This window comes from Papilio machaon, chromosome 16 (assembly GCF_912999745.1).
Source record: "Papilio machaon chromosome 16, ilPapMach1.1, whole genome shotgun sequence".
In the NCBI taxonomy this organism is placed as follows: domain Eukaryota; kingdom Metazoa; phylum Arthropoda; class Insecta; order Lepidoptera; family Papilionidae; genus Papilio; species Papilio machaon.
In genome coordinates, this window is record NC_060001.1 from 162,370 (window position 1) to 233,636 (window position 71,267).

Consider the following 71,267-nt stretch of genomic DNA (forward strand, 5'->3'; position numbering starts at 1 on the left):
GACATTGAAATATATATTTCAGAAAAAATATTAACTCTCAAACGATTTCTCTTTCCTCTCAATCACTCTCTTACCATTCTCTACCTACACAATAAATTTGAAACGTCTTAGTGCATGATTGCCATATTTAATTCGAAATGAAAGGAAAATCGATTTTAACTTTCGATTCCGATAATGAAATATTTATTTCAAAAAAAGTATTAACTCTCAAACGATTTCTGTTTTCTCTCAATCACTCTATTACCATTCTCTGCCTACACCATAATTTTGAATCGTCTAAGTGCATGATTGCCATATTTAATTCGGAAAAAAGGAAAATCGATTTGTTACTTTCGATTCCGACATTGAAATATATATTTCAGAAAAAGTATTAACTCTCAAACGATTTCTCTTTTCTCTCAATCACTCTCTTACCATTCTCTACCTACACAATAAATTTGAAACGTCTTAGTGCATGATTGCCATATTTAATTAGAAATAAAAGGAAAATCGATTTATAACTTTCGATTCCGACATTGAAATATTTATTTCAAAAAAAGTATTAACTCTCAAACGATTTCTGTTTTCTCTCAATCACTCTCTAAGCATTCTCTACCTACACAATAAATTTGAAACGTCTTAGTGCATGATTGCCATATTTAATTCGGAGTAAAGGAAAACCGATCTGTAACTTTCGATTCCGAAATTGAAATATTTATTTAAGAAAAAGTATTAACTCTCAAACGATTTCTCTTTTCTCTCAATCACCCTCTAAGCATTCTCTACCTACACAATAAATTTGAAACGTCTTAGTGCATGATTGCCATATTTAATTCGAAATAAAAAGGAAAATCGATTAGTAACTTTCGATTCCGACATTGAAATATTTATTTCAAAAAAAGTACTAACTCTCAAACGATTTCTGTTTTCTCTCAATCACTCTATTACCATTCTCTGCCTACACCATAAATTTGAATCGTCTAAGTGCATGATTGCCATATTTAATTCGGAAAAAAGGAAAATCGATTTGTTACTTTCGATTCCGACATTGAAATATATATTTCAGAAAAAGTATTAACTCTCAAACGATTTCTCTTTTCTCTCAATCACTCTATTACCATTCCCTACCTACACCATAAATTTGAATCGTCTAAGTGCATGATTGCTATATTTAATTCGGAAAAAAGGAAAATCGATTTGTTACTTTCGATTCCGACATTGAAATATTTATTTAAGAAAAAGTATTAACTCTCAAACGATTTCTGTTTTCTCTCAATCATTCTATTACCATTCTCTACCTACACCATAAATTTGAATCGTCTAAGTGCATGATTGCCATATTTAATTCGGAGAAAAGGAAAATCGATTTGTTACTTTCGATTCAGAAATTGAAATATTTATTTCAGGAAAAGTATTAACTCTCAAACGATTTCTCTTTTCTCTCAATCACTCTATTACCATTCCCTACCTACACCATGAATTTGAATCGTCTCAGTGCATGATTGCTATATTTAATTCGGAAAAAAGGAAAATCGATTTGTTACTTTCGATTCCGACATTGAAATATATATTTCAGAAAAAATATTAACTCTCAAACGATTTCTCTTTTCTCTCAATCACTCTCTTACCATTCTCTACCTACACAATAAATTTGAAACGTTTTAGTGCATGATTGCCATATTTAATTCGAAATAAAAGGAAAATCGATTTTAACTTTCGATTCCGATAATGAAATATTTATTTCAAAAAAAGTATTAACTCTCAAACGATTTCTGTTTTCTCTCAATCACTCTATTACCATTCTCTGCCTACACCATAAATTTGAATCGTCTAAGTGCATGATTGCCATATTTTATTCGGAGTAAAGGAAAACCGATCTGTAACTTTCGATTCCGAAATTGAAATATTTATTTAAGAAAAAGTATTAACTCTCAAACGATTTCTCTTTTCTCTCAATCACTCTCTAAGCATTTGCTACCTACACAATAAATTTGAAACGTTTTAGTGCATGATTGCCCTATTTAATTCGAAATAAAAGGAAAATCGATTTTAACTTTCGATTCCGATAATGAAATATTTATTTCAAAAAAAGTATTAACTCTCAAACGATTTCTCTTTTCTCTCAATCACTCTCTTACCATTCTCTACCTACACAATAAATTTGAATCGTCTAAGTGCATGATTGCCATATTTAATTCGGAAAAAAGGAAAATCGATTTGTTACTTTCGATTCCGACATTGAAATATATATTTCAGAAAAAGTATTAACTCTCAAACGATTTCTCTTTTCTCTCAATCACTCTCTTACCATTCTCTACCTACACAATAAATTTGAAACGTCCAAGTGCATGATTGCCATATTTAATTCGGAAAAAAATGAAAATCGATTTGGAACTTTCGATGCCCAGAATTAAAATATTTATTACAGAAAAAGTAAAAACTCTCAAACGATATTTCTTTTCTCTTAATGTCTCTCAAACGACTCTCTAACGATTCGCATTGAAAAAAATAAAAAAAAGTAAAGTGAGGGGGCCAACTTAACACTAGAATTTGAAATTGTTTTTACGGAGAAAGTAGGAACTCTCAAACGATATTTCTTTTCTCTCAAACCCTCTCAAACGATTCTCAAACGATTTGCGTAAAAAAAAGTTAAAAAAATTAAAGTGAGGGGGCCAACTTCACGGAGGTTGTCAACTGCAAAGCTATAGTCCTTATATAATTCTTCATCTGAGCTATAGTCAAACAAAGTTAAAGGGAGGTATAAAGAGTACATCAAAGATATCTAAACCCTGAACCGGTGAGAAAGGCACTGCTATCGTAGCTGGTTCCAAATATTTGTAAAACCTATTTACTTTTTTGTGACATTTTTTGAAGTTAAGAAGAGGCGCTAGTGAGCCGTCTTTATTTAGTTAGAGTTAGACTTAAGCCGCATTCACATTTGCCTGACGTGTCGTGTCGTGATGCTTTCTGTCGTGATGGCTACTGTTCACATCTATGTGACGCGTTATGACGCATTTTTAATCAGTTCCGTTATAGCTCTCGGAGAGTTTATACATTCGCAATGTTTTTTCATGAATCATCCGATTCGGATTCAGATTATGAAGAAGATATGCAGTTATTGGCACTGGCACCACTTCTAATAAAACAAAAAAAGAGAAGAAGATATTGTATACATCCAGTAAATACAAAAAGATAGTTTAGTTTTAATAGATTGATCCTTATATTGTTTACATTTTGTATCATAAATCGCTTTATATTGTCGTACGTACTCGATCAGCTCGTCGTCCATACCTTCTGACGCGTCACAACACGACACGTGCGCGTGCACACTAGTCCGACCCGCTGTGTCGTGTCGCTGCGCCGTCCCCCGCACCTCACCCAACTGACGCGGACCGGGATCGCTACTGACGCGACACGACACAAGCCATCACGACACACTGCGTCAGAGAAGTGTGCACGCAACCATATTAATTGTATGAGACCGATACCTTTCTGACGCATCACGACACAACACGTCAGGCAAATGTGAACGCGGCTTTATGCATATCGGTTCAGATAGTACAACATAGGTATATCCCGATAAGAGACCGTCCACATTGATATACTAATTAAATTACTTTACTTTAAATTACTTATTCTTTTTTGATCCTGCAGCCAATTTATTTTATTTAATTTTATGGGACTTTGTTCTAATCCCAAGGCTAACACATTGTATTACAAATAAGTATAATAGTTGAGAGGGCTCTCTTTTCCTACATATATTATTGTACTCGTTGGTCGGTCTGTCTGTAACATCTTTGTAATCTCAATTAACTAAACATTACTAATATTATAATACACGCCCATAGCCCATAGGGATAGGCAGATACCACGGACCTCGATTTGGCGCATTCCTGACACCTCTCTCGCTTCTACATTCATACATCTACACTACACATACATGCACGTCGGTTTCGCGTGCTCTTAATTCCGCCCTTCTTGAATATTTCATAGATCCGAATCGTAAAAGTCCGTCTGGGATGGCCCCGACCGACGCTGCCGCTCACTTTCGCGCCATAAATTTTCTTCGTTGATCTCCTTTCATTCATTTTTTCAACGCGTCCAAACCATATAAGCATACCTTTTTCAACTCTATTTACAATTTTCTTTTTATACACTCCTTCCTAATAGCACTATTTCTAATCTTATAGATACTTCCATAACACGAAAAAAAAGATTTATCTGTCACTCGCACTTTCTGAAATCATTTCAAGAAAAATAAAGAAACAGGAGTTGTAATGTTAAAATCAATAACTAAACTGCACTTTATTTAAAATGTTATACATTAGTTGACAAATCTTTTCCGAAACAAATAATTTGGTGCTACGTGAACGTAAGGCGTACATCGTTAGTCTATTTATAAAAGGTCCTTCGCAGTGCGGGCGCGGCCTTGTGTCGAGGACGAGTGCGAGGTCCGACGCGCTCTATGTGTCCTGTGGCGAGCCGCGCGAGCAGTGCGCGCAGCGGCCGCGGCGCCACACTGTCCAACGCCGACGTCTGGTCCGAGAACGCCCAGCGAATGTTGCGCTCCATGCGGACGTGATCTGTTGCATACGTTTACCTCAAACAACATTCAAAATACTTCTCTGTCGTAGTCTGGATTTAGTCGTGAGTTCATCTCAGCTCTCGAACTTTGAAATTAAATAACGACTAACATTTAGTTTAAAGGTTTTGGATAACATTAAGCACAGAATCACTTAAAGCCCATTGGCCGCTAGTACCTTGCCGTAGGACATCGAATAACATCTTGGTTAATCAATTTTGTACCGACTGCATAGTTTCTTTATTGTTGAGATATCATGTTGACGTTTTGAGATGACACCCCTTTTTTTCGTGTGCTCTGATGAAGAAGCTTGAGCCAATGGAAGGAACCAACCTATGGCGGGGTCGAGGAGGGCGAAGGCGCGCTTGAGGCTGTCGACGCTGACCATGTGGTCGGCGGAGCGCCGGCCCGCCCGCGCCCCCACCTCCCCCACCAGCTCCCCCGCCAGCTCGCGCACGTACTTCTCCTGCGCCTGCTGCCGCTGCCGGAACAGCTCGCGGGCGAACTCCAACCGATCGAAGCCTTCCTCGTTCTACTTCGATGAAATGACTATTTAATGTCAATAGAGATATGACATGTTAGGATATGTTATTAATTAGATTAGAGGTTACAAACCTCGAAAAATAATTTATCCAAATTAATAATGTTCTGATTGATCTTCATCTTGAGCTGCTTTCGCACGACGTCCGACAAATTCTTTATGTCGACTTCGCTCTTCAGAGGGAACGTCACTTTCGCCACCTTCTCGAACTCTTCTAATGTAATTGTCTAATAAATCGAGCAGTAAAAACACTTTTCTTTAAAATACATATTATGATAAATATTTAAGAAAAATATGAGAGAATACGACCTCGCCGTCGCCGGAGCGACGGTACAGGGCGTCTTTGAGAGTCTGACACTGGTCGCGGTGCGCCCAGTAGAGGTCCTCGGAGAGGCGGCCGCGCAGCACGCCCCAGAAGACGCGCACCTGCGGCTCGTCCAGCGCCTGCTCCGCCGCCGCGCACACGTTGTACGCCCACTCGGCGCGCACCGCCGCCTGCTGGTACCTGCGCGCCGGCGCCGGTCCACCTTCACTACCACGTCTCTCTTAAATATTCAACTTGTGGAACGTACTCGACCTCTCCTCGAAGTAGTGCGCGAGGTAGTCCTGCAGGGGCGTGTGGCGAGCCCGCTGCGCCTTGCTGCGCCACACGTCGCTGATGACGACGCTCAGCTCGCGCCGCGACAGCCGCAGGTTGCGCACGCGCCCCGAGTACCGCAAGTAGGGCGGCACCGCCGGGTCCGTGCCCTGCCCCCGTCACCCAATTGTGAATAACCATCGACCAATACGACCGTCCATCGATTTTTTACCACGACAACACCGATGACGGATCCGTTCTAGGCTATGACTAGGCTTAACGTTTATTACTTACAGAAGCCGTTTTGTAACTTTAAAGTTCGAAACGTTACCAGTCCATCGAAATACTCCAAGTGGTCGGTGTCCGTAGCGGGCCCCAACTCGCGCAGCAGCACCACGAGGACGTCTCGCGAGGAGAGGCCCCGCGTCAGCTGCCGCCACCTGCCCATGTTCATCCATTCGCCGTCACAAAGTTTCACGGTTTGATGAAAATAGTAAAGCATTCAGCTGTTGTCATGTAAAATGGTAAAAACCCCGATCATCATCAACCTGCCCTTATCCCTATGGAGGGTCGGCACAGTTTGTACTACTCCTCCATACATCTCTATGAGCTGTCAAATCTGAATTTACCCCCTTCTTACGCATATCCTCTTTCACACAATCCATCCATACTTTCTTTGGTCTTCCTCTACCTTTATAGCCATCCACATTCAATCTCATTACTTTTTTGTTTATATGATCATCATCCCTCCGCATAACATGTCCAAACCTGCGTCGCGTCGTGTGGCTTCCTTTAAAATAGTTAAAGATGAACGTTGTTTATTTTATCGAATGTATCCAACCTCTCCCGACCGCCGCCAATGAAATCTGCGCACAGTTCCCACTGGGGCCGAGGCGTGCCCGCCCGCTCCAGCTCGCGACAACGCTCTTTGACTTCTTCCAGCTCTTCCTGCAGACTGCTCTTTTGAGCTGAATGTTAAATAAATAAAATGTGCTTAAACTTTGTATAATCAAGTTCTATGCAACTGCTCGCCTCCGTACAACAACGGTTGTGTTGAATTCCAGCTACGAAACAAATCTCCACGAACACTTTGCCACGGCCTCCCCGATTTTACCACCTCATTCAGACATCAACAATAGGGTTCTATTTCTGCGTGAGTTTGTATGTGCGTACCTTGTGAGCGATTGTAGCAGTTCTCGAGGGCGCGGTACTCCTTTGCCTTCTGTTGAAAGTCCCTGCGAAGGTCTCGCTCGCGGGCCTCAAGCGTATCGTAGTCGCGGCGCGGCACGGTGTCAGCGCACTCGTCCGCCAGCCGCGCCAGCTCGCGCTGCGCCGTCGTCAGCTGTTCCCTGCTTGTCGTCAACACTACGTCACAACTGCCCCGTATCATTTTCAATTTTATAAGTATGAAAATGTTGTATTGAGTATGTCTTTTGCGACCCTCTGAAATGAACGTCAGCAATCAAAGAGTTACACTTATATTTTTCAGTGATATGGTATAAATGTTTTCAGATATCTTGGCGGCTCTCAACTTCACGCGAGTCACTGCGCAGAACACAAGTTTAGGTGTAGCGGGGCATTACCGGATGGTACAGTTATTGTTTATGCTTATTAAAATTATGTTTATTTATTAATTATTCATAACTATTTCATTATATTGTTTGTTGTGTCGGCAAACTTGATCAAAGTGAAAAGTACAAGTGTAAATGACGTTATTATTGCAAAAAATCATCATATCTCTTGATTGCCAGAGAGCAACCTGAGGGCTGAGGCTGAGGGTTCAAAGTGGGCAAAGCAGTGCAGTGTAGTGGTATAGCGCGTGTGACGTGCGACGGACCTGCAGCGGTCGAGCGCGACCCGCAGCACCAGGGGGTCCTCGTGGCGCGCCCCGGCGACGTTGCGCGTCAACTGCTTCACCCGCTCTTCCAGCTGCAGCTTCTGATGGTACAGGGTGTAGCGACCGTCTCGCTCTCTCATTAACGTCAAGTAGTCGGAGAATTTTTCTTGTTGCAACTGAGATAATTGTGTTATTTATGTACTGTTATTTAACTATATAACTTATTAAACCATACTTATAATTATAAAGCTTGAACACACATTTCTTTATAACGCAGGATGGTACCAATTACGGCATATTTTTGAATATTTCTTTTCTAATAAAAAGCCCTATACTTACGACACGTCTTAGCATTTACAAGTCCTTAGAGGATGAGTAAATTGAAAAAAAATGTTATGCAAGGGACAAAAATTGCCAATAGCGGCAAAGGTGGTTGCCATGGTAACGGTAATTCTCAGCCAATGGCGAAAGTCTTCGTTGGCATTCGAACATTTGTATTTTGACATTTTCTGATAGATGTAACAATCTTACTTTTTACTAATATTATAAATATATTTTTTTACTAATATAAATAAATAAATTGACCGACTTTATTCACCGAAATAGCGAAATGACCGTTGCCCATAGATATGCGCAATTGCAGATGCGCTGCCTACCTTTAAACGAAGTAGGACCAGTCCTCCACAGAAAGAGGATATTTTTTTTGATAAGGATTGGATGGATGAATGTATAGATGTTTGTTAACACAAAACTCCTGTACATCTGTATGGATCTGGATGAAATTTGAAACAGAGATAGATTACAGTTTGGAATATTGCATACAATAACTCACTTTTTATAATGTGATTTTATTTTGATAAAAATCTTTGTATAAAACATTATAAAGCTAATAACAAGTACAGATAAATGTCATAAAACGTCACTGTGTATATAAAATAAATCAACAAACCATGAAGTTAACAGAGGTCTTCTATTGCTGAAACATTCATACTGAAACATATAGTTGTCTCAGTTTTTTTGAAGAGAGAGAGAGAGAGAGAGAGGAAAATGAGATGTGCTCATATGAATGTTTCTGCAGTGGAAACCCGCTATTATATAAGCAATCAAACATCAAACATAAACAACAGATATCAGCTGCATGAATAAGTTTCACCTCTAAGTTTGCTGACTGAAATGGTTATGAGAACTCATGTGTGATGTCAATCTCTTAAGAAACATTGATTTTTCCAACTATTTCATGATATAATTGTATATTAAATAATCACCTCACAAATCCTCTTTTTCATTCTCATCGTTTCTGAAGTTAATTCAAGATTAATATTTTTTAATTGTGCATTTTCATTTGTAAGCATTTTAACTTCATCAGCTTTTTCTTTCTTTCTCAATGATATTCCAAATATTTTCTGCAAAATATAACAGATATAATTTATAACAAGTTGTTAATGTTTCATTTGTACTTATATACAAAATAATTGTATATAAATATTAAATACATAAAAATTTTTATAAAAAAATCTTGTTTATTACATGTGTTAACTTTCTACATATTTATATTTATTTAATAGAAATAAACTAATTCAATAGCAATGTTGTAATAAAATATAAAATGGTACTGTATTTGTTACAAATGCCAACTATCCACTAATTTTCTTATCTGAGAAATATCATTTTGGTATGTTCTACAACATCCCCCGATGTATCTAACACCAAGCTTTAGCCATTCATGTACAAATTTATCAATGGATTCACTTTTATCTTTGTCTGTCCATCCCATATCTGGGATATATCTCTCTCCCGAATTAGGATATGTCACAAAGGGAATGGGTTGTTTTCTGCCTTCATTGATGCCCTTCACAAGGTTAGAGACAATATTAGGGGGGCAGCAGTTAACTCCTACAGCTATTAGTTGAGTTGGGTTTGCCTGCCAGCATTGCACAGCAGCTGTTTGAAAGTCCTCCCCGTGAGCAAGTTTCTTATCATCTTTACAACTAAAAGAAAGCCAGGCTTTGGCTTTGGGATATTCTTTCAATAGCTCAACAAGAACTTGGGCCTCTTTAAGACATGGTATTGTCTCTAAAGCTAGTAAATCCACCCCTGCTTCTAACAAAGTATTTATGCGAGGGATATGCCATTCTCGCATTGTCTCACTAGATACTTTATCTGCATAATTGCCACGATATTCAGACCCGTCATTTAAATGAGCACCATAGGGCCCTACTGAACCGGCTACGAGTGGAGTTGGGTTTAACAATGGTTGACTATTCTGCTCCAAGTAGGTGTCACAAGCGCGCCTCGCTAATTCTACAGCTAATCTGATCAGTTCCGTCGCCTCCTCTGTAGCTACGCCAAGGTGTTCAACAAAACCTCCGACAGAAGCTTGGTAAGTGTTGGTGGATATAACGTCAGCTCCAGCGCGAAGATAATCCAAGTGTGTACGGTACACGTCTTCAGGGTTGGTTTTCAAAAATCTCGCACTCCACAGTGGATCGCCATCTGCATTGGTGCCGACATGACATGAAATCTGCGACGAGAAACCACCATCGAGTACGAACACTTTGTTTTCATTCAATTCCATATTCTAGAGTTTACTAAAGTTTATTGCTTTACGCACTTCTATTTAAACCCTAGAAACTTTGCGTAGGTGCTGATAAGTATACTATATTATATAAGAATGTAGCGAGCACGTTTTCACAACGTATTTGTATTTGTTTATCAACATCAAAACATTTTGTGCGATAACGAAAGTATATAAAGCAGTATAGTAAAGAAACCACACATTTATACACAGTGTGACCAGATTTAAATCGAACATTCTGCCAATTACTCGTCTGAATTCTGCTAAAATCAGCAATTGTTATTTGTTTAAAATTCTGCATCTGTATTTTGTACGATGATTTAAAAAAAGATACGGCAATTTAATAATTGGATTATTTATTGTGAATTATTTTTTTCACAATAAAAAAACTTAAATATTAAAAGAGATTATTCATTTTGTTTAATTAATAAGCTTACATTGATTTATTGCTTAAAAATAATTACTGTCTTAGATAGGTAAGGGATATTTTTGAAGGGATATAAACACGTTTTTTGTAAAGATGGTTTATAGTTGTGCTGGTGTGCTGATATAAAGAGCCATCTAGCGGCGGAAGGGAAACTTCTTATCGGCTTCACAATTTTGAATGGTTCGTTTGGTGCACAGAACACCAACAATAGTTCAACTTATAGTTAACCGAAATGAATCATTAGGTAATGACAAAATAACTGGAAACTTCAGCACACGGCCCTGATTAATATATCCTTCCCTTACTTGTAGTTGCAGTTGCAACACGAAGCTAACCCGGTGCTTATTGCCGAGAATAAGTATGAGAAAGAAGTTTATACTTACATCTTGTAAAATGAATTGTACAATTCTTTCGTCCCTTATTTTTAACGAATTTTCATATGCATCTTTTATTTTTCCTAAGACCGCGGAAAAAGTTATTGTATAATCAATTATGTTTTTAAAAGCCTCTTGATAAATCTGTAGAAACAAGCTAAACGTAAATAGTAGTTCAATTAGTTTAATATTTAATTTATGAAATTAATAGAACTTTGCAAACCTGAAGAATTTTATCGTTGTAATCCTGCTTTGATTCTAATAGTTCATTCGGTTCTTTAACTAGTTTTATTTTTTCCTCTATTGTTTTTTCAAGTTTTTCAAGAAACTTGTTAGTGCAGTTTTTATGCATTTTCATTTTATGTGAACAAGATAAAGGTAATTTAAACAGTTACTGTAGTGATTATCTAAATTCTAATTAGATAGTAGAACAATGTGAATCATAGAATAATATCATTAATGTAAGTCAAAAATAGCCTTTGTTGGCACTAATTAGAAGATTCTGGATATGTTAGTTAAGGGTTAGATATTTATTTCAGTTATTATATCGGTTTAGGACAATTATTGATTTTTTCGCGAATTTAGACCATTAAGAAAAACCTAGACATCCAACAGACCAAAATCGTATTTTATATCGCCTGGCAACATTAGAAAGGGACGGCGACCTTTATATTGCTATCTCCCTTGGTTTCATTTTTCTGAACGCGTGGGAGCATCTTAAATTAAATCTTAAGTACGGCCAACAAGGTGTATTTCACTATTTCGCTTTTTCACATTGCTCAGTTCTGTTAAATCTACATTGTCCTTGATGTGACGTCACTGACAGACATGAATTACGGAAATTAGAAATGGCTGCGATAGGTAGTGGACGGGGGACGATGGATTCCCAAAATCAAGTGCAAAGTGATACAGAAGATCGTTTAAAATTGCTTTATCCGAACGTGAACGAAGATGAGACACCTTTACCTAGATCTTGGAGCACAAAAGATAAATTCAGCTACATCGGGCTGTCGCAAAATAATCTTCGAGTGCATTACAAAGGTAAGAACTCTCATGATGTGTTTATGAGATTTATTGGCCAAACTGTTTATTATAACGTAGTGTAAAGTGTCATCATTGTATTTAGGAAGAGATGAGACGACTATTTACTTATTTTAGAAATATTGACGTGTCAATATTTAGTCGTAGAGTCGGGCGAACCAGTGGCATTCGTCAAACAAAGAAATCAGCTGATCGTTTATTTTGTAACAACACACGGAAAATGCACGATGACCACGCAGAATGATTTCAAATGATTATTATTAACGTAGCGTAATATTATTATCCTAAGTATTTAGTTTAATTTAATAACAATTGAGCGAAGTCTTTCTCCTGTCGAAACAGTAAACGAAAGACGCCTTCAGTATGATGAATTATAAATGGTATTGCCTTTTCCAATACTAACTATAGTATTCAGAGCTGGAAAGAATTCATTCAAAAAGAACTGATTGTTTTTGAAATACTTTTATTTACTTAAGCAATTTAAGAACTTAGAACTCATAAATCCTCATCCTCGTTTTTGATAACAAACAAAAATACTGACATATTTTAAGGATAACTTTTAGTATAATTTGTTTGTAGGTGAATAGGGTTGTGGTACGTTTACATTCAACGAAAAAGTGTTTATTCAGCATCAGCTGTGACAGACACCGGATTACCGGTTTTCAATGCTGCAAGCTGACATGTGGCTGCTTAATAATTCAAATTAATAACAAGTTAGTTATTGTGTGATAACCATACAAGTTTAAGATTATTAGACTGATTGATGTAACAATTTTGAGAAGTTATAAATTCTTTGCTAAATTATTTTAATGTATCTCCCATGTTTTAGTTAAAAAATATAAGCTGAGAAAGATCCTTCTCTGCTTGTGTGTGATTGTGATATTCCTGTGTGTGAGAATATCACTCAGATTGTTGTCATAGTCATGGGTGAATGCTTAAGATAAAGTGCATTAAATGTTGTTGCAATGACATGTATTGTTCTTAACCCCTGAATAATAAAAAGAACAATGCACTGGTGCAAATTGTGATTATTTATTATTAATACTGTATCAAGAGTTCTGAATACATATGTATTTCTGTTATAAAACTTGTTGAGTTAATGTGTGTTCTAGAAGTAACCTATAAAAAATAGAATATAATAATTTTTGTGCTCTTTGGATTTGGAGAATGGGATGCACAACTAAGGGAGATATTGTCTTTCAGTGTGTTCCCTTCCCCTTCCATTAAAGGTAGGCAACACATCTGCAATTGTGGATGTCTATGGGTAGAGGTCGCTTCACTATCTCGGCGATTCAGGTGTCCACTCATTTGTTTGCCACCTTATATATAAAAAATAGAAATGATATAGATGTAATTACATAGTAGTACATAATTAATCTGTTTTGGGGCATTTTATCTGCACCCGAGTAAGGAGAGAACATTTGTATACAAACATGAAAATTGCATACTAACAAATAATTTGACATAATTCTAAAGTTTTAAAACACATGTATTAAGTCTTTGTGGCACAGTCAACTAGCACTGGGCCAGCGTGGTTGACTATGGCCGAGGCAATCCAAAGTTGGGCTAACTCTGAGCCTCTCAGTTGGTACTTATATATGTACTGATAAAGTAAAGTTTAAAAAAGTTTCCACTCCCCTTTGTGAGATGTACATAAATTATTTGACACATTTACATAGAGAGTTCTTGTGTACCAGTCCTAAATGACTTAAAGTTTTGTTTTATTATTGTTTCTACCATAAGTGCAGAAATTACAATATGGCAACATTCTTTAACTTTAATGCAATGTCACAAACAAACATAATATAGAGCTTGATCTGCTGTACTTCTTTATTGGATGAGGGTGCACAGAGTCTTGAAGTGTCTACACTAAAGATGTGTACACACTTTATTCATTACAGCAATTTAAATAGAGCAACGTTTTTTACATAACAGTGACCTCTAGCAGATGAATATGTCTAAACATGGAAAGCTACTAATATAACTTTGTATATATATTTTAACATAGCTGGTAGAATCTAATAGAGTAATGTTTTTGTTTAAAAAGTTTTTTTTACAAAGTGTTGTGAATTACAGTGGTAAACGTTTTCGGCGTTTTCAAGTCACCAATTCGTTAGCCACCTTATAATATATTAAAAAAATATATATTATGACAATGGTATTTGTCATTTCGTCAGATATATCGCTTTAGCAATACATAGTATGTTATGGTCCATTTTCACTGTCGTGTACATTCCTTAGAGATACCTGTGAAAAGTTTACATGAAGTTCACAGGGATTTGTGTTGCCATAAAGTTGCAATCGCCAACTCGACCGTCAAAAATCTAAATTTTAGACGTAATTTTGAAACACCTTGGTTCTCCCGCTGATCGTTTGCCCCCTTCTCTTATAAAAAAAATATATATAATGTGCTATGCGCGGGTCGTGTAATTGGGCAAGAGTGAATGCTGCAGACTGTGAGCACACAGTTGTCGGCGGGGCGGCGGGCGGTATTGAGCGGCGCGCCGGTTGTTGACCGCGCCGTTGCCCCGGCCAGCCCCCGGCCAGCTCCCGGCCAGACTGGCTGCACACGACACCACTCACCCTCTAATTCCCTGTCTAGTCTCGTCCTCGCTTATTATTGCAATTCCATTAATTGATTGTAGCTATTCTTTTGTCGTTTGTGTTGATATTTAATGGATGAAATTCGTTATTTAATGTTATCTATAGAAAATGGGTTCATTAAATATCGTATATGGAGTTTATAAAAAGGTTAATAAAACCTTGCGTGCCGACCCCACGTGAGTGGTATAAGGCCAGGGAGGTGATGGAGTTTGTAATAATTAAATCTCTGCTTAGTCTACAATATGAAATGTACATTATGGAAATGAAATAATTAAAATGTTTACTAATTCAACAGCAATAGTTATCAGTAGAAAAATCTAATTTGTGTGTTTTTGATAATTGTCTTAATTGTATTAAAAATGATTATTGTTATTAAAGCGAAGTCTCCGGTGTGCGGCCGGTGTTTGTCAGTTATTAGGGCTAGAGTTTTTCCGTTACGGTAATACGTTCACTGTCACCGACTTAAATACATTTTAATACGTAAGAATCATAAATATGTTAATTCGTTTTTTATTCAACTCCGAATAATGGCAACTGTTTTGATGTTTTCGACATTTCTCTTTATGGTAATTGTATAATGCACGCTACATTTTGCCATAAACGATAAATAGGGATAAACCGACGCTATCATTATCAATTAAAGAGGACATTTCAACGTCATGTTCGTGACCGCCCTAAGAGGTCTTGTCTAACTTAAGGTTCGGCGTTAAAGGGCCTCGCTTTTTGAACGGGACCGGAGTGGTGCATCCCAGATCTGGGTCAAGCTCGTTAGCCTTTGGCCTTCTTACTGACGACTGTTCAAGCCAATACATCCTTTATTACAATTTTATAAAGTGCTGTTTTACAACACCGAGGCATGTAGCGTCGGCCTTGTCAGAGCCCTAAACACTTTTGATGTTAATTTGTGCTCTACGCGGAGCACTGAGGGCTGCAAGTCGCCACTTTGCTCAGCTGCGACGGAACAATGGCAGCTGTAGTCGTCCGCAGCGCTACCGCCGTCGCCGCCGCCGTCACCAGCTACGTATGTAGATACATTACGCCGCTATTTTAAATTTACATTTTGTATGAATCGTTCTTAAGTCACGGTTATCCTTTGTTTCTAGCGAGAGCCTGACTGTGGGACGCATGGCTCACAGTTTTTTTTGTTAGGCTTTTCTCAGGAAAAGATTTAGTTATTTTTGTCAAAATATGTCATTGTATTATATTTAGATTTATCAAGTCTTTCGCAACATCAGTTACGGATTTAAAAATAAAAGGCTTTTGAAGGTTTCCTTGAACCCATTCAGCAACTAAGTACTTGACTATTTACATTCATATTTAAGTAGGTATGTAGTGAAGTCTACTAAGAGGGTCTTAACAATCTATACAAAGTATTAAAGTTGTTCACTCAGAAAACTTTAAAGAAGATCGTGCCGTGATCGGTCCTCAGATACAACATTACATTAGCATACAACATTTTTTATCTTCTTCGTTTTAATTGTACAATTCATTTCTTAATTTCGTACACCTAAACAGTCTAGTTACCTAATTTTCACCTCTACTTTGGAGTAAAAATAAGATTGTAATCATTATTTTGTGCGAGGAGATGGAAATGTATAATTATCCACTGGAAAATTGGAATAAGAAATGAATGAGCTTGAAATGTATCCCAAATAGTAGATGTAAATGTGTGTAATATAAGATTTAGCTTAATATTTCGTCTTCATAGCACCACAATGGTGACGATCCGGCGCCGGGGTGGGGGGCGCATGGGGCTCGCAGTGCAACCGTTTAATGGACATGGCTGTTTCTCTATTTGTTGTAAGGTGGCTCGCCGGGCCCGGGCCGCCGTCCCCACCTGCCCTACCTCCACTTGCGCCTCTGGATGTATCGTACGTGTGCACCTTGCTACTTATTACTTGCTAGTCTGCAGCAGCGAGCAGCACTGCGCCGCAGCCGACAAACAGGGCTCCACCACGACACCGTACTCTCCTCCGCAATATACACATTTTTCGTTTTGATAGACTGCAGACGATCATCATCATTATCATCAATCTTTGCCTTCTTCTGCAGATAGGTCTACTACAATGATCGTCTAGTTTTAAAAGCATTCATGCCAACATATTATTATTACTAAATATTGCGCATTATTTCTGATTGTAATGAAGTTCCTTCCATTCCTATGCGGTGTACTGAAGACGAGACGAGCCTTAGATACAACGATGATAAATTTTGAAATCATCTCGTATTATTCTTGATCAAAAAAGCTCTGTTTGTTGGCGAGTTAGTCTTTACTTTTATTTCTATGTTTTGAAAGCAATGTTCAAGAATGATCTTGAGTGTAGTAACTGTTTTTTTCTTTACTTGTGCTAATGCTAATTATCTTTTATAATATTACTTCTGTTGTGTGTTAACCTTTCCTTGCAACGTCATGCAGTAAGGTCGCAAAGCAAATCAGCATAACGCCGTCGTCCGATTGCTGGTGGTTTAACCGTGCTGAGACTGCATATTGCATGTGGATTGCGTTCGCGCCCTTACGTTAAAGATACATTGTGTCACTTACAAAAGTCGAGGTGAACCTCTCGCACAAGCCCAAATGCAAAGGCGAAACGTCGCGGCTCGTGGTGACGCGGGCTACGTCCTGTCTCCTGGTGTATTGCAGTCTAATGCTTCCTCGTGCGCAAGCAGATTTATATTATACATCATTTTTGCATATACCTTAAAATGCTAAAATATACATCAATATGAGGCGACGCAGCGCGACGCTCCGCCTCGCCTTTGCGCCGGTGTGGGTTGGACCTTGACGTTCCTCTAGTAGTTGTGAAGATATTCATGATTTCATGATCACAAATAATCGATAGTTAAATCCTCAATTAAGTTCTTACTGAATTGTCACTGAGTTACTGAGTTATGTCATGTCGCAGAACGCACGATGTCCCCTGTTTCAGTTGTTAGCGTTATGTAAAATGTAATGCAATCAATCAATCACTTTAATGTTTTTACATAGTTTTGTCAGTAGATAAAGTGCGTGACCTTCAACAGTCAATAATTGTGTATAGAAGTAGTGTTATCATTGGTGAGCAATAAGAAATATTAATAAAGAAAATATTTTGTAACATAACACTGAGACATTAACATAACATCAACTTAGCGACAATACCCTCCCTACTTTGAATTTCTTGTTTTTAATCAAATGTTGGAGCTATGCGAAGTATTTTAAAACAAGTTATAATATATAAATTTGTTTTGTTCTGTACAATGTTTATCTAACAGGCTATTTCTTTTCGCTTTCCTGTTTATCTTGCGTGTCAACGTCTGCTCTCAACGACCCCATGTTTGTATTATTGCTATTTTGCTATAGGGAATATTTCGTTTAATAATGCGTCACGCTTATCGTCCTTCTGTCCTTAATCTGAAGCAATCAGTTTGCCATTTTAAATCTTATTTTACTTCTTACTATCTTACTAGTTTTACTTCTTACTTATTTTATATATGTGAATGTTCAGATGGATGGTTGGATGGATAGATGGATGGATGTTTTTTTTGAAGGTATATTCAAAACGGCTGAACGGATCTTGATGAAATTTGGCATGGATGTAAAACATAGTCTGGATTCCGCGCGGACAGAGTCGCGGTCGACAGTTAGTACTATATAGTATTTGAATTTTAATAATTGTTATTGTGTAAAGCAATTGTCTAATGTAGGTACACAACTAGCAATGAAGTAAGAGGTAACGATTATCATGACCCGAGCTTTATTTCATACAATCATAGAAATATGGCAGATACAAGAATCGTGCGTTCTATTTATCAACAGCTACATTTGTAAAAAACGTTAAGAATACTTAATGGTAGTAAGATTAACATTTCATCTGTACTGTTAGCAGTTTGCGCAGGCGCACGGCTCACACTGAATGTGTCTGAAGCTGGGAAGTGATCTGTGCTCGTGCACGGTTATGAAACTTTCTTTGTCGATGTTACATTTGTATCAATAACAAACAAAAATATCGCCTGCCGTCTGCCATTGAGTGGTGATTGTTAGCCTCCTGTTCTAAAATAATAATAGTAACTGATACGATATACTCTAAGGTTAGGGTAGTCGCGGGGTAGTGTTAGAAAGTTCGTTGTAATTTATGGCCAACATCCCAAGATGCATTTTTACAGATACAAGACAGAATCTCCAGAAATCTTGAGATAAAACATCTCTGTTCAAACTACTTGTTTATTTATTTTATCAAATGCCTTTGAGAAATCCATATATGTATACCAAATCAAGTGAAAGTTTCTTGACCTCAGTATATTTCTTTACATAGAGCATCTTTTACAATGAGCGTGATGATAATGATTTTTGTATGTGATTTCTCATAAAAGTAATGATTTGGTGATGGTAGTGGCGCGCCGGCAGGTGACGCGGGCAACGCACTCGCCGCTAATTCCGTCCGCCTCGTGTGCGCTTCCCACTCGCATCTACCATCGCATAACGGGACCCGCGCTCATGCTCGATTGCGACCTCTTCTGTTCTTCTGATATATGATGGTGAAAAAACACCGCCCACGTAGTGGAGGAACATCGTTGTGCAACATAAGAAGAATTACATAACTTTGAAGTAGCTGTGCGCAATTTTTATGAGATTCGCGGTGGATGGTGAAGTTTAACAACCTTCATGTATTCTTCGCTGTTTATAAATAAATATGATAATTTCTCATATTATTATCTAAGACAGGACATTATTGTTAGTGTCATATAACAATTAATTGTGGTAGTTTTACACTGATTTCCGTTGCATTTCATTAAATAAACCCATCAGCCTTTTATAGGAGAATTTACGTACGTACTTACAGTGTTTTGTTTAAATTTAACCAATGCTTTGAAGTTGTATACATAATTTGTTGGAGAAATTAAGATAGAATAACTTACTTCTAAAAAAATGTGCCACAATCTTTCTCTCTTAGTTACCATGCGAGTAATAAAAACTATTTTACGCTACTTAGGTGGCATCGTCTAATTTATAAGTAAGGCGGCCGCGGCCTTGACACAGCCTGTGATTACAATGCGCGAGAGTCATTACGGCAAACAGAGGACTGCCACTTGAAAAGCAACCGCGATACCTTTCGTTAGGGTGTTGTTTTAATAATTGGACGTGTATGTATGGGGGCTGGATTTCAATTGTTTCTTCTAACTGTTGTGGTGTTTGCGTTTGGACATCAAGGCGTTTGAGAGGCCTGATGCTCTACTAACACGTCTGTAGTGTACATACATAAATTATGATAGAGCTTTCTTCGTATAGGCTTATATTAGATCTCTTGCCGATTTGTTAGTATCTAAGTTATCTATCATATCCATCAATGTAATTTATGTTCTTTTAATAGATTTTGATGTCAAATTCTTTAATGTATTTATTCCGATGTCCTAAGTTTGAAAACTTCACTTACTGTTTGCCACCTCTAATTCATTAGGGGAAAAGTTTTATATAGTTATGTTTCTTATATGTATGGTAATAATGCGATTTAAATATAAAGGAGTGCGAAGAGGCAACTAAGTAACCGCCAACCTTCTCTATTGGCCGTATTGAAAAAAACGCAGAAGCACTACACACATCTACATGACGCTAGTCTTCGAGACTGAACGATAAATAACAATGACCGGATAGACAAACGTGTTTCTAACAACTAGTTTAGTACAACTAAGTTAAATGAGTATTGTGTAATAGGCGTTGTGCTGCAGGTCATGGCAAGACGCACAAGGACGCGGCGAGCGTGCGCGCCACACACCCCATCCCCGCGGCGTGCGGCCTTTACTACTTCGAGGTGCGAATCGTGTCCAAAGGCCGCGATGGCTACATGGGCATCGGCCTCTCCGCGCACGGCGTCAACATGAACCGCTTGCCCGGTGAGTCCCCCCCGTGTGGGAGAACACCTTCACGTACCCCCTGTTTCTCCTTTCTATCTCTCTAATGCATGTCAGTGAAGCGTGGTATGGATGTAGTGTGCAGGAATGTAACTACGCGATGTTTGTGTGTGGTGCTTCAGGTTGGGACAAGCACTCGTACGGATACCACGGCGACGACGGGCACTCGTTCTGCTCGTCGGGCACGGGGCAGCCGTACGGGCCCACCTTCACCACGGGCGACGTCATCGGCTGCGGTGTTAACCTCGTCGACAATACCTGCTTCTATACCAAGAACGGCCACCACCTCGGCATCGCCTTCAGAGGATTACCCGTGAGTCGCCAGCTCTTGCCCACATTTTAAATGTTAAACAATTTTGTGAGGATAGCAACATAACCGACGTGTGCCTCGTATTACAAGTATAGTAAGATGATGAAGTTCTCGTGGTGCGTGTCGGCAGCCGAACCTGTACCCGACGGTGGGGCTGCAGACGCCGGGTGAGGTGGTGGACGCCAACTTTGGTCAGGCGCCGTTCGTGTTCGACGTGGAGGACATGCTGCGGGAGCTGCGCGCGCGCACCCGCCTCGCCATCGACGAGTTCCCGCTGCCCGACGCGCAGGGCCAGTGGCAGCAGGTGTTGCACAGGTGCGGCTCGGCGCCACACGGGGGAGTCTCTCCTCTCTAGGTGAGGCGGGGGGGGGGGGGGGGTCGGTGCAGTGGTAGTGAGATGTGCGCTCTGCTTGCAGGATGGTGTCGTCGTATCTGGTGCACCAGGGCTACTGCAGCACGGCGCTGGCCTTCTCGCGCGCCACCGGACAGCCCATCGACGAGGACATCGCCTCCATCAAGAATAGACAGAGTGAGCGCTCTTACATTTATTCCCTCCCTTCTTATATTTATTGTTGATGATGTAAATAATACTAAAACGTCGAACGGTCGCGGAGATGAGTAGCTTGTTATACTGTTGTCGGTGGGCAGGGATATCAAAGCTGGTGCTGTCGGGGCGCATCGGCGAGGCGATAGAGGTGACGCGGCGCGCCTACCCCGACCTGCTGGAGCGAGACCCGGACCTGCTCTTCCTGCTCAAGATACGTCAGTTCATTGAAATGGTCAACGGCACCGACTCTGAGGTACCGCGACACTGTATACCACTTGTTTATGTTTAAGTCGTTATTTCCTTTTTCTAACCAAAACTTAAAAACCATTAATTCATTCATATATCTGCATATTTTCTTACGAAAAATCGTTAACGCCAAATGTGCAATAAGTGAAAGATGATAATTATCGTCGGGAGGATTGGTATTATGAATATCATGAAAGAAATAAATCATTTCACCTTAGTATATGAGGGAGCGTTTTGTGAACGTACTACTTAATATTTGTTTAATTATAATGTGTTCCCGTGTGCAGGTGACCGGCGAGGGCGCGGACGAGTGCGCGACTGAGGGCGGGGCCAACGGCGTCGCCACATCCGTCATCGCCCACACCGCCCACACCCCCCACACCACCCCCCATACCACCCCCCACACCGCCCACACCGCCCGCCCCAACGGACAGCCCGCGCCGCACGCCAACGGTAACACATTGCACCAACATCGCAACACCTTAACACCATCACTGGCCAGGACAGATGTAACGCGGTGTTACGTTTGCAGGAGTGGTGCAGGCGCCGGACGAGGCGAGCGATGTTGACGCCGACGTCGACATGACGTCACCCGCCAACGGCGCGCACCACGCCGCACACGACACGCACCAAGGTACGTACGCCCGCCATGTCGCCGCCATCTCGTAATAAGATCCTGAACTTATAATATCTTTGCATTTAAATCCTGAGTTTTGTCTATGTAGGGGCTTCAATAAAAGTCGCTCTGTGAAAAGTCAACAAACATTTTTGTGTCGGAGCCCACCAAAGTTAGATGTGAGGAGGTGATAGTGAACAACGCCGACACAACGCGGGTTGTTTCGCTTCACACATATCTTTGAAATTATTATTCGTGAGATTTTAATATAGATTTAAAGAAGTAATGAAGAGAGAAAGAATATAGAGACCAGTATTCAAAATTTCATTTAAGGACACTTTGTCGTTTTTGTTATAATGAATTATTATTCAATAATGTCATGATGTAATTTGAGTAAAGTTGGCAAATGTCGATTGTGACGTTGCCGAGAATAGGATCACAATCTGACATTGTTATATGTCTGGTGAGATGGGGTTTTATCACGGTTATCACACTTTTCTGTCATTTAATATGGATAAATATAATATATTTTATAAAAATGACACAAAAACCAAGATGTTACAAGACAATATGACAAGGTTTTTGTGGTCCTTTTTGATATCGACAGGAGCGCTAGTGAGCAGAGAGAGATGACTTTGTCGGACGATACGCGATCAAAATATCAATATAAACTATTAATATTATGAATTTATTTATTTCCACAGCAGATTTAATTTTTTATATGTAAATAATAAAATTTATTGTTTCCAATTATTTATAATTTGCGCACCATTCTCATACATTTGTTTCATTTAATAAAAACATTATCACTATTGGCGACCTCATCGTCTTACATTCATTTTATTTGCTCGTCGCTTTTTAGTTCAACATAAAAATATAGTATTTATCAGTATATTTAGTACTACTTTATCTACTTTTATATGTTATAGTAATATATACTTTTTTAATATATCATATACAATGTCAACAACAATGACAAACAGTAGCTGTTTTGTGTTGATGTAGCTCGTGTTTGAAGTAGCAAATAGTAGAGGTGAATGCTAAGAGTTGCAGCTCTGTTAGCTCTGACTGTGCTCGCTCCCAGCGCGTGCAGCCGCATGCCTCGCCTAGTATTTGGTCATTCACTCGTGTTTCATTGTTCATACGGTCAGTTCATTCGCTCACATTTCGATGGCATCTTCCGCTTATTTTTAAATTTGGGTCATCTTCACCGCCTGAGCACGCGACGTGTGGGTGAGGGCCGCGCCACATCGCCCCGCCCCGCTCTCGTCGCATTGTTAATGATTCACTATATTATGATTAATGCCTTGAAGCATAAATACTAAAGAAATATTCATGTCAGATAGCTATGTACAGAATGGTACCGATGTCAATGTTTACAATCGGGAAATGTTTGACGTGCCGGTGATAGACTGAAGTGTATCAGGTCCAGCGGGATGTCTAGTGATCACTTCTCCCCGTAGAAGGAGTATTAGAGATAGTATTCAGTTGGACCGGATAGCACGTCACGATATAAAGTGCGACTCGGCTCCGCTCGGCTCGGCTCGGCGGAGGTTGACGAGGTGCGCGGTGGTTGTGTTGCGTAGGTGGAGGTCTGCCCACCGCGCCGCTCTTGAAGGGCATGCCCGGCGTCACCTCCAGCGTGGCCGCGCTGCTGCCGCGTCTCGGTGCGTACTGCTCGCTCGCCGCACGCCCGCCGCACGCCTACCGTCCGCTCGCCGCACACGCGCCGCACACGCGCCGCACGCTCAGCCCCGCCCCACGCCCGCCCACTGCGCCCCGCCCGCGCTCAGTCCGCGCTCAGTCCGCGCCCAGTCCGCGTAGCGATCTTACCGCTCGACCTTTGCACACGTCAAAAAGTTGTTAACTAATAGAAGTCTCAACGAGCGTCGGGGATAGGACGCAGATAGGGCGCGGATAGGACGCGGCAGCCGCCGGCAGGTCCCGGCCTGCGCCCCCCTCAGTCTAGCCTAGCTGTGTGTGTGACGCCCACCTTCACTTCATCAGATTTCACTACTTCGTTTGGTCGTTTTTATGGTTTTAGCATCTTTGCAGAATAACAATACTCTCCGCTCATGTCTGTTGTCTGTTGAATGTATCATTACTTACTCGTATCCTTATTAATTGATAATCATTTTACTCTGACATCCTGTGAAAATGTATACTAGTGAAAAAAACACTTGAACAACATGAATGTCTAGTTTGATAACATCGAACAAACATTCGGTAATCGCCGCTGAGGGAAGCTGAGGAGGGAAGAAGGAACTTTTCAATTCTATGAAAACACGTTTGTTTAATGATTTATCTTGAATATTTAGTTAAAATCTATCTTGCTATAACCAGCGCAAACAAAAATTCGTTCATTATTCGTACATAACAGCACCTTCAGAGCACATTCGCACCTTTATCGTTTGCAACATTAGTTAGTTTGTGAGGCAATGGACAGCTCGGCATATAGACACACTTCGTAAGTACTATTTATATCGTTACGCCTTGATTTTAACGTAGTATTGTAGTATTATTGTCTCGTATTTGCCTGTGCAAGTTTTTTTATAGCTCTCCAAGAAGCTAAGAGAGTGTAGCGGCTTGCCCACTAATGTTGCAGTTTTTGTTACCACCTTATCTCACATTGTTATGTTGCTGCATCTGTAATGTCTCCGGAAATACTTTAACTGATAATAATTTTTAGTACTGAATACAATGTCAGCGAAGCTAAATGTTGTTTTTCTGTACAATATGTGTTTGTATAGAAGAGATTGCTTTGTAAAAAGTTTTTCCCTTGTGTCCGAGGTGGCTGTAGTCGCCACCGCGGGACTTCTGGCACAACAGATTATTCGCAAGTTGTGCGACTTCACTGCTTGTGTAATTTCTTGGTCCTTCGAGCCAGATAGATGTTCGTTTGCAATACGTTACCTGCATTTTTTACTTTTAAGACATCTTGAAAAAGAAAAATCATAGATTTGATCGATGGATTTTATACAATAAATTATAAATAATTATTCAGTACTTAAGAGTAAGTCATTAATAAGAAAATAGCATCGTCCAACGAACCAAATTTATTTACAAAAAGATGTTTTTATTTTGGAGAAGGGTATTTTTGCCACCTCGTGTACAGCATGTAGCCCAACGCTTGTCGTGTAACTGATGCACACTCGCTTCTATTATTAGTTTATTTGCATCATATATATATTGGCTATATTTATGTGCGAATATTAAGTCTATTATATTGATTTGTCCGTATATAAGTGTATATATGTATAAGATTATTGTTTATTTTAATTATTTGGCACACTTAAGATTCACAATTATTATTATTTGTTCAAACTGTAACAGTCACCGTTTTGATATATTGACATTTGTTGACACAATTTTACTAATCAAGTGATTATTGTCTGTCCCCGTTTGCTCTCATACCTCTTGTGTGAAAACATTTTGACATTGTAACGATTATCAAATTGCTTCCATCGATATAAAAAAAAATAGAGAAAAAATGTAAAAGCCCATCAGCAGCTCGTGCGAGGTGGGCGGCCGAGAGCGAACGCGATGCGGTGAGCGCCACGCGGACAACAGACATTCCCCGTTGTTCCGATGCGAAGTTGCACCGCGTCGCTTCTGTTCAAAGCCGCCCGCGTCATTCACATCGCATCACTGTTTGCACTACGAAGTCGCAAATGGTCGCTGTGAGATATAATGTGATAGTGTGTGTCGTGCAGCGGGCGCGGGTGCGGGCGCGGGCGGCGGCTGCACGCGCGCCTCCGTGGAGCGCATGCTGGCCTTCGGGCGCGAGCTGTACGCCATGAGCCAGCGTCACACGCACGACCCCTGCCAGCGCGCCATGCTCGAGGTGAGTCCGCCCCCGCAGACATCGCCGACATCGCCACACTGTCTGACACTGACCTGTGTGTATGTGTGTATGTGTGCAGGAGGCGTTCAGTCTGCTGGCGTACAGCAACCCGTGGGACAGCCCCGTGGGCTGGCAGCTGGAGCCCATCCGTCGCGAGCCCGTCTGCAGCGCCCTCAACGCCGCCATACTGGGTACGTTGTTCCCGCACCGACGGGCCTCTATAAACCATTCACTATTTATTTGTGTGATGTATTTTACTAGCAATTATCTTTAAGACAAAGTATAGTATTAGGAATATCGTTTGTTGCGAGCAGAGCTCCACGGGCGGCGGTGGATGTCGTCGGTGGAGGCGTGCATCACGCATGCGCGCGAGCTGCTGCGTCGCATGGCGCGCGCCTCCCTCGGCGCATGCGCCTTCGCCGACCTGCCCGCGCTGCTGCGCCACTGACCGCGCACGCTCACGTCTCGCCGGCCCCGCCCACGCACACGCCCACGCCCACGCCCGCGCCCACGCCACGCCCACCGCCCCGCCCACCGCGCTGACTGCTCCGTGGCCTGCGCCTAGCTTTAACTGATCAATTTATAAATGTACCGGTGGCTAATATAGCTTAGTCATTGAATGTGAGCGGCGCTCCGCCAGCACACTGCAGAGCGAGCCCCGGACCGCGTCGGAGAATCTCAGCTCGGTTACAACTTCACCTGGATGCCACACTTTATTCTGACCTGATGTGATAGCGAGTTAATCATCTGTGGGACGGAGCTCTAGGTTAAAAAGATGTTTCAAATCATTTGTTTCAATGAAATGAAATTAATGTTTATCTTTGTACCAAAAGATTAGTCGTATGGGTGTCGCGTTTTCCGCTGCTTGTAAATAATATTAGATTTGAAATTTTCCTGTATTGTGTGACTTAATGCAGAGCTCCACTTAATATGTATAAGTGAAGCTCAGTACAGTTTTTCCCTCGTCCCTGCTGTGTTTGTTGACAAGGTGATTCTAAGTTCTACTTACATTTGCGAGAAGTATAAACCATCACCACACCATCCTTACTTTATTTAAGCAACATATAAAAACCCTTCGATATTTTATTCATGTGGGCTACGACTGGGCGACGCGTGGGCTACGGGTGGGCGGCACGTGGGCTACGGGTGGGAGACGTATGTTGTCGCGTGGGCGGCGCGCAGGAGGGCGTGTCGTATGAAGCTTGCGATATATAATATGTATCAATATAAAATGTGCAGACGTTGCATCGTGTGTATTTAAATACCGTGTGCTTCGTTACATCCTCAACGAAAATGGACGTTGTGATATTATATGATATAAAGCTGAAATCAATTGTAGCACTTGTGTAACGGACGAACTATGCGTTGTGTATATTGTCTTTCAACGTATATTATAGATATATCGATTTTAAAATATTAAAAAAAATAAATAAAAATAATGGGTAGTAACACCTAGTAGAAGTGGGCGCGGGGAGGAGGTAGCAGGTAGGTCACACTGCAGCACTGACACACGACATGACTAAGAATCCATCAAATCTAATCATTCAACGTTTAATACATTAAATACAATCAACTAAATAAATGTACGAGTATCGTCCCCGCGCCGGACCTGCGATACATTTACTTATTAACAATGTGAAAACGTTTGCGTGTAGAAATGCTAAGAGTTATAAATGTGGCCGCCGCCTTGTGTTATCTGTGGCTATGTACTTTGTCGTCGTGCCGCCCGGGGGACGCAGCGTAGGGCGCCTGGTGTCGGGCGCCTGGTGTCGGGCGCCTGGTGTCGGGCGCCTGGTGTCGGGCGCCTGGTGTCGGGCGCCTGGTGTCGGGCGTCAGGCGCCGGGCTGCGGCCGGCGCGGGACGTCTCTGCACACACTCGAATCAATTTATTTTAATTTCCTGCCGACGAGGACCGCTCCAAAAATTATGATCAATATAAGATTAAAAAAGTAAAAGAATTTTCTGTCAATGTTCTGACAAAGTTCGCTTAAATGATTGCTGCTGTGCGAGCGTCTGCTTGCGTGTGTATGAGTGTGTGCACGGTCGTCCTGGCGATAGGCGACAGGCGCCGGGCGGTAGGCGACAGGCGCCGGGCGGTAGGCGACATGCGACAGGCGACAGGCGACTGCCTCGCGCCGAGTTCTGTAAACTTGTGTCTACAATATTGTTCGTATATTGTATTGTTTTCTTTTTTAATAATATTATATTGTGTTTAAACAACCATCTTGTGTTTGATTTCTATCCTGTTCGCTCCCGTAACAGAATAAGAACAGAACAGAAAAAGAGGGATAAATGATTTAAACGTGTGTCTACTGAAGGTGCGGAGTTCAGCAGCTGCAGCTCGGCGAGGAGGGAGACACGATGCGCGGCCACCCTCACTTGTCACTCTGAAAATAGACGTTCAGTTTGACCTATCCATCGAAATTATAAGTTGTCTCGGAATAAATTACAATGGTCTAGAAACACCAGATAGATTTAAGACACCGAACAGTTTTTACAAATTAAAAATAATAATAACACGTTCCACTGCAGTGATACATATTGTCCTCTCTAGGCCATATTCTAGTCTAGCGTGAGTTCAGACTAACAACGAAACTAAACGATCTTGCTTACTCACAATGATCCTTCCGTTTTGAACAAGAGGTCGTCCGTTAATCACGTGATCATTTTTGTAACAGCTATTACACCAAAAATAAAGTGCACTTATTTCGTACAAAGTAATGATAAAATTTTCAAATGACAGTTTTTAAACTAAAATTAAATCACTAATGAGAAAAAAACACGTGATATTTAAGCATTATGCGTTTATGTAAAATACAAATACTGTATCTATGTAAATGGAGACCGCGTTTGTGACAGTTAGCACTACTATAATGGTGCTTTTCCTTTTATTATATAGGTCAATTACGAACACGAGTAAGTAATGTTACAAAGGTATATTATCCTAACTGCATTAGGTACATGATATTTGTCACAGTGTTTGTTTGTGTGAATGGCGGAGTGGTGGCCGTTGAGTAAGACGGTTGTGCAAGAGGCGGAGAGGCGAGGCGATGCCTACGGCCTACGGGGTCAGTACTCACGCAGAACTGCGACCAACGTCTTGCGGAAATACATTTCTCCAGTACTCTTGGCTGTCGCATAGGCTCTAGTAATTCCTCATCTTTTCTAAAAATTCTACGTAAGTTGTTGACATGAAGATGCGCATCTGCAAGTTGATACTGTGCTCGGTGTGGCTGTGGACGTGCCTGGCGCTGGGCGGGGCGGCGCGCACGCCGGTGCTGGCCACGCCGCAGGGCCGGCTGCGCGGCGTGCTCGGGCCCGCCGGCCAGCGACGCTACTACGGCATACCCTATGCCACGGCCGGCAGATTTCAGGTAGAATTAACATGTGACACTTCTATTTATATAATTACTAGTTTTTACCCGCGACTCCGTCCGCGCGGAATAAAAAAATAGAAAACGGGGTAAAAATTATCCTATGTCCGTTTCCTGGTTCTAAGCTACCTGCCCACCAATTTTCAGTCAAATCGATTCAGCCGTTCTTGAGTTATAAATAGTGTAACTAACACGACTTTCTTTTTTATATATAGATATTTATCGTCATCGTCCGATTGAAATGCAATTATTGACTCTTATCTTGTTTAACAGGCTCCGAGGGAGGCGCCGCCATGGAGCGGCGTGCTGGAGGCGGTAGACCGCTTCCGCAGCTGTCCACAGATGCTCTTTTCCGCGGTGGTGGGCTCGGAAGAATGCCTGGTTCTGGATGTGCATGCGCCGGCGCGGGTGCGATCGGCACGCGGCCTTCCCGTCATGGTATTCATCCACGGCGGTGCCTACTACTATGGTACTCGGGCGCACTACGACCCAGAATACTTGGTAGCTAAGGACGTGGTCGTCGTCGTGATAAACTACAGGCTGAATGTGCTCGGTTTTCTCTGCGTGAATGGAGTCTCCAATCTCGGGTTACGGGACCAGGTGGAGGCGCTGCGCTGGGTGCGGCAGAACATCGCGGCCTTCGGCGGCGCGCCCGGAGACGTAACGTTGTGCGGGCAGAGCGCGGGCGCCGCCGCCGCTACCATGCACCTGGTGTCGCGCGCCAGCCGCGGCTTGTTTCACAAGGTCATCGCGATGAGCGGTTCGCTGCTCGCGCCCTGGGCGTTCAACTTGGAGCCTCTCGCCCCTGCCCTCAACGATGCGCGGAAACTGGCACCCGCCGACACCGAGCGAGATATCTACGAAGTGTTCTTGAATTCTCCGATCGACGATCTGATTCGCGCGACCGCAGACACCTCCGTGGATCCGAGGTACTTTAAATATTCGCCGTGCATGGATTCGAACGCGACGGATCCATTTTTCCTCGGCGAGCCGTACGATATGCTCAAAAAAGGAGAATTCACAAAGGTACCCATGATGATAGGGCACGCTGAGGACGAGGGCGTCCTGTTCTTTGGGTTGAGGGAGCGAGAAATTTTGAAGAAACTGGACGAGGAGTTCGAGGAGAGACTTCCTTCCGTGTTCTCCTGGTGTCCGTCGAACAGGAGGGCGATCGCGGGAGCGCTACGCTCGCACTACTTTGGCGCGGGGAGCGTTAGCGAGGCTGCTGGCCGCGGCCTCGTCGACTTTTATTCGGACTGGATCGTGCGCGGCACGCACGACGCCTTCCTGCGCCTGCTGGCCTCCGTTTCCGACGAGCCCATCTACAACTATATATTCTCGTATCGGGGCAGCAGAAATTTCGCGACGATGTTAGCCACATTGCGCGGGGGTGCGGGCTCAGGTGCGAGCGCGACGCACTCGGACGACATCTTCTACATATTCAAGCCGGGCGGGTTGCCGCTACCCGTCACGCCGAGCGACAGGACCTTCATCGACAGACTAACTCTCCTTATCACAAACTTTATGAGATTTGGGTAAGTTTATATTACTTTTTTTTTATTGTGTGTGAGTTGGTGGGTTGGAGGAAGAATTTTCGTTACAGTTTTCGATGCAACTTTTGTACCTACCAGTTTAAACAAGGTGTATTTTTGTATTTGGCAGGGACCCCACCCCGGCGTCTCGTAGCTCGGCACTGCTGTCGTTTCGATGGCCGCGGTGGAATGCATCCGTGGCCCTGCGGCTGTCAGGTTCGCCACAGCCCGTGCGGAGCCGTGCGGGCACGGCCAGCGGGCCGTTCTTGCGAGCGCTGTGCATGCACGGGCGGCGCGGTCACGTGCCCTGCGACAGCGCCGCGATCTGTGCTACAAACTCCACCTTCACACGCGTCAACTTGGGTTCGGCTGTCGGCACACCGTAGCTGTATAATTAACCGAGGACGAAAGTACTCTCCAGCGATATATGTACCAACTAGTAACATCTAGTGGTAAATATTTACCAGGACTATTCCTGTCCCCCGACAGACTCGACACTAGATAAACAAAAATAATAATATAAGTTCAAGTTTAAACATCCCTGATATGAGTGGATTTATATGAGGGATAGAATCCGGAACCGAATTTTGGTATTCATAGGTACCTTTAATTTTTCTTCTGCCAGCTGTTTCAACCAAAGAGCTTCCTGAATGACCAATGATAGAGCCATATTGTATATTAAGCCTCACTTGTAGAAAAGGCTATGTTCTGCTGAGAGTAGAGAGTTCAAGTGACCGCGAAATGTATAGCGCTTATGCGAGGTTTCTTACCCGAATTTCTCACTTATAGAGGTGGTCGACAATGACTCTAGTTTATACTCACAACAAAATCGCTTATACTCAGAGTAAACAATGACTCGCGAGTTTTGCGCTCATATATCTATGAGTAACTAGCTTTTACCCGCGACTCCGTCCGCGCGGAATAAAAAATAGAAAACGGGGTAAAAATTATCCTATGTCCATTTCCTGGTTCTAAGCTACCTGCCCACCAATTTTCAGTCAAATCGATTCAGCCGTTCTTGAGTTATAAATAGTGTAACTAACACGACTTTCTTTAATATATATAGATATTCATATAAATTTACTGAGTAAATACTCTGTATTTTGGTTTAATCATGTGCGATCTAAAAGCCTGTTGTGGCTCGGCCTTGCCCACGCCGGCCGTGTGGGGGGTGCGGGGGTGCGGGGGGTGCACTCAGAATAAATATTGAATACTTAGATTCATCCGCGCCGGCCCGCCGCGCCGCGCCGCAGCGCAACGCCTCGGGTTCGATCCGGAGAATATGAAAAAATAACATTTTCATAAATGGACAGTATGAAAACTAAACATTTTCATAAATTGTCACTTTTCTCAGTTAGTGTACTGTGAAACGAACGATCTGATTCTAATTAATTTTTTTTAACTGTTTACAGTTTACTTTAGATAAAAAAAATAATTAAAATACATAAATTAGAATACTTATCATTTATTTTAAAGTTATAGGTTAATTTAAGTTACGTCCGAAAAGTCACTTAGAAAATACGTTATATTACTGTAATAAAATATCAATATAAAAGAAATAAAAAGGAAAAAACTGCCTTTTGTAAGAAAAGAAAGAAAAAACATTTATTGCCATACAAATAATAAAATGTAAAACACACACAAGGCACTGTTTGCTCACTGTTCATGTTCACTCGATGATCGACAGTGCTAACTTCTGATCTCTATAAATGGATAGATGATTTGCTTACCAACGAAAGTTTGTGCTTTGTTCCAAATTAAACGCGTCTATTGATAACTAATAGTTATTTCTAATTATTTGTTTAAATCCTCACTACCGCTAAAAATCGCTACAGTCAGCGCCAATATTTCGAAAATCAATTAAGCATTTTGTGTTTACGAAAAAGCTGCACGTGTATTTTTTTACATTATATTTTACATTATGATGACATGGTGCTGATTCGATGATGGACCTGGAAGGTAGGGAAAGGAACTTCGCAATAAAACGACATAACCACATCAAGAGTGTGCTCATTTGAATCGTCTTGGACATCTTTTTTTTTAAAAATCTTTATTTCTTTTTATTGACAAGAACATAATAAACATGTTTTTAATTTTTTTCTTTTAATTATTTATTGGACCATTGCTTAAAACCTAAAAACATGTAAAAACTCCTTGCAAAGTTATAATACTTATATGAAAATGCTTATCTGTCGTGATCGTGTCCAGGCCAGAGGAAACTCACGGCAATGCACAACTTTTTATACAGTTTTGTACAATGTATTATTGATCGAACGTTGACAGACTACGCAAAAACCTAAGTTTATTAAGTCAGTAATCATAGTATTGTGTCATTAATAACTGCGCAGTTTCATTAGTCGATAACTTTGTCGTTATACTGCATGCGATGAATCTCCGCATACGGGCTCCCGACTAATGGAAACGATCGGTCGGCTCAGTTGATGAGTACAATGCGCGAAACCTACCAAAAAGTAAGGACTATCGCACAATGCGTGCGGCCTCTAACAATGAAAACGGTTCTCGCATGCGAGCGCTATGGCATGTGTGAACAAGAAATCTCTCACGACACGCATGTTGTTTAACGACCAAGTTATCAACAAATGAAACTGTGCCTATAAGAGTGCAGTTACTCCGTCGCAGCACTGAAACTGATGCTTCTTATAACTTCTGTTGTAACAAGGGTGATGTGAGCGCGGCACAACGCCGACGCCTCAGCGTACAGTTGGGGTGTCCCTGAAAAGCTCTTAGATCTAATTTTCTTTATGATTTGAGTATTGCTAATTTAGTTAATTTTTTGATTAGCGACCAGCGAGGACGGGTGACATCATAAAACAACTGCCTTATCTCAGTTCATTTACGAACTCACGATCAATAGATCATTATTTATGAGGAAAACATGACTGTTTTAAGAAAACAAAAAATTTAAACAGCGTAATATATTGAAATTTGTATTTAATAACACCACGTTGACATTAATAACCACAGTATATAAATACACAGTATACAATTACTTCCTAAACCTTTAAATAAACATATTGCACGAAAGACTAGAAACTATCACCATTGCGAACATTAATCTATGTTGTACTAACGCGTACGCGCTTTGGGCTTTGCTTCAGTATCTTAAACGGAACAAAAATATATTTAACACATGGCACGACCTCCTACAACAATCACAAAATTGTCACTCACTAAAAACTATAGTTGCGTTTATTCAACCAACTAACAATGTAGGTACTATTTGGCAAGAATTACGTACTTAGATGTCAGGCAAAACTTACTCTTGTGACCGTATTTAAAAAGGAATTTATTACATATGAAAAGTCAATCCATGGTCCACTCTCATTTGCTTTTTGTTTGTGACATGTACACCTATGAACGATCGTCAAGAGGAGAGGTCGCGACACTCAGGAATGAGGAAACGATGCGCAGAGAGAGAAAGTGGCTTATTAAGAAAACCAATCCCAAAAATATTGAATTAAAACATGAGTAGATTTCGTATACTATAACATTTTTTCTCGCCATCTAAATACTACGCACACACATTGACATATGCGTCTGTCCCTGTTGTGTGCGATCGTGTGGCATTGCTAAGTGGAAGCCATGTGTGCAATACGAGGTGCCGCCGACAGCGCTACCGGCCGGAGAAGACGCTCACGTCGCGCACGAGGCCGTAGTGACCGAAGCTCCTGCGTCGGTACTTGGCGTACGTCTGGTTCCAGAGGCTCACGGCGCGTTCGTCCCACCACATAGGTGCAGTGCTAAGCGCGCGGTCGATCACCAGCGCGTTGGGGCTGGCCGCTTGCGCCGCACGCCCCGCACGCCACCTCACCGGCAGCAGCCGCGACTTCCGCGGGGTTGGGTCACTGAAAGCAAATGACATACATATTTATTACTGATGTTCTAGAGAAAAGTCTGTTGGAACTAGTCAACGACTTTTAATAGGTGGAATGAACGCAAAAGTCATTATATTAAAATTTTAACTACGTATTTTTCTGTGTGGTTCTAGGACTTGTATCGTATATATATATATATTCTAGCGTATATGCCTATAGGCAAGCGTCGCGGCGCAGGCGGCGTTATCTGGCCTTGTTTAGCGTTGGCCTAATTATGAGGCCATTTGACAATTACTTTATCTGCGGTTCATAGTCTGTATAGAATCTCTACTATAGAAGATACGCGGAGTCAATACTTGCTGCAGTATTTAAAATAGTTTTATTTGTTAGATTTGTCGTAGTGAAATAATTAGAATACGACAATGCCAAGTTCCTATAAAGCCATATTTCTTATTTTTATCTCACGTAATTTGTTACTACATGTGAAAAATAAGAACAATCTATAGCTGATGAGATATACGCACCCGTACTTGGCGAAGTTGGTCCAGAGCGTGACCATGCGCCGGATCATGTGAGTCTCAAGGTAGCGCTGCGGCAGGGGAAAGGAGGCCGGCTTGAACAAGTAGAAGAGTTCGTCGGCGTGCGAGGCGCCGTGCCGGCCGCCGAAGCGCGATACCTGTTTCGGCAGGTTGATGTAGCCGCTGTACTGGAACACGTACAGGTATATGGGCCGCGGTGACGTACGCAGGTACATTTCGGATTCGATCACGGCGGGGAACTTGAAGTACAAATCCGAGTACAGCTCCACTACGTTCATTATCATATCTTCCTTTTTAGAAGAGAAGTAATGGTTTTGCAACATCTTGGCTGTGGAGTTGCGTGACTCGTCGCCGGGGAACTCCAAATCGGGGGAGAGGAGCTCAAAGGGGTTCACCTCCTCCACTCTGGTGCCGTAATCTTTTGCTACGAAGTAGATGCCCTCGTTGTCATTGTACCCGATTATCATGGGCACTTTAGTGTAGTTTCCCGAGGCGATGATGTCGACCGGGTGCCCCGTCACTATGGGTTCCACGCCGGGGATCTGCTTCTCTATGCACGGCGCCAGAAGAGTCTCTGCCGTTATATAATTTTTATGCTGCGGGTTTCGCACGGCCAGGATCAACTCCTCGGGAGTCCTCCTCGAGAGGATATCGTACAGCTCGCGGGGGTCTACGGTCGAATAACCGAATTCTTTAGCGATGTTGCTGGCGGTTTTGATCGGATCCTGTTGCATTCCCCACGCAGCCAGGGACGACCCGCTCTGAAGTATGACTTTGTGGAAGAGGCCTCGGGCGGCCGGCGAGGAGATGAGGTAGGAGCTGGACACGGCACCGGCGCTCTCCCCGAACAGCGCGACGTTGCTGGGGTCTCCGCCGAACGCCCGGATATTGTCTCTGACCCAACGGAGCGCCGCCACCTGATCCTTGAGACCGGCGTTGCCCGGCGCCTCCTCTATGCCAAGACAGAGGAAACCTTCCACGTTAAGCCTGTAGTTAATGCCGACGAACACGACGCCGTGCTCCACGAAGTAGTCGCCGCCGTAGAGGAAGGCGGTGCCGGCGCCCTCGAAAAAGCAGCCGCCGTGGATGTAGACCATGACGGGGAGCGGTGCGGAGAGCGGTGCGGCGGGTGTATACACGTTGAGGCGCAGGCAGTCCGCGTCACCCACTACTACGGAGCCGAGCATCTTCTGCGGGCAGCGCACGTGTTCCTCGATCGCCTCGAAGATGCCTTTCCATTTGAGCGGCGGCAACGGCGCCTGCGCAACAAAATTACATTCTTATTTATAATTGTTGTTCTCGGACAGACAAAAAAAAAATTAAATTGGTTTTTCGTTATTAGCAAATACGATAGGTGTATAAATTATGATTTTTTTTTTTATATTAAATACAGGCACTCTAATATTATTAATAAGTATATATAGATAGGTAGCTTAAGATATGAAGCTACTCGTATGTTCCTGACCTGGGCGACAACTTTATTTAACAATGAAATCAACATTTAAAACACGGATTTAGTAATAGCGCTGGTGTAATTAGGTACCTATTTCTATCATATAATCTGACGGACAGCAAAAAGCCGAGACGCTCTTTTCATTAATTAATTATTTGTGTGCATGATTATTCAATAATATGAATAAATAAATATATGAAATAAAGAACATACTGAAAACGGAAATGACGGAAGCTGAATCGATCTGAAGGACGAAAACCTGTTGCGATGACCCTACGAGAGTGAGATAAGAACAATGAAATTATGATGTAAAATATGTAAATAAATAATCTTTTATACTAATTTGTTTTATTAAAACGCTGTCTTCGAGTAGTTAATTGTGGTGCAAATAACATCGCAGCGTGCGGGGAAAGTTACACGTGTTAAAATAAATTGCAACTGCATTAGGTAATAGTGTTTTAACACAACTTCATATTTCTCGTTATCCAAGGTTATTACTAAGAATATTTATATGCGCAAGCATATCTAGTTTACCCCCCTTCCGTTTACTGTGAACACCAGATATGGAGATAGCGCGGCCTTGAATGTCTGCAGCTAGCTAGGAAAAACCGGAGTGCACTCAGCGTATGCAAGAGTCGTGAATTGCTTGTCGGGCGGCGACACTCGCATCGCCCCACTCACGATTTGCAACGGTATGGCGGCCGGCCATTCTTTTAATTGATGTTGCAGCCTTCACTGTCTAACGTTTAATAAATTTCAGTTTATATTAGTTTTGGTTTATCACTACGCTTCGCAAATAGAGTTTAGTATTTTTAGCCATTGTCAATTGTCATATAGTGACACGGGCGTCGGACTCTTTTATTCTCTCTTATTTATTTGCAATGGTCAACAATTAATTAAGACAATTGAAGTTCGCTCGACAGCTTTGTTTTACGTCAATAAAACATGAATATTTATAATATAAGCTGTTTTTATGTTCACAATAAAATCGTTGAATGTAATCAGTTCTTATAATAATTAATGGTATAATAAATAATAATAAGAATAAATAACGAGTATGATTTGTCATTTTTATCTAAAGTCTTGAAAAAACATAATAAAGCGGCAGCTTGTGCACCGCAGCGACATCTACTGTCTGTGTGCAGCAACTGACAATGTATTACATTGTGTATACTTGATAAATTTAAATGAAATAATGAAGTCGAATTTAATGGAAATGAAAAATTATATTTACACATTTCACTAGCTAACAATGTAATTTGTTGTTTATGGATTTATTTGGGAAAGTTTTATTGTTCAAAATGATTATACAAGTATGGCCGTTAATAAGTCTGTGATGAGGGTCTTTGAAAGGTAAAACTGTTTAGATAAGTTTGTTACAATTTCAATTTTCTCTTCTTGTCGCTGGCACGCCGCTGGTTACGCCCTAGATTCATGGTTAGTGGAAGTTATTGCATACATTTTGTAATTGCAACACAATGTACATTGAAACGCCAATAGCCTAATAGTAAAGGGGACGAACATCAAATCACGTGGTCGAAGATTCGAATTCAGTCATTCGACTATTGTCGTAAACTAGTCTCGATCTTAGTTGGAATGATTACACGTATTCGTAAATTAAATAAATATGCTAATATTTTAATAAAAAAAGAAAACATTGGTTGATAGCTATTATGTTAGCTAACGTTCATCGTTGTAGTTGCTACAAAGGCCAGCTACTACTGCGGCTGCACTGACATACGACTCGTGCGGGCTTTTCTTACAACGAAAGTAGATTTTAAAGGTATTTCAGACCTCAGTTACGTCCAGATTTATTAAAGATTTATTACCAGGAGCGAGTACTTTTGAGCAATACACTACAGTTAATTAGTATGGGTAATGAACTAAGTTAAATAGTAAAAGTCTTAAAATAATAATGTGTACATTTTGCACAAGTGTAACTGCCGCCGAAGTAGTCGTTGTCGCCGCGAGTGACGGATATCCAGCGCGCCGGATTACACATTCATAGGAATGCTGTCAGAATTACCAGACGCCCGCGTGATTTAATAAAAATAACCTTTAGTTTTAAAACATAAGATTGAAACATAGATAAGTACGTAGGTATGTTATAATGGATTATTTTTCTGTGCACTGCTTATGTTTTTGCACTTTATAAGACTATTCCACTGCAACATTTACAATGGAATTTCTCTTACAGCCATCTTACTAATATTATAAATTCAAATGTTTGTATATATGGATGGATGGATGTTTGTTAGAAGGTATCTCCAGAACAGCTGCATGGATCTCGTTGGAATTTGGCACGTATGTATGTACAACATAGTCTGGAAGAACACATAGGCACAATTATGATTTAATTCCGCGCGGACTGAGTCGTGAGCTACAACTAGTAGATGATATTAGTGAGGATTACTCGCCTTGAACCTGTTCTCATCGCCGACGTAACCGTAAGGGATGCCGAGGTAGGTGTAGAAGAGGCCGTTGTCGCTGAGGCGGCCGCGCACCAAACCGCCGCTAGTTTTCACCACGGGCGTAGGCACCCTCAACACATTGGCCACGATCAGCGACACCAACACCAACCACTTCATTGCTAAATCACAAACAACGATTATTTTACTCATTAAACTTAACGCCATATTTTCATAGCTTTATTATTTATCTCTGGATAGTACCTACTTAAATTTTATACAATAATGCGAAGTCATCGAATTATAAATTAAAAGACGTTATTTTACAGATTTAACTACGTTAATACATTCATGTTATACATGATTTACTGTATTTTAAATAATTTAAAATTTATTGAAATAATTTCCAAGCCTTAAAAGTACACTTTGCTTTGGAATAATCGAAATCACTGTCGGTTTCGTATATTTGAATGAACTGCTAACAATGTTAACTTTGAAATGTGTACGTTTAGTTTACTGCGCGTGTCCTATTATTATAGTGTTTATGTCGCGGACGCGGGCGCAGGCGCGGGTCGCGGCAGGCGTTCGTGCGCGCGGGGCGCGGCGCGGCGAGTGCGGTGCGCACGCCGTACGCCGCACGCCGCGCCGCTCGCCTCACGCGGTGCCCACCGTTGCTCGTGGGGTCAGTCTACATGAGGTTATCTGTGTTAAGGGCGCATGCAGCATGCATTCTTCTTGCACAATTTCATTCCTTCATCAAAATATTTTGTTTACATTTGCAAGCTCCACTACATTTTACATAGCAGTCGCGGCCGCGCCAGTGGAAATGAGATATGGGATGAGACTGCTATTGTCATGGAGACTTTTTCTACTTAGGCGCATTTTCTACTTATTGGCCGGTGGAACAGCTTTGTAATTCATTGCTTTACGAACTAAAAGGGTTTCAATGCAACGTGTTTCCTTCTCAATTTTAATTGTTCCAGATGCATCGGTTGTTTTGGCAGTTGGCAGTGTTTAGTTCGTGAGTGTTGATGTTGCAAACGTTGCGAAGGCTCAGGCGCAGTCCGGGGTTGCGTCACGCCGTCAAAGTCAAGATCGCGCCTAGCTCCGTTCTACTGACAAACTCGTTCAATATGCAAATGATTTGCTAATGTGTTCTGATCATTATACAAAACACGCACGAAAGATTGATTTGAAACTTCTTTATGAATACTTTTATCATTTGTTTATGTTTTATCTTATTGTTTTTCCTTCCGCTTTTACGAGTAATTCCTAATGTTATTATACGGATACATATATTTTTTGTATAAAAATAAAATGTTTACTTTTAACAAATGTTATGGGGCTCTGCTTCCTGTAATACTTCACCTGACTGTGTGTGTGTGTGTGTGTAAAGACATCGCCTGCGCCTGCGCTAAGGTATGCTAGCAAATTATAAGTATTCTTACGAACTTATCCCATACTAGCGGTCGCCTGCGACTTGAAAGTAGATAATGTTATCTAACTTCCAGTAAAAGTGCTCTCAAAATCGGTCCCGCCATATCGTACGTTACCCGAATCAAACGCGGATTTGCGGATAAAAATTGCAAAAAAATTAATTTTCATTTTAAACAACGCAAATATCATGTTTGCGAAATAACATTTGTTTTTCTATTTTACAAAATAAATACACTTCATTTTTATTAATTCTATACATTATGGTATAATTTCATTTTGTTCAAAATATATGAGTTTCTAATTAACAGTAATGTCAAAACTCAAAGGCAATTGCGTCTACATATACTCGTATTCTCGATATCTTTTATTGTTAATGTGCTGAAGGTTAATACACCTATATATTTTTATTTCCCACATTATTAAAGATGAATATTATAATAAAATTAAGATTATAAGGTAAAAAGGTCAGATACGTCACGAAAGATTTATATCGAGAGAATTAATTCACTCCCACTTCACTTCAGTCATGCAATCTGCCTGCCTAAGACAACATTCTGAAGTGATCCAAATGTCTTACAGTGGCCAAGAAGTTGACCATTTTATAAACATTTAGAGAAAATCAAATTGATGTATTAGGTGCGGTCCGGTGGCCCTGTAGTACTATTGACCTTCAGCTGCTGTTGCCCAACGGCCGGCCGCAGCGGCAGCTCTGACCTTGGCACATTCGAGCCCACCTTGAGCCTCTCAAAACTACATGTTATTGTACAATAGTTCTAATACTAAATTCAAGTGAAGATTATTTTTATTTATTCCAAGGTAGGTAAGTACATCACATTGCACTAATTTCATGTATATTAAACCAATAAAATATAAACATAGAGCGTCGGTGGCTCAGGGGTTAAGCACTTGACTTGCAATCTGCAGGACCTGGGTTCGAATCCCGCCATGTACCAATGTATTTTTCGATTTACATATGTACATTTATCCAACGTTCTTACGATGAAACATCGTGATGCAACCTGCACATATCTGAGAGAAATCAAAGATATGTGCGGAGTCAATCAACCCGCACTGGGCCAGCGTGTTTGACTATGGCCTAGTCAAGCCCTAACTTAGGGAGGCTCCAAACCCCTCGTTGGGGACGTATAGTGAGCTGATGATGATGACAGCATAAAATGTTTTGGGTACGCTTTTCATCTTTAAACTGTCCTTGGTGATATTCCGTCAACAAGCTTTAGTATAAAAGGGTTTCCGGGAATCCGGACGTAGTTGCGGTGTTAGTTTAGTGGAAATAGCCACTTACTACTTGTTATCAACGTATTATGTTCTATTCTAAACTATTATAATTATAACATTTTTGTTGTTTGAGTGAATTATAAAAACGTAGACTAAGTAACAGCAATAGCATTATTAGGTAAGAGCGGACGGCAGCGCGTCCGCCGCAGCCGCACCACGACCTTGTTACGTCCGATTGTACTTTCCTTCTACCCTGCTGAATGTTTGATAGGAACATTTCATACGCATTTCACTTAATCTTAGTATTTAATAAATTTAACAGTGGTAGATCCCGCAACAACAATATTTGTTGGGTGCACGAATTGGCCGGCTCGCCCGGTGCAATACCACGACCACACAGAAGACAGGCGTGAAGTGGAAGCAATTCCGCGTTTTGTCTGATGAGTGTGGTACCGGAGGCCTAATTTTTGTCGTCTTTCCCTTCCCATCCTTTTCTTTATAGGAGAGGATGGGGAAAGGATGGGCAGGGGAAGTGGATTTGGCGGAGGAGGGGACGCATAGGAATGAGAAATATACTCTTTCTGTGCGTCCCCTTCTCCGTTAATTAAAGGTAGGCAACGCATCTGCATTTACGGATGTCTATGGGCAACGGTCGCCTCGCTATTGCGGCGAATTCAGGTGGCCGTTTGCTCGTTTGCCACTTTATAATATAAAAAAAGTATTTAAAAACGATTTAGGTATTTCATATTGTTTCACAGCAGTTTTGTATGTGTGTATTTGGGTTGGTAATAATTGTATTTAAAGGACATTTCAATGTAACACCATCTGATACTGAATGTGATTGCAGGCAGTGATATTCTTCTATTATTAATTTTCTAAAATCTTAGTAATTTATTCTTTTATTAACTGAATTTAAATGATTAAATAAAATTAGTAGTTACAAAAAAATTTTTACTAAAATTTGAGCTAAGTATACAGCGCCTGTGAAGGAAGCTGAGCAACATAAACAGTACATAAACAAATGATCAAACTTCAACCAAAGGTGTCTATTAACAAATAAGGCAAGTTAATCCAAAAAAGTAAATGTGTGTCGACAGTCTCCCCCAGTCCCTCAGGTTACAGGCAAACAACATCGCACCCGTCACCGTCCGCCACGCCGCCAAATATCGCACTTATTTTGTGCAATTTTACATCGAGAACGATGCAGCATACGTGTAAAGCGTAAATAATCCTTAATCCCATTTATACACTAAACAATTAGGTAAAGGTATTAACTTTTTCTTCTATATTTAGAATACGTTTCATTCCAAAACAATAAAGTTTGTCCGCTCCACAGGGCCGCTGTGGTGAACTCTTTGTCTATAACTAAAATGCGAGGAGTATTCTTTTGCGTCGGCGGCCATCTCACTGGCAGTAATTGGGTAACGGCCGGCGTAGGATCCCTGAAACGTAGATGTATTAAGTTAATTAGAAACATGACAGCGCACGAGTAGTCTGGATAATAACAAATAAAAGTGTAAGAGAAAATGTGTGCTAACTTATTTAATACGGTATTCGAACTATTGTGTTTATTATGTGCAAAATATATTTGTGTTATTGGATGAGATGAACATTTGTTTAATTAATTTATGAGAGAAAGTTAACTCTTTTCATATATATATATTAAAAAGAATTGATACTTGCCCGTATTTTGCAAAATTAGTCCACATTGTAGTCATCTTGTCAACCATGTCCAGTTCGAGGAAGGACTGAAATAATTTGGCTTTGAGTTTGAACAAGTAGAAGAGTTCGTCGGCGTGAGTGGCGCCTGGCGCGCCCGCGAACCCGTACAGTTGCTTGACGACGTTCATCCAGCCGGAGTAGCTGAACTGATATGCGTACAGCGGTCGCTCGGAGCTCTGCAGCATCAGATCCACCGTCGCCGCCACTGGGTACGTAATCCCGGACTCTCCCGGGTATCGAGAAAACTTTACTAAATTATTCTTAGAAATTTTCTCGTGATTCATATAAAGTTCATTGAAAGTGTCGGCGACGCTTTTCTTTTCTTCCATCGTGGGGAAACTAAGGTCTCTCGGCAGAGAATCAATAAAATTCATATTTGAAATTGTTGTATCGTTTTCTTTACCGACGAACATGTACCCCTCGGCGCTATTAAATCCGACTATAATAGGTAACTTGGTGTACTTTCCTAGTATGAGTAAGTTGTATGGTGTGTCACTAAGAAATTGATCACTTCCTTCAATTTTCTTCTCAGCGCACGGCACGAAGATGTTCTCAGATAGCACGACGTCGCCGCGAGCTCTCGGCACGCGAGTGCTGAGCAATTTTTCTGCAGGTGTATTGATGAAAATATTGTAAAGTTCGTAGGGATCGCTGGTGTTGTAACCAAGTTGTGCTGCGAGCGCGCTTGCGGTGCTCACGGGTTCGAACTGGAAGCTCCACGGCGACATTGCGGAGCCGCTCTGCATTATGGCTCTGTCGAATAATCCCGCGGACATCGGGGAAAGGAGATGGTACATGACAGAGGCTGAGCCGGCGCTCTCACCGAACAACGTTATCGAATTCGGATCTCCACCAAACGCTTCGATATTTGTCTTTACCCACCTCAAAGCTTCCAGCTGGTCTTTCAAGCCGGCGTTGCCCGGAGCTTCCTTGATCCCTAGACACAAAAATCCCATTACTTCTAGTCTATAATTTAAAGTGACTAGGATAACTTCTTGTCTAACTAGGTACTCTGGTCCGTATATGTACGGGGAGCCGGAGCCGTCCCGGAAGCCGCCGCCGTGGATGTATACCATCACGGGTAGCTTAGGACTTCTGTTTATTGGCGTATAGACGTTTAGAGTGAGACAATTATCCTCCGTTCCGAGAATAGTGGTGGCCGTGAACCTTTGGATGCACCTGATGTGCTCGTCCTGCGCCTCGAGCACGCCGCTCCAGCCGGGCGCCGGTTTCGGCACCTGAAAACATTAAAATATATAAACTTATTTACTTCATCAGATTCTACGGTAAAGGTTGTTACATCTAACTTGGATGCTTTATATTAAACAAGCTTTTACCCGCGACTCCGTCCGCGCGGAATAAAAAATAAAAAACGGGGTAAAATTATCCTATGTCCGTTTCCTGGTTCTAAGCTATCTGCCCACCAATTTTCAGTCAAATCGATTCAGCCGTTCTTGAGTTATAAATAGTGTAACTAACACGACTTTCTTTTATATATATAGATGTAAAATTAGAGAAATTTAACAAAACACATTCATGCATTGCATTCGCACCTGAAATCTACCGGCAGTAGCGTAGGGGATGCCGAGGTATGCTGCGTGGGAACCATCGGGGGCGAGGTAACCGCGTAAAAGGCCGCCGCTCACCCGCACGGTCGGCGTGCGCTGTGGCACCAGGCGCGCTGCCCACAGCGACCATAGCGCCACCCACTGCTGGGCGCGCATCTTGTGCGGTCCACACCGTTGCTGCTTGCTACTGCTGCCTACTGACTGCTCGCTCAACCGACTGGAAATTGATGAAATAGAAATTATAAAAACTTACTTTTCAAAAGCAATTTTTTGGTGAATTTAAAGTCCAGTAAGCTGGTTTCCCTATGTTCCCACCATTCAAACGTTTTTGTTTATTGCATGCGTTAATTTTCCGAGGTTCTTTGCACCAGATTAATTATTATCTCAAGGGATTATGATCTATGTTTTATTATTAAATAAATTTGGTTATATAATACACCTTGATGTGTATGATTTAATCAAAATGTTAGGTAGATAAATAGATATCTAGACTAACTTAAATTGGTTTGAGTTTCAAATATTACTTAGTTCTAACTTAAATTGGCTGAGTTCCTAAGTGTGCTTAAGTAAGAGGATTCCCAGTATCGTTTTGCATTGTTACTACATATATATAAGCTAGCTGCGAATATTGCTGTAGAAATATTCTTCGATATATTGACATGTCGACAGGTAACCAGGGGATTCGTAAAAGTCAGAGACAGAAATCTTCAAGATTTCTTTTTTGGCACCGTGTCACTTATGTTGGTAGTTTTTTTATGTTAACTGAGTACAACATGAAGAAATGTATATTAAATACATGGTTAAGGTACAATTTCACTGTTTAAATTGTTTTTACCTAGATTTTTTCCGATTTCCATTTGATGTAGCTTAACTATTTTAAAGTGTCTATGTATCAAGAAATTTTATGATCGAAATCTTGTCTAAAAAGTAATAAATTATGATAATTTTTGAGATAAGAAATTGACAGATGCGTTTAAGATCTTAGTACTTTCTATGTGCCGGTCTTTGCTAACATGACCCCTGGTATTAGATCAATTATCTTCAAGTAAGTACTTATAAAAATAATAACTTACATTAAATCATGATTTCACTCACTGCACTTCATTTAAACTAACACATCTAACACATCTCATAAATAAATGAAACGCTTAATTACTTATATCATCTTGAACTTTCTCATAACTTATTCACTTTAAAATGATTTCACATTGTATAAAAGAAAGGAAAAAGTAAAAAAAAGTTGAATTACAAAGTGAGATCAATCACTAGAAATAAACACAAAATAATATTTATTTAAAACTTAAATTAACTTTATAAAATGAAAACAATCTGTAACAAGGAAATAAAGACGTCTGAAGTGTGTGCGTGCGCTGCCGGCACAACAACGCGGACGCTCTCTTACAATTTAACTTATTTACATTTTAAAACTTGTTTCCATACTCACTTAGACCTTGTTGCTTTGGAAATAACGTATATTTTTACGACTACTTAATCCCAACAAGTGTTTAATTAAGTTTGTATAAATGTATGTCAGTCACTGCGATTACTGGTAATACGTAGTCTATGTATAATCGAGTGCCTCTTGGCTGTTATCACTGCAAAAAGCAATCTTTTCTAGTCGAAATAAAGTGTAATTTCAGTTGTAAGGTAGTAATAATAGGTGTAAAAGAAAGTTTTTTTTGTATAGGATTTACTTAAAGTGAAAATTCTTGTAGGTGAATTATATCTTTGCTAGTAAGTATATGTAAATACTTAAGCCCTAAACATTGTGTACAGTACCCGAGGACAGAGCGACAGGCATTTGCGTTTCACACATTTTTTATCTTTCTGTGAAATCTGCGACGATCGGTGAAAGATACAAATAGTGACCACTAGGCCACGACCTCGTCCTACATGCAACGAATATTTTAAAACAAGAGTTAGGCCACAAAAGGTGATAATTTCGTAACAGTTCTTGTAACCAAATAACATAAGTTAGTCACTTAAACTAAAATAAACTTGTAAAGTAAGGAACTGAAATGTCGTATCTTACTTAGGAAAAAATAGGATAATTTCATCTAGTTACATCTATGAATGTTTCCTTCGCAAAATTAATTCGACACTTAATAGGCGTCAGTTGTCAAACTAATTATCCGTAAATAAATAAACACACTATACGTATTATGTCATTTATCCTCTAAAATTACTTTTAAAGTTGTAAAGTCAAGCAATCCTTGAAACTTAAATGAATTAGGTATTTTATTTTCCAAAACATGTGATAAATTTATTATGTGACCATTTGTATGTTCAGCATAAATTGTTTAAAAAATATTAAATAGGTATCTTGTATTTTTTTGTTTTATTAATGGTATAAGTCATCTGCTTTTTATACGGAACTAACATTTTTTGTTATTGCTCGGCGACCTCAGTCCGCATTGAAAACTTTGTGTATAAACCAAGCACAAGATTGTATATTATATTACGTACTCACATTAGTTAGTTACAACATATGATTGACCAGGTTTGTTGATCAAGGAAATAAGTTTGTAGTTGTAAGACTCTAGTTTGTTTCCTCGAGCGTGGTTACACTTTCCCCTGCTGCTATATCGGCAGTCCCTTAATATTTTACAAGATCAAGGATGTGTCAAAGTTGAGTATAGTTATTGCAACATATGTAGCGGTCATTAAATTTTATATATAATGGCGGGGCGAAGTACAGACGTAAAGTAGTTCTAAGTCCAAATGAATTTATAATCGGTATCCAAATCAAAAAGTGATTTGTCATCGAGCGTGTTATCAGCGGACCCGCGTGGCCGTCGCGCACTTGTGCCCGATACGACTTCGCACCGAGCGACGACGCGGACAAGCACATATCGTGTGAGCTCAGCAAATTGAATACCATACATTTAAATAAACGCTTCACGTAATAGCCACGTGATTTATAAAACTTACAAGTTTCTTTTCCGCTTCTTTTAATTTGAATATTATGATTAGTGCGTTGTGTAATAAAATTGTGTGAAAATGTTTCGTGTGCTTATATCGTGACAAGGCGTTTATCGTGAGTAGTGCGTTCGGTGTGCGGTGTTCAGCGTCCGGTGGTAGCGGCGAGCGGTAGGCAGGTGGCGGGCGATGAAGCGACATTGGGTGGTGCTTTGGACGTTGTGGGCGGCGCGGCTGGTGCCTCAGCGCACACCCGAGGTGCAGGTGAGCGGCGGCGCGCTGCGAGGCGCCGTGGCGCCGGACGGCTCCCACCGACAGTACCTCGCCATACCCTACGCTACCGTCGGCCCGCATAATAGATTTCAGGTGACTAACAAATGCAATGTGTATTCATGAAAACACAACTTTAAAATTACATAAGAAGATTTCACTACAGTATACAGTATAACTCGCTCCCTTGCAGGCCGCTGACCCCGAGCCGAAGTGGAATGGAGTTTTCGATGCGGTAAACGAGAACGTGCGATGTCCCCAGCGAAAAGGCAAGTCGTTCGTGACCGGGCGAGAAAACTGTCTTACGCTTAACGTGTTCACTCCACTGGAGGCGGGGCAGGCAGGAGGGGAGTTGCTACCTGTAATGGTGTTCATCCACGGCGGCGGCTTCTACGACGGTTCCAGCTCCAGGCACGTGTACGGCCCGCAGTATCTCGTCACCAAGGGGGTTATACTTGTCACTGTCAACTACAGATTGAACCTGCAGGGCTTCGCGTGCCTAAGGATTAAGGAGGCACCGGGCAATGCGGGATTGAAGGATCAAGTGGCGGCTTTGAAGTGGATACGAAGAAATATTGCAGCGTTCGGAGGTGACGCGGAGAACGTGACGATATTCGGAGAAAGCGCAGGCGCGGCGTCGGTGTCCTACCATGTGGTGTCGCACATGTCCCAGGGCCTCTTCCACAAGGCCATCCTGCAGAGCGGCTCCTCGCTGGCACCGTGGGCCATGCAGTACCGCCCCGTCTACATGGCCAGCCTTATGGCCAAGGTGATGGGCTACGAGACAGAGAATGCTCGAGAAATTTATGACATATTTCAAAAGAAATCTGACGCCGAACTCATAGTCACCAGAGTACCACGCCTGGAAGGAAACGTAATTCTCTCTGAATGTCTGTACGTCCCTTGCGTCGAGGACAGGATAGAGGGCGTTGAGCCCTTCCTGACGGAGTACCCGTATGACATATACAGGAAGGGCTATTACAACAAAGTGCCGATGATGATCGGCTTTAACTCCGAGGAGGGTTACTTATTTTCAAGTATGGAAAACGATACGACGATACCGAAGATAAAAATCGAGAAGTCATTACCCAAAGACCTCACGTTCCCCACGGAGGAGGAGAGGAGAAGGGTGGCGGCACAGTTACAAAGATTGTACTTCGGAGACAAAGAAATATCTCAGGAGACTTTGCTACAACTTGCAAAGTACCAGGGCGAGGCTTACTTCGTTAACGCGGTTATTGAGGAAATTGAGTATTTATTGGAAACGAACGACAAACCGGTTTACAGTTACATATTCGGGTACGGCGGGAACCGGAATTTGGCGAAGTTCTTTTCTGGGGAGCCGTACCGGAGCGCGCCGGATGCGTCGCACGCCGACGACCTGTTCTATTTGTTTAGTCAGGGCGTGCTGCCCTCGCTGTTTGAGAACAAAATGATTGATACTATGACGACCTTGTGGACGAACTTCGCTAAATTTGGGTGAGGAAATAATTTGACGAATTGTTTTTACTGATCCAAGTCTTTTTATTGATAAGTGTTGTGTTGCAGAGACCCGACTCCGACGTCGCTGCCGGAGGGCGCGGACGGCGTGCCGGCGCTGCGCTGGGCGGCGGCCGGCGACGCAGATCCCCGGGCGCTGTTCATTTCTGAGGAACTCCGCATGACGCCGCTGCGCTACACAGAGACACTTAAATTCTGGAAAACCGTATATAGGAAATATAGAAGAAAAAAACCATGAAATATTCCGTGAAATTCTTTTTAATTGTAGTAATTAAAGCTAGCAGACGATAGCTGCAGCTGCTATGTAAGATAAATGTCCGTTTTTGTTGTTGATGTTTAATCGACATGACTAATTAGTGTATTAAATTGTTTCTGTGATTTGGCGCTGGTGCTGCGTATTAAACTATTACTATAAAACGTTACGTACTATGTAATACTAAACGTAAATCATTTTAGTATTAATAAGTTTGGTAAGATTATTTACAAAGTTTTTGTTAGCTGTGCTTTTGCAGATTAATTTGTTTTCATACTCGTATTATGTTTTGAATAGTAGTTTAGTTACGTATCATATTGTTGTTTAGGAAAACCACAGACCTAACCTAATCAAACTGCTGGCTGGAGAGTTGGCACATTTTCTTTTACATTTATTCAAACATTTATTTGGAAAATAACATTTCATCATTTCCGATATGAACTTTGAGCCGAGTCATCATTGCCAGATGCCTCGAAAAAATAAAAGAAACAGAAAATTGATTGTTGTTTCATTTGAGGTATTTTTTCAAATACCAAAGGCATTACTTATACGATAATTAAATAAGACATATGACATTTTACATTTATCATCGATCGGAAATTTCATTATTTTTCCAAGCAAATTTTAAACAAAATCTCGTCCTTTTCCTCACGCAGGCTTTCTGTGAGATCTTGGGCCCTGATTGCCAATTTAAACGATCCCGGGAAGACGGTAACATAGAGTGGTCCTACGTTACCGTTATAGTGTGGAGCCACAGGGAGAATTCTCTCCTGGGGAGATAAGTGCTGAGGGTTCCGGTGCGTTCCTTGGAGATCCCGGAACCCCACTTCTTTTGCACTTGAGTTTGGCCACCGAGGGGATTTTAGTGGGTCAAATCCCACATAACTTTGTCTTTCCTCCTAAAGGCAGGGAATCCTTAGAAGATTTTCCCACCGACACCAAGAAAAAAAAGTTTTTTTTTTCTTGGGATGTCATAATATAATTCCTGGACAGATTTGACATTGTACTCAACTTATTTCATTACTCAAGTAATATCGTGCCTAAATTATGCCTGAACGAAATGTCCTCAATAAACATAATGCACGAACACTCTTAGGTGTGAAAATTACAACATATCTTGACAAAAAAAGTTTTTCAGAACGTAAGCTACGGGCTACGGCCCAAATACAAAGTGTGTTTTTCTGCGAGGGATTAAATCGTTCCAAGAAAGCCGATATTGGCCTTAAACCGTTCCTCTAAAACCGTTCTATTCATTCGGGAACCAAATTTCCGGTATTTGCCGAAACTAAGCCGCTTACCGACCTTTCCTTATTAAGTCTCCGAGTGAATGGGAGCGGCGACCGAGTGAACGAAAGCGGCCGAATGAATGGCCGCTAATCTCGCACTCCCCGCCACTCTCCGCGCCTCACCACACCGGACGATCGCTTTCTGGGCTAAGCTGTCCGGTAAATAGTGATTGTTTTGTGGTTAAGTTATTACTATCAGGACATTGTTTTCATTTTTATCCATACATAATCTTGAAAGAACTATCTGACTGTTAAAACATCTATACGCGTGAGGAGAGTACGTTCTATAACTTTGTATTTACATGAAATTAATATTTCTAACTTCTAACGTTTGTAGATACTTATTTTCCTTATCTGAGATTATTTTAAATGAGACACTAGCAGTAGTCGCTTTTTATTTGAAATGTAAACACATCCTTACTTACTATTTTTTATAACTGGTAGTTAACTATGTACAAGATAATTAATATTTCTTTGAAAATAATTATACGAGTGTCGTATTTATTGTGAGTTAATAATTGAAAAATATGTTTGTTATTCTATTGTTCGATAAGATATATAATAACACAGTTGTGACCTGTATTAGTTTCCCGAAACACGAATAGATGGCGCTTAAACAAAGTTACTAAGGTATTTGCAGGAAAAGAATTAAAAGTAAAAATGTCCCTGTAGAGTCCACTTTTAAATAATTAAAAAAATGCTATTGAAACGTTACGACGACTCTATAAGCCTTTCTTTTTGCAAAGTTATCCTTGGAACTCTGGCTTGAATGAGTTTTCTTTTAAATCCACACTTTCAATATCCGTAAAGGCGACAAAAAAATATATGAAAACAGTTGACCGTCGACCGGCGCTATATCCAAGTGTAAAAAATTAAAATGATCTGCACTTTCAATAAAGATTAACAGCATAGTCGCATAAAAGCCGTCGAAATGCGACGAAAAATCCTTAAAACGCCGTAAATCGAAGCGCGGAATATCCCGTAAGCTGCGCCTCACTCTGTTTACCATAAGCCGGTGTTATCGGCCGCCCACACAGCACCCGCCGCCGCCACCGCTGTGGCCCAACTCTACGCGCGTTACCCAGAGCCTACGCGCATTTACACGATTTTACGGTTTGAAATATTCTGGCAACCCTCATAACTGTCGCATTTTCTTTTAAATGATGACTCTGATGACATGGCGGTCAGGGTAAAGACATCAGCATAGATTTGCTTAACTGCGGGAGCCATCGGCCATTATCCCGTTGCCTCGCTAATGTGGCGGCGGACCGCAGCTGACCATTAATAGTTTAAAGCCGAGACGAATGGTTGGGCCGAGACTCGACCCGCCCCCGACGATAAACTAAAAACTGGCCTCGGGTTTTATCAACAGACAATAAACCTAAGCGACCGCCAACAAATCTGACCAAAGGGTCGCATTGACCGCCGCCTGACCGCCGCCTGACCGCACGCCGGCGCGCACGTCATACGCAAGAGCGTAAACTCAGTATATCTAGATAAAAGTCGTCTACTTAAAGGTAACATATTTAAAATCTGCGTTAACACATAGCACACATACGTTACATTCCGATCCATTAAAGAATATAATTATTTGGAAATTTAATAACAGAGAATACAATAAAGTTATAATAACTATGAGTTGTTAACTGATAACGGCTACATGCGTCGATTACTGTATAGATAACATCAGGATGTAAGTTTGTAGTTATCATAATTAGCAATCGTCATCGTTACACTTGTACCAAGGCCCAATGGTAGAAGGGCACGTGCAGAAATATCCCTCGTTCAACCCGCATTAGTCACCTTATCTACCTGCGGGTAATGCGCCGCCGGCCAATAAATATTACAATATGATAGTCGGTGGTAAGTTGCGACTCTGCCGATATGCTGAGAGTAATGCGGGGTCGCAGCGCTGGCTATCTGCGCACCCACCGGTTATGTTCTCCCAAATATTAAGGGCGTAAGAATTGTCGAATTTGATAAAATGATTCTTCGCTGGAAATAATGATAGCGCCTGGTCAAAATAATAGCACTGTATAAACTAAAAAAATTGCTGTTACTAAAATTTCGTCGGATTTTTTGTAATTAAATTGATATGCTTTGCGTACTCTTGAATTAGAATTCTCTTTGAGTTAATGACCCTAACGGCTATCCTTCAATTAAAGTTTGTTACTCTAACAAAATGTTTAGTTGTTTTAGGGCGAACAGCCACTTTATAGTAGACAGCTAGCTCGGTTGCAGGCATTCAATGAGCTAAGGTGGTAGGTACTACTCGGTAGTAGATACAGCACGGCGTTATTATTAACCTCTTATGTAACGCACAAATAAACTGGAATACTATTCCAGATTAATGTACGTCTTACGCAATTGCACTTTGTTAATTGGTTTAAAAGAATGAATTGAACGATAAAATTATACATGTATAGATTTAGTAAAAACAGCGGGAAAAGATAGATAGCGAGGCGTTAAGATGTCGGTCATTTTACATGCATATACATCGTCTTTGTTTATCAATTCAAATATTGAGACATCGATATCTTTGTAAGAGGCAACTTCCGTATGTGGAGGCCAGGTCACTCAATTAAGGTTAAATACATAATTAGGTGACCTCTAGGAAATCCACGCCCCAGACGGAGAAGGCAATGACCTGACTGTTTCACAAAACTCTCCGAGGAATTTGAATTCCCGGGAGTATATTATGAAAGCGCAAACAACATTGTGACCGCTCGCCCATTAGGTATTCGTGAACCTTTCGATTAGAATGTCGATAAAGGAAGATTTATAAATACCTTTATTTAAATGGAATTCAAAAGTGTAGTCTGAATATTTCGTATTCTATAATTTATTCGAAGAAATTATGATGTTTTTAATAAACTTTTGCTCTATTAAACTAGATATTTAGTTATTTTTTTTACATAGGTATTTTGCTTTTGTTGGAATCCGTTGACGTCTTTAAAATGTATAAAAGAAATGCAAGCTTTCTGTTCTTAACAAAAATCTTACTGGTTTTACTATTATAAATGCGAATGATGGATGTTTGTTAGAAGGCGACAGCGAAAATAGATAATTTGGATTTCCCCTATGATTTTGACGTTTTATTAGTTTACATATGTAACATCCATTATACATATGTGACTTCACAATTTGCGTGTCTGACACGTGCCCACTGCTCCCTTCCCACTGCCCATTGCCCGCTACCCAATGCCCACTGCCCACTGTCCGGTGACAACAATAACTAGAATAGTTCGTTTTTGTGTTTTGTGAGTGCGCTCACAAATAAATATACATATAAAACAAAATAAAACATTTTATTTTAACTGGATAAAAAAGGTATATGTTAGAACAGCCAGTCATTGATTTTGAATAAAAAAAATATATTGTTATTATTATTATTATTGGTATGGTGCTGGCGCATTAGAGTCCTCAGGTCACCGGCTTCGCCAATGCTGAGAAATCGAAAACGGCGTCGACATTCTAAGAATTGTTCAGACTTCGTTGTTTTGTGTTATTCGTAAAACTTTCTAGACGTTTCTGGTTCCTTGAAACAGGTTTTATAGTCCTAAATAATGTGTGATTAATATGCTGATGGAATTGACTGTTTTTAGTAATAAACAGTTAAAAGTTAGTGTGTTAGTGTGTCACGATCTTCTCGACCGTCCGAAATCGGTTGGGTACCGATCACATGCCATTGTCACCCTGCTTACGTTGGGACTCATTTGATAACTAGCTACAACTAAGTATTGTTTGAGTTGTAAAAACACAAATTAGTAATAAGTAATACGTTAAGGTGTTGGATGGAAGTGAGTTCAGTTGAACAAGTTACAGTAAGCAATATTATGTGTACGTAATATTAATGACTTCGCTGATATGTTGAACGTATCGTTTCGCTCTCAGAGTGTCAGAGCGTCGAGGGATTGGGAATCAGTTCGTGAAACGTATCAGAAATCAAACTCGGAGGAGAGTTGGGGAGGTTGGCAAGGGGGTGGAGTATGTTAGGAGGCTTTCAGTAACGTGTATTGATAGATTAATATCTTGAGTACTCTCTTGTTTTAGTAACAGACTTCCGGTGATAGTAAATAATGCTAAGATCTTCATTCATTGATGACGAGTCAAGTTTATTCAATTGGAATACAGAAGATTAGATTGTTACTTGCATTATATTGTTAGTTTTGTAAGTAGGTATTAGATTATTTTCAGTACATGCTGGTAGTGACTCAGTCCGTTGACCTTCTTGATAACAAATGCTGTTTTATAAGTCATTGCGCTCGCACATTATCGGATTGTTGTCGAAGTGCACGATTAGTCTAATTCGACAAAAGAAGCATACCTAAAGTACCACTTCATAGATCTGAGAAATAGTTAGTACACATTTTGTGGTATCTGAAACATCACCATCACTTACATAGATTATGTATTTAATCTTACTAATATTATAAATGCGAATGTTTAGATGGATGGATGGATGGATGGATGTTTGTTTGAAGATATCTCCGGAACGGCTCAACGGATCTTGATGAAATTTGGCACAGATGTAGAACATAGTCTGGAAGAACACATAGGCTACTTATTATGTTTTTTTTAATGCCGCGCGGACAGAGTCGCGGGCAACAGCTACTCGTAGTTGTTTATAATTTTGAAGAGATTATAGTGACATAAAAATATTTTTACCTCGGTTAGTAATAAATTTGTACAGAACAAAAATCAGAACTATAAGCTATATAGAGCGTTTAGTTTTGTGTCAGCGTTTAGAAGCACGTATTGAACAGCGTATTTAATTTGTTCTGTACGCGGCGCGGTCTCCCTCGGCAACTTGTTTCTACAAGGAAGCAAACGCAGCGCCCAATGATTGCAAACTACGAACAAACACAAGAGTTAACACGATTTTTAATAGACAAACTATTTTATATCCGAACAAGAACGAGTTTAAATTAATTAAGTCCCAACATGAACGTCGAAGGGAGTCGGGATGTGGGAAGGGATTTGTTGATTAGTTCGGATATGGTAGTCTGGTAGTCTGGTTGTACCAGCTACATTCGAATGTCTTCATCTGGTTCTGAGTTGACTTGAAAAATTTTGAATTTTGAAAAATATAGGAGTAGCATTGGTCAAAGCAGATGTGAGTTATTGGGTCATTAGTATGGAGACGGGTGTTTCATTTCCACTGGCGCGACTGTGACTGACGACTCACAAACTAAATGAAAGCCGCTCACAGTCGCGCGGCTAGCTGCTAAGTGGAAATAGGAAGTTAATGCGCGCGAGGCGGCGCCCGCGCCCCCATTATTTATACTTTTAATAAATCTGCATTAGTATCGCTGCGAAGAGGCTGAGGAGCTCATTAAAACTTCCAGATAATGTAAGAGCTCGGGAGGACATTTTTTACGGCATCTAATTGTATTTACTTAAGGGGCCTAAGCCTCTCAAGTCAGAATTCATGGAATAAAAATAATTTATAACGTAATGAGCTAGATTAAATATTATAAGAGTGGTGAATTATATAGCAGTGTATGCAATTTATATATTTATGGCAGTTATTGTAGTTTTACTGATTGTCTTTTTGTCTTTGATTTGATACCGCGTCCATCCTGTTTTGTAGTGCAATGTCGGCGTGCAATCAACTAACTAGTGAAGTAATTTGATTGGTTGTGCGCCCCGTACCCCGCGCCCCGCACCGCTCGCCCCACACTCGTAAGAACGTACAGTATTTATAAAAATCATCAAATGTTAATTCACAATCACAAGGAGCTGGCCGCGGATACAGTTACGCGATAACAGCTACCGCTACCGCCTCCTTATAATTAACTAATATTAACCAGTTACATATATGCGATGCTTTCACATTGTGAACAACGAAAAAGTTTTTCACTAGAAAACGAACACCGGCAATCCTCGATTTCCTTCTGCTGCATTCACATTATTTACAAAACAAGCAGACGAACAACGATAATAGTTATAGACCGGCAAAGTAATCTGACCCGGTGGACATCAGTTAAACTAAATTATGAAAGCTCACTAGCGCCCTCCTGTCAGTGTGTCCTTTTCGTACTGTAGCTGTAGCTATAGCCATGTCATGTTTTTTTCTATTATGTCATTTTCTATAACCTTGGAAGGTTTTACATATTTTTTTTTTAACAGAACGAACAGCGATGGCACCGTCTGGTTCACCAGGACTGATATCCTTGTTTGACTATGTATTTATAATATTGACGTATATATAAGTTACTAAATACATATAACGTCAGTAGCAACAGCAATAGCAGCAGTGATGGGACATTAACATTAATTGTCCGGAAATGTTCACTGACAACATGAATGTCCCGGCGGCGGCCTCGTAAGAAATTACCGGACTAGTGATGTAACGCATACATTGCTTTATATTATCTTAGTCTGTAATAACTAAATGTTAGTATAATAAATGTGTTTATTTCTTTCTTACTTTCTATCAGGTACTTAGCTGTCCAGCACCCGGTTTTTACAATAAACAACCGTCGTAAATTAAAATGGCTACCTTCTTAAATTACTGCGTTGTAGTTGCGTAATACATTTTAAACGTTAATTGGTTTAATGTTACTAAAAGAAAAAAAAAATACTTTTTTCCTCTAAGAGCATCTTCACATCACTAGTTTCTAACTAAACGCCTTCATAAACTTTATTGAGAACATCTTTTATGGACTCCAGCAAAAAATAGTTAATACGGAAAAACATTTTGTTACGTTTATTTTTCCTAAATGTAGAATGTCATAGTGTCATTTAGAACTTTGAACACTAATTTAGAATGTTCTTTCTAGATTTCTAGAAAAGATTATCTCGTAGTAAAGAAGAAGATACGTTATTTTCAACACTTCTTATATAGTTATATATTTTTTTGATATAAACAGCATTTGTGAACTTTTACATACAAAAAATATAGATTTTGTTCATTCCGATTACAGTAATAAAACAAGCATTGTAGAAATGATTTTCAATAGTAATATAATACGTTGAAAAGCAAATGATTTAGTTGGTGTGTTTTTACGTTGGTAACATTAGCGGCTAATAAATCAAGTGTTAAGTTAACAAGGCAGTCGGTCGGATCAATCCCTGGTCGGAGCGAGACGGCACTACACCAAGCGCCGTAATTAATTCCCGCTGTAACAATTAATAATGGAGCTTGAAGTCCAATCGGGCAACACTTGACATATTTATTAAGAAAACGATAAATCAAAGCAATAAAATATAACCCTCATCCGCGCCGGGATTTGCTGCGAGGCCGGCAGATAGCGCTCTCCGCCGCTGCCGCCGCCGCTGCTCGCACTGCGATTCAACAACTTTATTAATAACGGCTTTCCGTTATACCTACGCAAAGCGAATAGCTGTTATTTTTATCGAAGAATAGCTTTCTATTACATCAAACTATGATTCAAAGAATAATCACAAGGTTAAAAGGAGCCTAATACGTAGAAGACTACCAAAAAGTTTACCTTGAAACAAACATCAAAGAAACCAATATAAAATACACCATTTCATTTATCATTTCAAAGATAAAACTTCACAATAATTAAGTATTTAACCAATTAGTACTTGAAAGATATTTAAGTAAAAGTGTCTCGCGGTTACAGCGGATTAGTTTTTTAATTTAAATATTAGTTTTTGCAAGTTGAATGTTATTCGTTGCAATGTCAAATTAACAGACAGCCTGTTATTACTTGTTCAAGTACAGTTTTGTGCCTCAGTCGTTACAAAGTTATACAATTTTCACTTACAGATGATAAAAGTTTACAACTTAATTTTGTAATTATTTATAATTGAAAATACAAACAAAATTTTACATTACAAAGCTCATACAAGTTTTATCATGATTGGGGTTTACCCCATTTTACAATGTGGGTTTCCACTGTCGAAAAACTTACTTCTTCGTCCTCTCTTCCAGCGACATTCTGCACATCGGCTTATGTATTGAATAGCAATTACAAGTTTGTAGGTAAATTAGATGGAGCGAATTGCACGGCACACCGCTGCAGAGGTCTGTAATTACCCGCGGCAAACCTTCGTGGCTATTAATTGCATAATTATTGTTGTGCCGCGCTCGTCCCTTCTAGGTTCAGTAGTTGGAGTACTTGCTTTCTATTTCAGGTTGAATTCTGAGTTAAAATTTTTAGTAGATTGATTGAAAAGCAGATTACGAAAATACTATTTTTTAGCAACGTGTCTGAATGTCATGTTTGTTAGCGATACATTTATAATATTAATAACTCTCGCTTGTTTTTGATTGTATCATTATCATCATTATTTGGCAAATTAACTGCGCAACGAATATTCAGGTGTTTTCTCGCCGCGGCCCGCACACTCGCGACAAAGACGCTCCAATTATCCGGCATTAATTGTTTCCTTTGATTGCGTGAGCGTAGGGTCTTACTTGGTACGTCTTAATCGCAACCAATTTAACGGGCTTCAAAATATTTCGTAATGTGTATGCTTCGGCTTCATTATGCTATTGAATTAGTATAACTGATATATACAGCAACGTTAACTGATCCGGTGGATATAAGTCAAATTAAATTAAGAAAGCACACTAGCGCCATCTTTTCTATGTCACAAGATCCTTGATCTACGGTAATTGTTATGTATTTTTTTCTTTTATGGCTTTTTTTTTCTCACACATTTGTAAAGTGCGTGTAATGGCCGTTTAGAGACGTAAGTTGAATAATATAGGTAAAGTGTTTTTATCATATAAATACTTAGGAGAAATTTCAATGAGCGATGATATATTTTAAATAAAAAAACTACGACATTACATATGCACTTGAAAGGTATACAAGATAATCTCTATGTTTGAAAAGTAAATCCACTTGTGTTCGTTGTGCAAAACACATCGCCCAAACATATCGGTATCTGATTACATTGACGTCTTCGTACGACTTCGTGCCTACTTTTATTGTTACTATAATAACTTACTTATAACCGATGGATATCACAGACTATTGAACGGTCAGAGAAGACGTGGTTTTCATGTAGGACTATAAAGATGTATGAGAAGTTTCTTACTCTTTCATATACAAATATATTTATAAAGTGGAAATTAATATTAAAAAACATTGTCCTGAATTATTCAAAATTGTGTGGAACATAATTAAAACTATAATTTTAATCATTACGATTAAGTACAGTAGCTGTAAAATTATAGGAATTCTTTCTAATTAATCTAATCTAATAATACAATAGGGACAATGTAATAGTGATATTCTTTGTTAAAATAATCAGGATACATGTATGGGTGTAGCTTATCTGTGCACTACTCTATTTACATGTGTCGCCGCTCACATGTGTCGCTGCTGTGTGTTTTTTCTCCAGCGGTGGTTTTTACGAGCGTCACGTGACTTACGACGCTATAAATCCGCCGCTTTTAATTATTAATAATGCCTTGAGCGGGCCCACATGTGCGCGCCCCTGCCGTTGCTGATGTTGCGAGAGATTTGCGCGCGGCCCGCTACGCTGCTGCCCTGGCGAGCTATGTCGCGCTCGTTAAACCACGATTACTTTAATGTTTCAAATCTGTGCACATTTTTAAAATGTTTTTTTGATTTTATTAATGTGCCCGTTACCAGAAATGTGGATGGGTGGATTTAGTATTATTAGATTAATAGATATATTAAATTTTACATATTTATATAATTAGGAATGACATATTGACATGACAAAAAAAAGTTGATAGTGATAGAAACATTAAAAGAATATGAGTACTCAAGTCGAAAGATGCCATGATTTCACAAAATGTCTCAGTCATACAGAAATGCTGATCTGCGTGAGCTGTTTCGCCTCCATACCATTTACCACGTGACGTGTCCGGTGCGAAGTCGTAGAGTGGTCGAAGCAGGTAGCACGTTGTGCGGGGGATCGCGTGTCGCCGCGCCCGATACTACCTTTACACGAATGTACACAAAATCATTTTTTCAACCATATATCGATGGAAAAAATAATTTATCATTGTATTCAGTTTTAATGAACTAGGTTTAAAATTACTTTATAAAGTTGACGTTTAATTTTTTGCGGAATAAAATGTTTTACACGTAAAATTATTAATGTAATTTACTAAGTACTCGTATTATATTTGATACAACAAATGTTCTCACAAAGGACCCAAGAATAAATTACACAAAAATGACCTAGAAAGGGAAAAGTAATATCAATAGAATAAGAAGATATTGTGTGAGTTAGATTTTTTTGCTAACGTTACACGGTGTAACTAACATTATTAATTAATTAAAGAATTAATTAATAATAAAAGTACTTAATTAAAAGTTTAATTTTTAATGGATTTAAAAGTCTTTTATAATATATTAATATAATATATTATTCAATATTTAGATACTTAATTAATGGATGAAATATATTAAAAGAAAATATAAAAATATAATGGGGAGTTCATGTAATGAAAGTTGGAAAAAAGAGTTAAAGTCCCATGGAGAGTTCGCGTAATGAAAATTTTCAAAATTTTTCTAAGTTGAAAAATTATTGAGTGTTCACGTATTGAACTTTTATTTTTTTCCATTGATAAAAAGTACATGTTTGGACTTGGAATTGAAAGGGGAATATGAATTAATAATTAAAAATTTAGGGGATAAAAGTGGATTTTAATGCATGAATGCCCTAGAGGGTAAATGGCTCGTGTTATACATTTTGAGTGCATAGCTATACATATGGTGGGTGTGTGGTGTGACCAAAGTGGAAAAATGAGAAATTCCAAAAAGGTCAAAATTGAATGTAAATATGTTAATATATCAATAATAGATATAAATTGATATAACTTTGTATATTTTAAGAGGGGGTATACAGAGTTAATAAAGAAATATTTACATAATAATAATAATAAATTATTATTATTATAACACTAGACGCATCAATATTAAAATAATTATATGAGTGAAAGGTCTCAAAGAAAGTGCTCTGATAGAGACGTATACATAATTACATGAATAATAATGATTTCACATAAGTTGAAGGTCTCGTATTTTTTTTTTCATATTTATATATATATCTGATACCAACTGAATATAGTGGTGATCTAATCATTCGCTATATATATCAGTATGGGAGGAGTATGTGCTAGCGCTTCGGTGTTGGAATATACTCAGAACCATATTTTAGAGCTACGGCTTTAAGATAAGGGAATTCAATGTCTTAGAGGCTTGCTTCTATGATACATTGAATTACAAAACTTTCCGAAGTTGACTTAGACTAAATATATGGACTAAGAGGCTATGAAGCTTGGTGTCTGGAAGTGGATTATATCGATCTAGCAAATATGTGAATACATACTTGCAGCAGTAATGCGTTGTGTATAAGTGCTGAGATTGTATACAATTTTAGTGCTGTACATTGATGCTTATTGCGAGACGATATGACGACTTGTGAAGGTTATGAGAGATGTTGTCTAAGACATATTGGAATTGGTTTTCCATGAGTTGGTGATAGCACTCTAAACCGGAACTTGTTGTTTATTGTCTACCGATGGTACATCTCTGATGCGACTATCACCGGATTGATTATTTTCCATGGAGTGGATTACTGAGTACTTCATAGTAGTATGAATACATTATATTGGTCTGAGTTGATGGAGGTATTTGCTAAGATATTGTTGTTTGCTGCGATATCTGGTATGCGTCTTGAATGATGTACATTGGAGATCTTATGATGACCTTGTGCAAATTCAGTGATAGCGCCTGATATTGTAGTATGACGCTTATCTTAATTAGATTTGCCCAAGTCGGATCTCTTGCTTCGAGATTGCAGACTGTCTGACCTCCCATGTTTAACAGAATTAATATGGCCAGTAATTGTCCACATTTTGAAATTTTAATGACGAATTGTCATTGAGTGACGCAAATTTGATCGATGTCTATGCTTTGCAATAAGACACAAAATCTCACCAACTGAATAATTGAATATACTGATAAATGAATTTTGGCAAATAGCTTTCTTGATCATAGTTGGTGGAGCATATGCATTTGTCTCATGCGTGGTGGTAGCTGGAGGGAACAAAGTTCTCAAGGCTGCGAAAGCATTCGCTCAACGTTGGACCCCACCCCTTGAGGCGAGCAGTAGACTCACAATGCGCTCTACAGGCTGAGACCTGTGCTGACTATGACCTGAGAGTCTTGCCTTATTTTATTTACACCTGTCGGTGTACAACACGCATTGATATGCGATATCGATTGAATTTGTGCTTACGCACTGACAATGAGTTGATACTCACTTGCTGGTTCGCCAGTATTTATTGGAATCCAAAGGCCAACTATTGTCCCTACTTCGGGGGGAGTGCAATAGTGGGTCGGCACTCACCGCACACAGCGGGAGATGTTTTTGGAGCTGTGTGCCTCCCCACATTTTTTTTTTAAGAAATGAGGGGAGCGACTAATACTTGTAATGGGAATTGTAAATATAGCTTGTAAGCCTTTTACAAGTATAATAAAGATAATTTTAATTTCCTTTAATTTTAATTAATTATTAAGAGATACTAAACTCGGATTCGAGAATGGAAGTGAATAGTCATTACTCCAGATATAACCTAAAAGAATCAGTTACTATAAAAACACAACGTAGAACAAAATCCTAAATTAGACGATCACATATATAAAACATCCCTGGCACAAATAACAAACTCAATCTTTGGAAAGATATACAAATTTTGTGTCCTTAGTCTACTGCAAAATTTTGTATAATCTGAGAGTTTGCATATATTTTAAAAAGGATAGTTACAATTTGGTGCCGTGACCAGGATATTTATGAAAATCAATACAATAAGTAGACCTAGAGTCTACAATTTGTTGCTGATGAAATGGAAAGGTTATTGGAGTATGGTTGTTGGCTTGAAGTTTTAGAATCTGGGGGTGGTACAATTATTAGAATTAATTTGATTGAAGGATATAAATATTTAAAGTGAGTAATAGTGGTCTGGATTTCAAAGTTTAAAAATTTATAAGTGTGAAGGAGATATATAAAAGTGGACAAATTTAAAGTGATAGTAAACAATTTAAATTTTTTTTAAAAATGAGTGGAATTAATAAAGGCAAAAAGAAGGGAGTTAAGAAAAATAAAGATATAAAAGTTTTACAAAAACTTTTAAAAGAGACAGTCAAATCTTTTGAGCAGAGATTCAATAAATTGGAAAGCATTATAAAGGAAGATAATTCCAGTAGAAATGGCAGTGTGGAGGAAGTTGCAGCCAAAAGTAATGATAATTATGATCCAAAGCAGCATATTGTTTATAATATAAGCAATATTGCTATTGATAAACCTAAATTTGGAGGTAATGAACAAGTACATCCAGTTACATTTATAGAGGATCTAATAAACTATTTTAAAAGAGTTCCTTCAAAAGGAATAGAAATTGATATAGCTCGAGAATGTCTGAGAGATGAGGCAAAGCATTGGGCTCGAATAAATAGTATTAAATGGTCAACCTTTGAAGATTTTAAAATAGATTTCCTTAGAGTCTTTTGGGGCGAAGAGGAACAAAATAAAGTAAGGAGATTCATAGTACAAAATAAATGGAATAGACGAACACATCCTACAATGGTAGGCTATTTCTTGTTTGTCATAGAGAAAGTACAAAAGTTGTCATATCCAATACCTGAAAAACAAATACTTGCTGATGTCTTAAGACATTATCCTAAGAATATACAACAGTTATGGAGAATAGCTAAAATTGATACAATAATAGACACAACAGAATTCTTGAGGAATTTAGATGATATAGACAAACAAGATGAACATAAAGAATATGACTACTCTAATGAGAAGCGAAAGAAATTGGATAATACCTTTGGAAAGAATCAACAACATTTCAAAAATTGGCGTAAACCAGATGAAATAAATAAAAATGTTGGACATGTTAATGAAACTCAAATAGTACAAGATAAAATTGGAAACCCAAATTTAGTGAATCCAGAGTTGAAGTAGTTCCCGCTTCAATGGCTGGTGTCTTCAAAGGGAACAAAGCTTTACTTATATTAATGAAAATGGGGTGGCGTTCTGGTCAAGCACTGGGAAAAAGAAACAAAGGTTTATTAAAACCTATAGTTGTAAAAGGTCAAACTAATAGATTTGGTTTGGGTTATAAAGACGTTGGAAATGATCTAGTTAAAATGTTAAAATTTAAATCAGAATTACCCAAGTCAAAATTATATATTCAAACAGTGTTTGAAAATGATGATGTGGTGGATTATCAAAAGGAATTAATAGGGAGTATGAGATCTGAAATAGATATTAAAATATGTAATGAACAAGTTACAGCACTTCTTGATACGGGGAGTGATGTTACTTGTATTTCAGAAAGCCTATTCTTACAGTTAAAGAATAATAATAATAACTTAGCAGTTTTACCTGTTAAAGCATTACAAATTAGAGGTGCTGTGGGACAGCGAAGTACAAAGATACAACAGATGATTATATTACCTATAAAGATTGGTGAAGTTATTTTCGAGACACAGGCTTTAATTATTAATAATTTAATAAGACCGTTAATAATAGGGTTTGATTGGATGAAAATTAATAAGATTGCTATAAATTTAAAAGATAAAATGGCTGGAATAGAATTTAAAGCAGATAATAAAAATTATTTTATACCATTTAAAAGTTGTTCTGAAACATATCTATGTAATAATAATTTGGAAACAGAAAATATTTTAGAAAATATTAAGTTTGGAACAGTATTAACTGAAATAGAAAGATGTAAAATTAAAAGCATAATAGATAAATATAAAGATATGTTTACTGATCGATTAGGTAGGACAAAAGTTTATGAACATAAAATAGAAATGATAGATGACATACCCATTGTTACACGATCATATCCAATACCTTATGCATATCGAACAAAGATGGAAGAGAAATTAAATGAAATGGAGCAATTAGGTATAATTACAAGGGCTTCAACGCCTTATAGCAGTCCATTAACTTTTACATTGAAAAAAGATGGATCAATAAGAGTACTGTTAGATGCTAGAAATATAAATAAGAAAATGGTTGCAGAGACTGAGAAACCGCCTATACAATTAGATGTATTAAATTCATTTCATGGTGCAAAATTTATAACTACAATAGATTTAAATAATGCATATTTTCAAATACCTATAAATGATGATGGAAAAAAGTATACAGGGTTCAATTTTAATGGCAAATCTTATGTGTATAATGTATTACCTCAAGGACTAAAGACTTCTGTTGGAAGTTTTAGTAGAGCAATGAATTTAATATTAGGACCAGAGGTTCAAGACTTCTGTGTTAATTATTTAGATGATTTGGCTATTATAACAACTGGAAATTTGGAAAAGCATTTGGAACATATAGATATAGTATTGGGTAAATTGAATAAGGCTGGATTAACATGTAATTTAAAGAAATGTGAATTTATTTGTAAACAAATTAAAATGTTGGGATTTATTATTTCAACAGAAGGCATTAAAACAGATCCTGATAAAGTTAAAGCAATACAAGAATTTCCAATACCCCGAAAAATAAAGCAGTTAAGGGCCTTTTTAGGTCTTTGTAATTTTTATAGGAGATTTATTCCAAATTATAGTGAAAATATTATACCATTATGTGAATTATTAAAGAAAGGACATAAGTTCACATGGGGTGAAAGAGAACAAAAAGCATTTAATAAAGTTAAAGAACAGTTCCTTAATACAATAAAGCTTCATCATCCTGATTTTAATAAACCATATTATTTACAAACAGATTGCTCTGGTGTTGGTCTCGCTGGAGTTTTGTATCAATTAAATGATAAAGGAGAAATGCAGATATTAGGTTATCATAGTAAAACTCTAAAGGGTTCAGAGTTAAATTGGTCAGTTACAGAGCAGGAGTTTTATGCTATTATAAGTTGTCTTAAAAAGTTTGAAACTTATTTAAGAGGAAGTAAGGTCTTTATTTTAACTGATCACAAGGCACTTTTATTTATTAACAATATGAAATTATTTAATGGCAGAATTACAAGATGGATATTATATCTTGAGCAGTTTCATTATGAAGTACAACATATATCAGGCAAAAATAATATTGTAGCAGATGTACTTTCTAGATATCCTCCTGATGGCAATTTAATACAAGAGAATAAGAATGCAAGTTTAGATATAGCTTATACAGAAGTTGGGCGCAATAATGCTTTAATAGATAAATTGAAAAATTTATCTATTTATCAGAAACGAGACTCTGATCTTTTAAATATTATTAATAAATTAAATTCATTAGGAAACATGGCACAAACAATTGACCCTAGATTGAAACGTTATATTTTAAAGAATCATTTATTATATTATAAAACAGATTTAAAAGAAGTTTTATGTTTACCTAAAAGTTTACAAAGCGAAGTTATTAGTCAAGTACATAATGAAATGGGTCATCAAGGAGCTTATAAAATTATAAAGTATATAAGAGATAGATTCTTTTGGAAAGGTTTAACTAAAAGTATTAAAAGGCAGATAAAAACATGTCATATATGTCAATTGGCAAGGAAAGATAACATTAGTTATGTAGGTCCTTGTAAATCAATTGTCACAGAAAACATTGGTGATATGATAATGGCTGACTTATATGGACCATTACCATGTGGTAATTTTGGATATACTTTTATATTTGTTATACAAGATTCATTTAGTAAATTTGTAAAGTTATATCCTTTAAAGCAGGCAACAGCAAAAACTATTGTGACCAAATTGAAACATTATTCCGAATTAATAAAACCCAAAGCAGTATTAACTGATAATGGAAAACAGTTTATAAGTAACCATTGGAAAAATTCATTAAGACAATTAAACATTAAACCAATATATACAACTGTTAGAAATCCAAGGCCTAATACCACGGAGCGAGTAAATAAGGAGTTGGGTAGATTGTTTAGAACCCTATGTCATAATAGACATAAAGATTGGGTTTATGAGTTGCCAAAAATAGAAGTTTTATATAATAATTCATTACATGATAGTACAGGCTATACGCCATGTGAAATATTATATGGAGAAAGTAATGAGATGACATTTGATAGTGTTATTAAAGTTAAAAGAAGTAAACTTGTAGTAGGGCAAGTTAGAGAACAAGTTCGTAAAAATTTAAAACATTTTAGTGAAATACGTCAAACAAAGTTTGATAAAAGAAATAGATTAATAAAATATAATATTGGAGATTTAGTAAAGGTCAGAACTTCCACTAGATCTAATGCTGACAATAAACAGACAAGTAAATTTGATTTGGCTTATGAGGGGCCTTATGTAATTGCTTCAATTCCTTTTGATAATGTATATACATTATCTAATCCACAAACAAATGTTATAAGAGGAAATTTTAATGCTATTCATTTATTGAAATATTACAAATAACATATTTGTTTTTATTTTAAATCAATTAGAAGAGTTGTTATAAGTTGTTATAAGAATGTTTATTTTATTTTTGTTTGATGTAAATATTGTAAATACTTTTATGAATAAATAAATGGGAATATGGGAATGGGTGAATGACCCAATCACATTTATTAATGGCTACAAATAGAGAAGTCAAAATATGATATAACATAATAATGTGTTATAACCATCCAAGGACGTATTAATAACATACATTAAATGGACATGTATATAGAGACATATATATGACATAACCATCCAAGGACGTTTTAATAATATATTTAAAAAGAGATGTATATATATGTATATGGGAACATATGTAAATATATATATGTTGTATCCATCCAAGGAAGTATTAATAACATTATTAAATAAATTATAAACTTATACAGTTACTTTAACCAAAGACAAGGTTGATTGCATATTGATAGATGTGATTGGAGGGGTGATGGTGGCGGTCATTCCCTAGGGGTGGTTAAATATGAAGTGTTTGAATTTAATTAAAACAAAATTACATTATTATCATTTTTATAAGAAAATTTAAACAAATTTTACGTCAATGACTAGACATTGTCAGACATTAACATAAAATTTGGGGGTGGATTGTAACTAACATTATTAATTAATTAAAGAATTAATTAATAATAAAAGTACTTAATTAAAAGTTTAATTTTTAATGGATTTAAAAGTCTTTTATAATATATTAATATAATATATTATTCAATATTTAGATACTTAATTAATGGATGAAATATATTAAAAGAAAATATAAAAATATAATGGGGAGTTCATGTAATGAAAGTTGGAAAAAAGAGTTAAAGTCCCATGGAGAGTTCGCGTAATGAAAATTTTCAAAATTTTTCTAAGTTGAAAAATTATTGAGTGTTCACGTATTGAACTTTTATTTTTTTCCATTGATAAAAAGTACATGTTTGGACTTGGAATTGAAAGGGGAATATGAATTAATAATTAAAAATTTAGGGGATAAAAGTGGATTTTAATGCATGAATGCCCTAGAGGGTAAATGGCTCGTGTTATACATTTTGAGTGCATAGCTATACATATGGTGGGTGTGTGGTGTGACCAAAGTGGAAAAATGAGAAATTCCAAAAAGGTCAAAATTGAATGTAAATATGTTAATATATCAATAATAGATATAAATTGATATAACTTTGTATATTTTAAGAGGGGGTATACAGAGTTAATAAAGAAATATTTACATAATAATAATAATAAATTATTATTATTATAACACTAGACGCATCAATATTAAAATAATTATATGAGTGAAAGGTCTCAAAGAAAGTGCTCTGATAGAGACGTATACATAATTACATGAATAATAATGATTTCACATAAGTTGAAGGTCTCGTATTTTTTTTTTCATATTTATATATATATCTGATACCAACTGAATATAGTGGTGATCTAATCATTCGCTATATATATCAGTATGGGAGGAGTATGTGCTAGCGCTTCGGTGTTGGAATATACTCAGAACCATATTTTAGAGCTACGGCTTTAAGATAAGGGAATTCAATGTCTTAGAGGCTTGCTTCTATGATACATTGAATTACAAAACTTTCCGAAGTTGACTTAGACTAAATATATGGACTAAGAGGCTATGAAGCTTGGTGTCTGGAAGTGGATTATATCGATCTAGCAAATATGTGAATACATACTTGCAGCAGTAATGCGTTGTGTATAAGTGCTGAGATTGTATACAATTTTAGTGCTGTACATTGATGCTTATTGCGAGACGATATGACGACTTGTGAAGGTTATGAGAGATGTTGTCTAAGACATATTGGAATTGGTTTTCCATGAGTTGGTGATAGCACTCTAAACCGGAACTTGTTGTTTATTGTCTACCGATGGTACATCTCTGATGCGACTATCACCGGATTGATTATTTTCCATGGAGTGGATTACTGAGTACTTCATAGTAGTATGAATACATTATATTGGTCTGAGTTGATGGAGGTATTTGCTAAGATATTGTTGTTTGCTGCGATATCTGGTATGCGTCTTGAATGATGTACATTGGAGATCTTATGATGACCTTGTGCAAATTCAGTGATAGCGCCTGATATTGTAGTATGACGCTTATCTTAATTAGATTTGCCCAAGTCGGATCTCTTGCTTCGAGATTGCAGACTGTCTGACCTCCCATGTTTAACAGAATTAATATGGCCAGTAATTGTCCACATTTTGAAATTTTAATGACGAATTGTCATTGAGTGACGCAAATTTGATCGATGTCTATGCTTTGCAATAAGACACAAAATCTCACCAACTGAATAATTGAATATACTGATAAATGAATTTTGGCAAATAGCTTTCTTGATCATAGTTGGTGGAGCATATGCATTTGTCTCATGCGTGGTGGTAGCTGGAGGGAACAAAGTTCTCAAGGCTGCGAAAGCATTCGCTCAACGTTGGACCCCACCCCTTGAGGCGAGCAGTAGACTCACAATGCGCTCTACAGGCTGAGACCTGTGCTGACTATGACCTGAGAGTCTTGCCTTATTTTATTTACACCTGTCGGTGTACAACACGCATTGATATGCGATATC

At 39.1% G+C, this 71,267-nt stretch overlaps 6 protein-coding genes across 7 annotated transcripts; 3 read left to right on the forward strand and 3 right to left on the reverse strand.

Moving 5' to 3' along the window:
* Positions 1 to 4,362: 4,362 nt before the first annotated feature.
* Positions 4,363 to 10,276, reverse strand: LOC106715834 (translin-associated factor X-interacting protein 1). Its single transcript, XM_045681557.1, has 11 exons — positions 9,159 to 10,276; positions 8,782 to 8,919; positions 7,517 to 7,692; positions 6,853 to 7,028; positions 6,521 to 6,647; positions 6,011 to 6,119; positions 5,680 to 5,849; positions 5,412 to 5,607; positions 5,177 to 5,329; positions 4,895 to 5,093; positions 4,363 to 4,562 (listed from the first exon to the last, which is right to left on the reverse strand). The coding sequence occupies exons 1-11, from the start codon at positions 10,089 to 10,091 to the stop codon at positions 4,372 to 4,374; spliced, it is 2,568 nt and encodes an 855-aa protein (XP_045537513.1). The 5' UTR covers positions 10,092 to 10,276; the 3' UTR covers positions 4,363 to 4,371.
* A 1,403-nt stretch (positions 10,277 to 11,679) lies between these two features.
* On the forward strand, positions 11,680 to 27,459 carry LOC106715716 (ran-binding protein 9). The gene is made up of 13 exons (XM_045681609.1): positions 11,680 to 11,933; positions 16,343 to 16,408; positions 20,241 to 20,405; positions 20,546 to 20,736; positions 20,864 to 21,048; positions 21,150 to 21,262; positions 21,382 to 21,533; positions 21,814 to 21,979; positions 22,059 to 22,160; positions 23,729 to 23,956; positions 25,856 to 25,986; positions 26,066 to 26,177; positions 26,301 to 27,459. The coding sequence occupies exons 1-13, from the start codon at positions 11,741 to 11,743 to the stop codon at positions 26,432 to 26,434; spliced, it is 1,938 nt and encodes a 645-aa protein (XP_045537565.1). The 5' UTR covers positions 11,680 to 11,740; the 3' UTR covers positions 26,435 to 27,459.
* Positions 27,460 to 29,177: 1,718 nt separating this feature from the next.
* LOC106715794 (juvenile hormone esterase) lies at positions 29,178 to 31,600 on the forward strand. Its single transcript, XM_014509149.2, has 3 exons — positions 29,178 to 29,360; positions 29,634 to 30,895; positions 31,023 to 31,600. The coding sequence occupies exons 1-3, from the start codon at positions 29,178 to 29,180 to the stop codon at positions 31,276 to 31,278; spliced, it is 1,701 nt and encodes a 566-aa protein (XP_014364635.2). The 3' UTR covers positions 31,279 to 31,600.
* Positions 31,601 to 33,909: 2,309 nt separating this feature from the next.
* Positions 33,910 to 39,318, reverse strand: LOC106715836 (juvenile hormone esterase). Its single transcript, XM_014509190.2, has 3 exons — positions 39,138 to 39,318; positions 35,253 to 36,526; positions 33,910 to 34,758 (listed from the first exon to the last, which is right to left on the reverse strand). The coding sequence occupies exons 1-3, from the start codon at positions 39,306 to 39,308 to the stop codon at positions 34,527 to 34,529; spliced, it is 1,677 nt and encodes a 558-aa protein (XP_014364676.2). The 5' UTR covers positions 39,309 to 39,318; the 3' UTR covers positions 33,910 to 34,526.
* A 3,744-nt stretch (positions 39,319 to 43,062) lies between these two features.
* On the reverse strand, positions 43,063 to 47,793 carry LOC106715824 (juvenile hormone esterase). Of its 2 annotated transcripts, none has more exons than XM_014509180.2 (4): positions 47,562 to 47,793; positions 45,077 to 45,308; positions 43,485 to 44,761; positions 43,063 to 43,243 (listed from the first exon to the last, which is right to left on the reverse strand). In XM_014509180.2, the coding sequence occupies exons 2-4, from the start codon at positions 45,245 to 45,247 to the stop codon at positions 43,072 to 43,074; spliced, it is 1,620 nt and encodes a 539-aa protein (XP_014364666.2). In that variant the 5' UTR covers positions 45,248 to 45,308; positions 47,562 to 47,793; the 3' UTR covers positions 43,063 to 43,071. The 2 variants fall into 2 exon arrangements, with proteins under 2 accessions (XP_014364666.2, XP_014364665.2); XM_014509179.2 differs by lacking the exon at positions 47,562 to 47,793 and adding an exon at positions 46,165 to 46,215.
* Positions 47,790 to 50,262, forward strand: LOC106715823 (esterase FE4). Its single transcript, XM_014509178.2, has 3 exons — positions 47,790 to 48,376; positions 48,474 to 49,759; positions 49,829 to 50,262. Exons 1-3 carry the CDS (start codon positions 48,200 to 48,202, stop codon positions 50,016 to 50,018), a joined length of 1,653 nt encoding a protein of 550 aa, XP_014364664.2. The 5' UTR covers positions 47,790 to 48,199; the 3' UTR covers positions 50,019 to 50,262.
* Positions 50,263 to 71,267: the final 21,005 nt, after the last annotated feature.

Bases quoted from the DNA above. Each gene is read 5' to 3' on its own strand.
- LOC106715834 (XM_045681557.1), bottom strand. From the start codon at position 10,091: ATGGAATTGAATGAAAACAAAGTGTTCGTACTCGATGGTGGTTTCTCG. The intron at 7,029-7,516 runs GTCCGTCGCACG...GACGACAAGCAG, and splicing joins GTCGCGCTCGACCGCTGCAG to GGAACAGCTGACGACGGCGC. The intron at 5,850-6,010 runs GTAACGTTTCGA...TGACGGGGGCAG, and splicing joins TGGAGTATTTCGATGGACTG to GGCACGGACCCGGCGGTGCC.
- LOC106715716 (XM_045681609.1), top strand. From the start codon at position 11,741: ATGGCTGCGATAGGTAGTGGACGGGGGACGATGGATTCCCAAAATCAA. The intron at 16,409-20,240 runs GTACGTGTGCAC...GTTGTGCTGCAG, and splicing joins CTTGCGCCTCTGGATGTATC to GTCATGGCAAGACGCACAAG. The intron at 21,534-21,813 runs GTACCGCGACAC...TCCCGTGTGCAG, and splicing joins TCAACGGCACCGACTCTGAG to GTGACCGGCGAGGGCGCGGA.
- LOC106715794 (XM_014509149.2), top strand. From the start codon at position 29,178: ATGAAGATGCGCATCTGCAAGTTGATACTGTGCTCGGTGTGGCTGTGG. The intron at 29,361-29,633 runs GTAGAATTAACA...CTTGTTTAACAG, and splicing joins CCACGGCCGGCAGATTTCAG to GCTCCGAGGGAGGCGCCGCC. The intron at 30,896-31,022 runs GTAAGTTTATAT...TGTATTTGGCAG, and splicing joins ACAAACTTTATGAGATTTGG to GGACCCCACCCCGGCGTCTC.
- LOC106715836 (XM_014509190.2), bottom strand. From the start codon at position 39,308: ATGAAGTGGTTGGTGTTGGTGTCGCTGATCGTGGCCAATGTGTTGAGG. The intron at 36,527-39,137 runs GCGAGTAATCCT...TTTGTTGCGCAG, and splicing joins GCGATGAGAACAGGTTCAAG to GCGCCGTTGCCGCCGCTCAA. The intron at 34,759-35,252 runs GTGCGTATATCT...ATTTGCTTTCAG, and splicing joins ACCAACTTCGCCAAGTACGG to TGACCCAACCCCGCGGAAGT.
- LOC106715824 (XM_014509180.2), bottom strand. From the start codon at position 45,247: ATGCGCGCCCAGCAGTGGGTGGCGCTATGGTCGCTGTGGGCAGCGCGC. The intron at 44,762-45,076 runs GTGCGAATGCAA...TAATGTTTTCAG, and splicing joins CTACTGCCGGTAGATTTCAG to GTGCCGAAACCGGCGCCCGG. The intron at 43,244-43,484 runs GCAAGTATCAAT...TCTACGTTTCAG, and splicing joins ACTAATTTTGCAAAATACGG to GGATCCTACGCCGGCCGTTA.
- LOC106715823 (XM_014509178.2), top strand. From the start codon at position 48,200: ATGAAGCGACATTGGGTGGTGCTTTGGACGTTGTGGGCGGCGCGGCTG. The intron at 48,377-48,473 runs GTGACTAACAAA...GCTCCCTTGCAG, and splicing joins GCCCGCATAATAGATTTCAG to GCCGCTGACCCCGAGCCGAA. The intron at 49,760-49,828 runs GTGAGGAAATAA...GTTGTGTTGCAG, and splicing joins ACGAACTTCGCTAAATTTGG to AGACCCGACTCCGACGTCGC.